Genomic DNA, 72,089 nt, shown 5'->3' with positions numbered 1-72,089 from the left:
TCCCCAATAACACTGGAGCAAGAGTTGACTGTGCAGATGGCACTTCTGAGCAGCAACTAGCGGTGTTGGAGCCCAGGGTAAATACTAAAAACAGAGGAGCCAGAGGTGTAATTGGAGCAAGTTTTAAATTAGTAGTACAGTGGATGTGGACAGAGCAGGAGAATTTGCCGGACACACAGCTGGGGAACAGCTGACGTTACTGGACCTCAATAACACGGCAGCAAGTGTTGACTGTGCAGACGGCACTTCTGAGCACCAAATGGTGGTGTTGGAGCTCAGGGATAATACTGAAAACAGAGGAGCCAGAGGAGTAATTGGAGCAACTTTAAAATCTGTAGTAGTGTGAATGTGGACTGAGTAGGAGAAAATGCAGTACACACAGCAGGGGAACAGCTGTTGTTACTGAACCCTAATAACATGGCAGCAAGTGTTGACTGTGCAGATGGCACTTCTGAGCGCAAACTGTTGGTGTTGGAGCTCCGGGATAATACTGAAAACAGAGGAGCCAGAGGTGTAATTGGAGCAAGTTTTAAATTAGTAGTACAGTGGATGTGGACAGAGCAGGAGAATTTGACGGACACACAGCAGAGGATCAGCTGACGTTACTGAACCCCAATAACACTCGATCAAGCATTGAATGTGCAGACGGCACTTCTGAGCGCCAACTGGTGGTGTTGGAGTTCAGGTATAATACTGAAAACAGAGGAGCCAGAGGTGTAATTGGAGCAACTTTAAAATCTGTAGTAGTGTGAATGTGGACAGAGCAGGAGAAATTGCAGTACACACAGCCGGGAACAGCTGATGTTGCTGAACCCCAATAACATGGCAGCAAGTGGTGACTGTGCAGACGGCACTTCTGAGCGCCAACTGGCGGTGTTGGAGCTCAGGGATAATACTGAAAACAGAGGAGCCAGAGGTGTAATTGGAGCAACTTTAAAATCTATAGTAGTGTGAATGTGGACAGAGCAGAAGAAATTGCCGTACACACAGAAGGGGAACAGCTGACATTACTGAATCCCAATAGCATTGCAGCAAGTGTTGACTGTGCAGACGGCACTTTTGAGCGCCAACTGGCGGTGTTGGAGCTCAGGGATAATACTGAAAACAGAGGAGCCAGAGGTATAACTGGAGCAAGTTTTAAATTAGTAGTTCAGTGGATGTGGACAGAGCAGGAGAATTTGACGGACACACAGCTGAGGATCAGCTGACGTAACTGAACCCCAATAACACTCGATCAAGCATTGACTGTGTAGATGGCACTTCTGAGCGCCAACTGGTGGTGTTGGAGTTCAGGGATAATACTGAAAACAGAGGAGCCAGAGGTGTAATTGGAGCAACTTTAAAATCTGTAGTAGTGTGAATGTGGACAGAGCAGGAGAATTTGCCGTACACACAGCAGGGGAACAGCTGACATTACTGAACCCCAATAACATGGCAGCAAGTGTTGACAGAGCAGATGGCACTTCTGAGTGCCAACTGGCGGTGTTGGAGCTCAGGGATAATACTGAAAACAGAGGAGCCAGAGGTGTAATTGGAGCAACTTTAAAATCTGTAGTAGTGTGAAGGTGGACAGAGCAGGAGAAATTGCCGTACACACAGCAGGGGAACAGCTGATGGTACTGAACCCCAATAACACGGCAGTAAGTGTTGACTGTGCAGACAGCACTTCTGAGTGCCAACTGGAGGTGTTGGAGCTCAGGGATAATACTGAAAACAGAGGAGCCAGAGGTGTAATTGGAGCAACTTTAAAATCTGTAGTAGTGTGAATGTGGACAGAGCAGGAGAAATTTCTGTACACACAGCAGGGGATCAGCTGACGTTACTGAACCCCAAAAACACGGCAGCAAGTGTTGACTGTGCAGACGGCACTTCTGAGCGTCAACTGGCCGTGTTGGAGCTCAGGGATAATACTGAAAACAGAGGAGCCAGAGGTGTAATTGGTGCAAGTTTTATATTAGTAGTACAGTGTATGCGGACAGAGCAGGAGAATTTGCCGGACACACAGCTGGGGATCAGCTGAGGTAACTGATCCCCAATAACACTCGAGCAAGCATTGACTGTGCAGAAGGGCACTTCTGAGCAGCAACTAGCGGTGTTGGAGCCCAGGGTAAATATTAAAAACAGAGGAGCCAGAGGTGTAATTAGAGCAAGTTTTAAATTAGTAGTACAGTGGATGTGGACAGAGCAGGCGAATTTGCCGGACACACAGCTGGGGATCAGCTGACGTTACTGGACCCCAATAACACTGGAGCAAGAGTTGACTGTGCAGACGGCACTTCTGAGCAGCAACTAGCGGTGTTGGAGCCCAGGGTAAATACTAAAACAGAGGAGCCAGAGCTGAAATTGGAGCAAGTTTTAAATTAGAAGTACAGTGGATGTGGACAGAACAGGAGAACTTGCTGGACTCAGAGCTGGGGATCAGCTGACGTTACTGAACCCCAATAACACTGGAGCAAGCGTTGACTGTGCAGACGGCACTTCTTAGCAGCAACTAGCGGTGTTGGAGCCCAGGTTAAATAAAAAAAACAGAGGAGCCAGAGGTGTAATTGGAGCGAGTTTTAAATTAGTAGTACAGTGGATGTGGACAGAGCAGGAGAATTTGCCGGACATACAGCAGGGGAACAGCTGACGTTACTGGACCCCAATAACATGGCAGCAAGTGTTGACTCTGCAGACGGCACTTCTGAGCGCCAACTGGCGGTGTTGGAGCTCAGGGACAATACTGAAAACAGAGGAGCCAGAGGTGTAATTGGAACAAGTTTTAAATTAGTAGTACAGTGGATGTGGACAGAGCAGGAGAATTTGCAGGACACACAGCTGGGGATCAACTGACGTTACTGAACCCCAATAACACTGGAGCAAGCGTTGACTATGCAGATGGCACTTCTGAGCGCCAACTGGCGGTGTTGGAGTTCAGGGATAATACTGAAAAGAGAGGAGCCAGAGGTGCAATTGGAGCAACTTTAAAATCGGTAGTAGTGTGAATGTGGACAGAGCAGGAGAAATTGCCGAACACACACCAGGGGATCAGCTGACATTACTGAACCCCAATAACACGGCAGTAAGTGTTGACTGTGCAGACGGCACTTCTGAGCGCCAACTGGCGGTGTTGGAGCTCAGGGATAATACTGAAAACAGAGGAGCCAGAGGTTTATTTGGAGCAACTTTAAAATCTGTAGTAGTGTGAAGGTGGACAGAGCATGAGAAATTGCCGTACACACAGCAGGGGAACAGCTGATGTTACTGAACCCCAATAACACGGCAGCAAGTGTTGACTGTGCAGACGGCACTTCTGAGCGTCAACTGGCCGTGTTGGAGCTCAGGGATAATGCTGAAAACAGAGGAGCCAGAGGTGTAATTGGAGCAAGTTTTAAATTAGTAGTACAGTGTATGTGGACAGAGCAGGAGAATTTGCCGGACACACAGCTGGGGATTAGCTGAGGTTACTGATCCCCAATAACACTGGAGCAAGAGTTGACTGTGCAGATGGCACTTCTGAGCAGCAAGTAGCGGTGTTGGAGCCCAGGGTAAATACTAAAAACAGAGGAGCCAGAGGTGTAATTGGAGCAAGTTTTAAATTAGTAGTACAGTGGATGTGGACAGAGCAGGAGAATTTGCCGGACACACAGCTGGGGAACAGCTGACGTTACTGGACCTCAATAACACGGCAGCAAGTGTTGACTGTGCAGACGGCACTTCTGAGCACCAAATGGTGGTGTTGGAGCTCAGGGATAATACTGAAAACAGAGGAGCCAGAGGAGTAATTGGAGCAACTTTAAAATCTGTAGTAGTGTGAATGTGGACTGAGTAGGAGAAAATGCAGTACACACAGCAGGGGAACAGCTGTTGTTACTGAACCCTAATAACATGGCAGCAAGTGTTGACTGTGCAGATGGCACTTCTGAGCGCAAACTGTTGGTGTTGGAGCTCTGGGATAATACTGAAAACAGAGGAGCCAGAGGTGTAATTGGAGCAACTTTAAAATCTGTAGTAGTGTGAATTGGACAGAGCAGGAGAAATTGAAGTACACACAGCCGGGAACAGCTGATGTTGCTGAACCCCAATAACATGGCAGCAAGTGGTGACTGTGCAGACGGCACTTCTGAGCGCCAACTGGCGGTGTTGGAGCTCAGGGATAATACTGAAAACAGAGGAGCCAGAGGTGTAATTGGAGCAACTTTAAAATCTATAGTAGTGTGAATGTGGACAGAGCAGAAGAAATTGCCGTACACACAGAAGGGGAACAGCTGACATTACTGAATCCCAATAGCATTGCAGCAAGTGTTGACTGTGCAGACGGCACTTTTGAGCGCCAACTGGCGGTGTTGAAGCTCAGGGATAATACTGAAAACAGAGGAGCCAGAGGTATAACTGGAGCAAGTTTTAAATTAGTAGTTCAGTGGATGTGGACAGAGCAGGAGAATTTGACGGACACACAGCTGAGGATCAGCTGACGTAACTGAACCCCAATAACACTCGATCAAGCATTGACTGTGTAGATGGCACTTCTGAGCGCCAACTGGTGGTGTTGGAGTTCAGGGATAATACTGAAAACAGAGGAGCCAGAGGTGTAATTGGAGCAACTTTAAAATCTGTAGTAGTGTGAATGTGGACAGAGCAGGAGAATTTGCCGTACACACAGCAGGGGAACAGCTGACATTACTGAACCCCAATAACATGGCAGCAAGTGTTGACAGAGCAGATGGCACTTCTGAGTGCCAACTGGCGGTGTTGGAGCTCAGGGATAATACTGAAAACAGAGGAGCCAGAGGTGTAATTGGAGCAACTTTAAAATCTGTAGTAGTGTGAAGGTGGACAGAGCAGGAGAAATTGCCGTACACACAGCAGGGGAACAGCTGATGGTACTGAACCCCAATAACACGGCAGTAAGTGTTGACTGTGCAGACAGCACTTCTGAGTGCCAACTGGAGGTGTTGGAGCTCAGGGATAATACTGAAAACAGAGGAGCCAGAGGTGTAATTGGAGCAACTTTAAAATCTGTAGTAGTGTGAATGTGGACAGAGCAGGAGAAATTTCTGTACACACAGCAGGGGATCAGCTGACGTTACTGAACCCCAAAAACACGGCAGCAAGTGTTGACTGTGCAGACGGCACTTCTGAGCGTCAACTGGCCGTGTTGGAGCTCAGGGATAATACTGAAAACAGAGGAGCCAGAGGTGTAATTGGTGCAAGTTTTATATTAGTAGTACAGTGTATGCGGACAGAGCAGGAGAATTTGCCGGACACACAGCTGGGGATCAGCTGAGGTAACTGATCCCCAATAACACTCGAGCAAGCATTGACTGTGCAGAAGGGCACTTCTGAGCAGCAACTAGCGGTGTTGGAGCCCAGGGTAAATATTAAAAACAGAGGAGCCAGAGGTGTAATTAGAGCAAGTTTTAAATTAGTAGTACAGTGGATGTGGACAGAGCAGGCGAATTTGCCGGACACACAGCTGGGGATCAGCTGACGTTACTGGACCCCAATAACACTGGAGCAAGAGTTGACTGTGCAGACGGCACTTCTGAGCAGCAACTAGCGGTGTTGGAGCCCAGGGTAAATACTAAAACAGAGGAGCCAGAGCTGAAATTGGAGCAAGTTTTAAATTAGAAGTACAGTGGATGTGGACAGAACAGGAGAACTTGCTGGACTCAGAGCTGGGGATCAGCTGACGTTACTGAACCCCAATAACACTGGAGCAAGCGTTGACTGTGCAGACGGCACTTCTTAGCAGCAACTAGCGGTGTTGGAGCCCAGGTTAAATAAAAAAAACAGAGGAGCCAGAGGTGTAATTGGAGCGAGTTTTAAATTAGTAGTACAGTGGATGTGGACAGAGCAGGAGAATTTGCCGGACATACAGCAGGGGAACAGCTGACGTTACTGGACCCCAATAACATGGCAGCAAGTGTTGACTCTGCAGACGGCACTTCTGAGCGCCAACTGGCGGTGTTGGAGCTCAGGGACAATACTGAAAACAGAGGAGCCAGAGGTGTAATTGGAACAAGTTTTAAATTAGTAGTACAGTGGATGTGGACAGAGCAGGAGAATTTGCAGGACACACAGCTGGGGATCAACTGACGTTACTGAACCCCAATAACACTGGAGCAAGCGTTGACTATGCAGATGGCACTTCTGAGCGCCAACTGGCGGTGTTGGAGTTCAGGGATAATACTGAAAAGAGAGGAGCCAGAGGTGCAATTGGAGCAACTTTAAAATCGGTAGTAGTGTGAATGTGGACAGAGCAGGAGAAATTGCCGAACACACACCAGGGGATCAGCTGACATTACTGAACCCCAATAACACGGCAGTAAGTGTTGACTGTGCAGACGGCACTTCTGAGCGCCAACTGGCGGTGTTGGAGCTCAGGGATAATACTGAAAACAGAGGAGCCAGAGGTTTATTTGGAGCAACTTTAAAATCTGTAGTAGTGTGAAGGTGGACAGAGCATGAGAAATTGCCGTACACACAGCAGGGGAACAGCTGATGTTACTGAACCCCAATAACACGGCAGCAAGTGTTGACTGTGCAGACGGCACTTCTGAGCGTCAACTGGCCGTGTTGGAGCTCAGGGATAATGCTGAAAACAGAGGAGCCAGAGGTGTAATTGGAGCAAGTTTTAAATTAGTAGTACAGTGTATGTGGACAGAGCAGGAGAATTTGCCGGACACACAGCTGGGGATTAGCTGAGGTTACTGATCCCCAATAACACTGGAGCAAGAGTTGACTGTGCAGATGGCACTTCTGAGCAGCAAGTAGCGGTGTTGGAGCCCAGGGTAAATACTAAAAACAGAGGAGCCAGAGGTGTAATTGGAGCAAGTTTTAAATTAGTAGTACAGTGGATGTGGACAGAGCAGGAGAATTTGCCGGACACACAGCTGGGGAACAGCTGACGTTACTGGACCTCAATAACACGGCAGCAAGTGTTGACTGTGCAGACGGCACTTCTGAGCACCAAATGGTGGTGTTGGAGCTCAGGGATAATACTGAAAACAGAGGAGCCAGAGGAGTAATTGGAGCAACTTTAAAATCTGTAGTAGTGTGAATGTGGACTGAGTAGGAGAAAATGCAGTACACACAGCAGGGGAACAGCTGTTGTTACTGAACCCTAATAACATGGCAGCAAGTGTTGACTGTGCAGATGGCACTTCTGAGCGCAAACTGTTGGTGTTGGAGCTCTGGGATAATACTGAAAACAGAGGAGCCAGAGGTGTAATTGGAGCAAGTTTTAAATTAGTAGTACAGTGGATGTGGACAGAGCAGGAGAATTTGACGGACACACAGCAGAGGATCAGCTGACGTTACTGAACCCCAATAACACTCGATCAAGCGTTGAATGTGCAGACGGCACTTCTGAGCGCCAACTGGTGGTGTTGGAGTTCAGGTATAATACTGAAAACAGAGGAGCCAGAGGTGTAATTGGAGCAACTTTAAAATCTGTAGTAGTGTGAATTGGACAGAGCAGGAGAAATTGAAGTACACACAGCCGGGAACAGCTGATGTTGCTGAACCCCAATAACATGGCAGCAAGTGGTGACTGTGCAGACGGCACTTCTGAGCGCCAACTGGCGGTGTTGGAGCTCAGGGATAATACTGAAAACAGAGGAGCCAGAGGTGTAATTGGAGCAACTTTAAAATCTATAGTAGTGTGAATGTGGACAGAGCAGAAGAAATTGCCGTACACACAGAAGGGGAACAGCTGACATTACTGAATCCCAATAGCATTGCAGCAAGTGTTGACTGTGCAGACGGCACTTTTGAGCGCCAACTGGCGGTGTTGAAGCTCAGGGATAATACTTAAAACAGAGGAGCCAGAGGTGTAATTTTAGCAAGTTTTAAATTAGTAGTTCAGTGGATGTGGACAGAGCAGGAGAATTTGACGGACACACAGCTGAGGATCAGCTGACGTTACTGAACCCCAATAACACTCGATCAAGCATTGACTGTGTAGACGGCACTTCTGAGCGCCAACTGGCGGTGTTGTTTTTCAGGGATAATACTGAAAACAGAGGAGCCAGAGGTGTAATTGGAGCAACTTTAAAATCTGTAGTAGTGTGAATGTGGACAGAGCAGGAGAAATTGCCAAACACACAGCAGGGGAACAGCTGACATTACAGAACCCCAATAACACGGCAGCAAGTGTTGACTGTGCAGACGGCACGTCTGAGCGCCAACTGGTGGTGTTGGAGCTCAGGGATAATATTGAAAACAGAGGAGCCAGAGGAGTAATTGGAGCAACTTTAAAATCTGTAGTAGTGTGAATGTGGACTGAGTAGGAGAAAATGCAGTACACACAGCAGGGGAACAGCTGTTGTTACTGAACCCTAATAACATGGCAGCAAGTGTTGACTGTGCAGATGGCACTTCTGAGCGCAAACTGTTGGTGTTGGAGCTCTGGGATAATACTGAAAACAGAGGAGCCAGAGGTGTAATTGGAGCAAGTTTTAAATTAGTAGTACAGTGGATGTGGACAGAGCAGGAGAATTTGACGGACACACAGCAGAGGATCAGCTGACGTTACTGAACCCCAATAACACTCGATCAAGCGTTGAATGTGCAGACGGCACTTCTGAGCGCCAACTGGTGGTGTTGGAGTTCAGGTATAATACTGAAAACAGAGGAGCCAGAGGTGTAATTGGAGCAACTTTAAAATCTGTAGTAGTGTGAATTGGACAGAGCAGGAGAAATTGAAGTACACACAGCCGGGAACAGCTGATGTTGCTGAACCCCAATAACATGGCAGCAAGTGGTGACTGTGCAGACGGCACTTCTGAGCGCCAACTGGCGGTGTTGGAGCTCAGGGATAATACTGAAAACAGAGGAGCCAGAGGTGTAATTGGAGCAACTTTAAAATCTATAGTAGTGTGAATGTGGACAGAGCAGAAGAAATTGCCGTACACACAGAAGGGGAACAGCTGACATTACTGAATCCCAATAGCATTGCAGCAAGTGTTGACTGTGCAGACGGCACTTTTGAGCGCCAACTGGCGGTGTTGAAGCTCAGGGATAATACTTAAAACAGAGGAGCCAGAGGTGTAATTTTAGCAAGTTTTAAATTAGTAGTTCAGTGGATGTGGACAGAGCAGGAGAATTTGACGGACACACAGCTGAGGATCAGCTGACGTTACTGAACCCCAATAACACTCGATCAAGCATTGACTGTGTAGACGGCACTTCTGAGCGCCAACTGGCGGTGTTGTTTTTCAGGGATAATACTGAAAACAGAGGAGCCAGAGGTGTAATTGGAGCAACTTTAAAATCTGTAGTAGTGTGAATGTGGACAGAGCAGGAGAAATTGCCAAACACACAGCAGGGGAACAGCTGACATTACAGAACCCCAATAACACGGCAGCAAGTGTTGACTGTGCAGACGGCACGTCTGAGCGCCAACTGGTGGTGTTGGAGCTCAGGGATAATATTGAAAACAGAGGAGGCAGAGGTGTAATTGGAGCAACTTTAAAATCTGTAGTAGTGTGAATGTGGACAGAGCAGTAGAAATTGCCGTACACACAACAGGGGATCAGCTGACGTTACTGAACACCAATAACATGGCAGCAAGTGTTGACTGTGCAGACGGCACTTCTGAGCGCCAATTGGGGGTGTTGGAGCTCAGGGATAATACTGAAAACAGAGGAGCCAGAGGGGTAATTGGAGCAACTTTAAAATCTGTAGTAGTGTGAATGTGGACAGAGCAGGAGAAATTGCCGTACACACAGCAGGGGATCAGCTGAGGTAACTGATCCCCAATAACACTCGAGCAAGCATTGACTGTGCAGACGGCACTTCTGAGCAGCAACTAGCGGTGTTGGAGCCCAGGGTAAATACTAAAAATAGAGGAGCCAGAGGTGAAATTGGAGCAAGATTTAAATTAGTAGTACAGTGGATGTGGACAGAACAGGAGAACTTGCTGGACACAGAGCTGGAGATCAGCTGACGTTACTGAACCCCAATAACACTGGAGCAAGCGTTGACTGTGCAGACGGTACTTCTGAGCATCAACTAGCGGTGTTGGAGCCCAGGTTAAATACAAAAAACAGAGGAGCCAGAGGTGTAATTGGAGCGAGTTTTAAATTAGTAGTACAGTGGATGTGGACAGAGCTGGAGAATTTGCCGGACACATAGCAGGGGATCAGCTGACGTTACTGGACCCCAATAACACGGCAACAAGTGTTGACTGTGCAGACTGCACTTCTAAGCGCCAACTGGCGGTGTTGGAGCTCAGGGATAATACTGAAAACAGAGGAGCCAGAGGTGTAATTGGAGCAACTTTAAAATCTGTAGTAGTGTGAAGGTGGACAGAGCATGAGAAATTGCCGTACACACAGCAGGGGATCAACTGACGTTACTGAATCCCAATAACACGGCAGTAAGTGTTGACTGTGCAGACGGCACTTCTGAGCGTCAACTGGCCGTGTTGGAGCTCAGGGATAATGCTGAAAACAGAGGAGCCAGAGGTGTAATTGGAGCAAGTTTTAAATTAGTAGTACAGTGGATATGGACAGAGCAGGAGAATTTGCCAGACACACAGCTGGGGATCAGTTGACGTTACTGAACCCCAATAACACTGGCGCAAGCGTTGACTATGCAGACGGCACTTCTGAGCGCCAACTGGTGGTGTTGGAGTTCAGGGATAATACTGAAAACAGAGGAGCCAGAGGTGTAAATGAAGCAACTTTAAAATCTGTAGTAGTGTGAATGTGGACAGAGGAGGAGAAATTGCCGTACACACAGCAGGGGAACAGCTGACATTACTGAACCCCAATAACATGGCAGCAAGTGTTGACAGAGCAGATGGCACTTCTGAGCACCAACTGGAGGTGTTGGAGCTCAGGGATAATACTGAAAGCAGAGGAGCCAGAGGTGTAATTGAAGGAAGTTTTAAATTAGTAGTACAGTGGATGTGGAGAGAGCAGGAGAATTCTGCCGGACACACAGGAGGGGAACAGCTGACGTTACTGGACCCCAATAACATGGCAGCAAGTGTTGACTGTGCAGACGGCACTTCTGAGCGCCAACTGGCGGTGTTGGAGCTCAGGGATAATACTGTAAACAGAGTTGCAAGAGGTGTAATTGGAGCAAGTTTTAAATTAGTAGTACAGTGGATGTGGACAGTGCAGGAGAATTTGACGGACACACAGCTGAGGATCAGCTGACGTTACTGAACCCCAATAACACTCGAGCAAGCGTTGACTGTGCAGACGGCACTTCTGAGCGCCAACTGGCGGTGTTGGAGTTCAGGGATAAGACTGAAAACAGAGGAGCCAGAGGTGTAATTGAAGCAACTTTAAAATCTGTAGTAGTGTGAATGTGAACAGAGCAGGAGAAATTGCCATACACACAGCAGGGGAACAGCTGACTCTACAGAACCCCAATAACACGGCAGCAAGTGTTGACTGTGCAGACGGCACTTCTGAGCGCCAATTGGGGGTATTGGAGCTCAGGGATAATACTGAAAACAGAGGAGCCAGAGGGGTAATTGGAGCAACTTTAAAATCTGTAGTAGTGTGAATGTGGACAGAGCAGGAGAAATTGCCGTACACACAGCAGGGGAACAGCTGATGTTTCTGAACCCCAATAACACAGCAGCAAGTGTTGACTGTGCAGACGGCACTTCTCAGTGCCAACTGGCGGTGTTGGAGCTCAGGGATAATACTGAAAGCAGAGTTGCAAGAGGTGTAATTGGAGCAAGTTTTAAATTAGTAGTACAGTGTATGTGGACAGAGCAGGAGAATTTGCGGGACACACAGCTGGGGACCAGCTGAGGTAACTGATCCCCAATAACACTCGAGCAAGCATTGTCTGTGCAGATGGCACTTCTGAGCAGCAACTAGCGATGTTGGAGCCCAGGGTAAATATTAAAAACAGAGGAGCCAGAGGTGTAATTGGAGCAAGTATTAAATTAGTAGTATAGTGGATGTGGACAGAGCAGGAGAATTTGCCGGACACACAGCTGGGGATCAACTGATGCTACTGGACCCCAATAACACTGGAGCAAGCGTTGACTGTGCAGACGGCACTTCTGAGCAGTAACTAGCGGTGTTGGAGCCCAGGTTAAATACAAAAAACAGAGGAGCCAGAGGTGTAATTGGAGCGAGTTATAAATTAGTAGTACAGTGGATGTGGACAGAGCTGGAGAATTTGCCGGACACACAGCAGGGGAACAGCTGACGTTACTGAACCCCAATAAAACGGCAACAAGTGTTGACTGTGCAGACGGCACTTCTGAGCGCCAACTGGCGGTGTTGGAGCTCATGGATAATACTGTAAACAGAGGAGCCAGAGGTGTAATTGGAACAAGTTTTAAATTAGTAGTACAGTGGATGTGGACAGAGCAGGAGAATTTGCCGGACACACAGCTGGGGATCAGCTGACATTACTGAACCCCAATAACACTGGAGCAAGTGTTGACTATGCAGACGGCACTTCTGAGCGCCAACTGGCGGTGTTGGAGTTCAGGAATAATACTGAAAACAGAGGAGCCAGTGGTGTAATTGGAGCAACTTTAAAATCTGTAGTAGTGTGAATGTGGACAGAGCAGGAGAAATTGCCGTACACACAGCAGGGGATCAGCTGACGTTACTGAACCCCAATAACACGGCAGTAACTGTTGACTGTGCAGACGGCACTTCTGAGCGCCAACTGGCGGTGTCGGAGCTCAGGGATAATACTGAAAACAGGGGAGCCAGAGGTGTAATTGGAGCAACTTTAAAATCTGTAGTAGTGTGAAGGTGGACAGAGCATGAGAAATTGCCGTACACACAGCAGGGGAACAGCTGATGTTACTGAACCCCAATAACACGGCAGTAAGTGTTGATTGTGTAGACAGCACTTCTGAGTGCCAACTGGCGGTGTTGGAGCTCAGTGATAATACTGAAAACAGAGGAGCCACAGGTGTGATTGGAGCAACTTTAAAATCTGTAGTAGTGTGAATGTGGACAGAGCAGGAGAAATTTCCGTACACACAGCAGGGGATCAGCTGACCTTACTGAACCCCAATAACACGGCAGCAAGTGTTGACTGTGCAGACGGCACTTCTGAGCGTCAACTGGCCGTGTTGGAGCTCAGGGATAATGCTGAAAACAGAGGAGCCAGAGGTGTAATTGGAGCAAGTTTTAAATTAGTAGTACAGTGTATGTGGACAGATCAGGAGAATTTGCCGGACACACATCTGGGGATCAGCTGAGGTTGCTGATCCCCAATAACACTGGATCAAGAGTTGACTGTGCAGATGGCACTTCTGAGCAGCAACTAGCGGTGCTGGAGCCCAGGGTAAATACTAAAAACAGAGGAGCCAGAGGTGTAATTGGAGTAAGTTTTAAATTAGTAGTACAATGGATGTGGACAGAGCAGGAGAATTTGCCGGACACACAGCTGGGGATCAGCTGACTTTACTGAACCCCAATATCACTGGAGCAAGCTTTGACTGTGCAGACGGCACTTCTGAGCAGCATCTAGCGGTGTTGGAGCTCAGGGTAAATACTAAAATCAGAGGAGCCAGAGGTGTAATTGGAGCAAGTTTTAAATTAGTAGTACAGTGGATGTGGACAGAGCAGGAGAATTTGCCGGACTAACAGCTGGGGAACAGCTGACGTTACTGGACCTCAATAACACGGCAGCAAGTGTTGACTGTGCAGACGGCACTTCTGAGCGCCAAATGATGGTGTTGGAGCTCAGGGATAATACTGAAAACGGAGGAGCCAAAGGTGTAATTGGAGCAACTTTAAAATCTGTAGTAGTGTGAATGTGGACTGAGAAGGAGAAAATGCAGTACACACAGCAGGGGAACAGCTGTTGTTACTGAACCCCAATAACATGGCAGCAAGTGTTGACTGTGCAAACAGCACTTCTGAGCGCAAACTGTTGGTGTTGGAGCTCCGGGATAATACTGAAAACAGAGGAGCCAGAGGTGTAATTGGAGCAAGTTTTAAATTAGTAGTACAGTGGATGTGGACAGAGCAGGAGAATTTGCCGGACACACAGCTGGGGATCAGCTGACATTACTGAACCCCAATAACACTGGAGCAAGCGTTGACAATGCAGATGGCACTTCTGAGCGTCAACTGGCGGTGTTGGAGTTCAGGGACAATACTGAAAACAGAGGAGCCAGAGGTGTAATTGGAGCAACTTTAAAATCTGTAGTAGTGTGAATGTGGACAGAGCAGGAGAAATTGCCGTACACACAGCAGGGGATCAGCTGACCTTACTGAACCCCAATAACACGGCAGTAAGTGTTGACTGTGCAGACGGCACTTCTGAGCGCCAACTGGCGGTGTCGGAGCTCAGGGATAATACTGAAAACAGAGGAGCCAGAGGTGTAATTGGAGCAACTTTAAAATCTGTATTAGTGTGAAGGTGGACAGAGCATGAGAAATTGCCGTACACACAGCAGGGGAACAGCTGATGTTACTGAACCCCAATAACACGGCAGTAAGTGTTGACTGTGCAGACAGCACTTTTTAGTGCCAACTGGCGGTGTTGGAGCTCAGGGATAATACTGAAAACAGAGGAGCCAGAGGTGTAATTGGAGCAACTTTAAAATCTGTATTAGTGTGAAGGTGGACAGAGCATGAGAAATTGCCGTTCACACAGCAGGGAACAGCTGATGTTACTGAACCCCAATAACACGGCAGTAAGTGTTGACTGTGCAGACAGCACTTTTTAGTGCCAACTGGCGGTGTTGGAGCTCAGGGATAATACTGAAAACAGAGGAGCTAGAGGTGTAATTGGAGCAACTTTAAAATCTATAGTAGTGTGAATGTGGACAGAGCAGAAGAAATTGCCGTACACACAGAAGGGGAACAGCTGATATTACTGAACCCCAATAGCATGGCAGCAAGTGTTGACTTTGCAGATGGCACTTCTGAGCGCCAACTGGCGGTGTTGGAGCTCAGGGATAATACTGAAAACAGAGGAGCCAGAGGTGTAATTGGAGCAAGTTTTAAATTAGTAGTTCAGTGGATGTGGACAGAGCAGGAGAATTTGACGGACACACAGCTGAGGATCAGCTGATGTTACTGAACCCCAATAACACTCGATCAAGCGTTGACTGTGTAGACGGCACTTCTGAGCACCAACTGGTGGTGTTGGAGTTCAGGTATCATACTGAAAACAGAGGAGACAGAGGTGTAATTGGAGCAACTTTAAAATCTGTAGTAGTGTGAATGTGGACAGAGCAGGAGAAATTGCAGTACACACAGCCGGGGAACAGCTGATGTTGCTGAATCCCAATAACACGGCAGCAAGTGTTGACTGTGCAGATGGCACTTCTGAGCGGAAACTGGCGGTGTTGGAGCTCAGGGATAATACTTAAAACAGAGGAGCCAGAGGTGTAATTGGAGCAAGTTTTAAATTAGTATTTCAGTGGATGTGGACAGAGCAGGAGAATTTGACGGACACACAGCTGAGGATCAGCTGACGTTACTGAACCCCAATAACACTCGATCAAGCATTGACTGTGTAGACGGCACTTCTGAGCGCCAACTGGCGGTGTTGTTTTTCAGGGATAATACTGAAAACAGAGGAGCCAGAGGTGTAATTGGAGCAACTTTATAATCTGTAGTAGTGTGAATGTGGACAGAGCAGGAGAAATTGCCAAACACACAGCAGGGGAACAGCTGACATTACAGAACCCCAATAACACGGCAGCAAGTGTTGACTGTGCAGACGGCACGTCTGAGCGCCAACTGGTGGTGTTGGAGCTCAGGGATAATATTGAAAACAGAGGAGGCAGAGGTGTAATTGGAGCAACTTTAAAATCTGTAGTAGTGTGAATGTGGACAGAGCAGGAGAAATTGCCGTACACACAACAGGGGATCAGCTGACGTTACTGAACCCCAATAACATGGCAGCAAGTGTTGACTGTGCAGACGGCACTTCTGAGCGCCAATTGGGGTGTTGGAGCTCAGGGATAATACTGAAAACAGAGGAGCCAGAGGGGTAATTGGAGCAACTTTAAAATCTGTAGTAGTGTGAATGTGGACAGAGCAGGAGAAATTGCCGTACACACAGCAGGGGATCAGCTGAGGTAACTGATCCCCAATAACACTCGAGCAAGCATTGACTGTGCAGACGGCACTTCTGAGCAGCAACTAGCGGTGTTGGAGCCCAGGGTAAATACTAAAAATAGAGGAGCCAGAGGTGTAATTGGAGCAAGATTTAAATTAGTAGTACAGTGGATGTGGACAGAACAGGAGAACTTGCTGGACACAGAGCTGGGGATCAGCTGACGTTACTGAACCCCAATAACACTGGAGCAAGCGTTGACTGTGCAGACGGCACTTCTGAGCAGCAACTAGCGGTGTTGGAGCCCAGGTTAAATACAAAAAGCAGAGGAGCCAGAGGTGTAATTGGAGCGAGTTTTAAATTAGTAGTACAGTGGATGTGGACAGAGCTGGAGAATTTGCCGGACACACAGCAGGGGATCAGCTGACGTTACTGGACCCCAATAACACGGCAACAAGTGTTGACTGTGCAGACGGCACTTCTAAGCGCCAACTGGCGGTGTTGGAGCTCAGGGATAATACTGAAAACAGAGGAGCCAGAGGTGTAATTGGAGCAACTTTAAAATCTGTAGTAGTGTGAAGGTGGACAGAGCATGAGAAATTGCCGTACACACAGCAGGGGATCAATTGACATTACTGAATCCCAATAACAAGGCAGTAAGTGTTGACTGTGCAGACGGCACTTCTGAGCGTCAACTGGCCGTGTTGGAGCTCAGGGATAATGCTGAAAACAGAGGAGCCAGAGGTGTAATTGGAGCAAGTTTTAAATTAGTAGTACAGTGGATGTGGACAGTGCAGGAGAATTTGACGGACACACAGCTGAGGATCAGCTGATGTTACTGAACCCCAATAACACGGCAGCAAGTGTTGACTGTGCAGACGGCACGTCTGAGCGCCAACAGGTGGTGTTGGAGCTCAGGGATAATATTGAAAACAGAGGAGCCAGGGGTGTAATTGGAGCAACTTTAAAATCTGTAGTAGTGTGAATGTGGACAGAGCAGGAGAAATTGCCGTACACACAACAGGGGATCATCTGACGTTACTGAACCCCAATAACATGGCAGCAAGTGTTGACTGTGCAGACGGCACTTCTGAGCGCCAATTGGGGGTGTTGGAGCTCAGGGATAATACTGAAAACAGAGGAGTCAGAGGGGTAATTGGAGCAACTTTAAAATCTGTAGTAGTGTGAATGTGGACAGAGCAGGAGAAATTGCCGTACACACAGCAGGGGAACAGCTGATGTTTCTGAACCCCAATAACACAGCAGCAAGTGTTGACTGTGCAGACGGCACTTCTGAGTGCCAACTGGCGGTGTTGGAGCTCAGGGATAATACTGAAAACAGAGTTGCAAGAGGTGTAATTGGAGCAAGTTTTAAATTAGTAGTACAGTGTATGTGGACAGAGCAGGAGAATTTGCGGGACACACAGCTGGGGACCAGCTGAGGTAACTGATCCCCAATAACATTCGAGCAAGCATTGTCTGTGCAGATGGCACTTCTGAGCAGCAACTAGCGGTGTTGGAGCCCAGGGTAAATATTAAAAACAGAGGAGCCAGAGGTGTAATTGGAGCAAGTATTAAATTAGTAGTATAGTGGATGTGGACAGAGCAGGAGAATTTGCCGGACACACAGCTGGGGATCAACTGATGTTACTGGACCCCAATAACACTGGAGCAAGCGTTGACTGTGCAGACGGCACTTCTGATCAGCTACTAGCGGTGTTGGAGCCCAGGTAAATACTAAAAACAGAGGAGCCAGAGGTGTAATTGGAGCAAGTTTTAAATTAGAAGTATAGTGGATGTGGACAGAACAGGAGAACTTGCTGGACACAGAGCTGGGGATCAGCTGTTGTTACTGAACCCATATAACACTGGAGCAAGCGTTGACTGTGCAGACGGCACTTCTGAGCAGTAACTAGCGGTGTTGGAGCCCAGGTTAAATACAAAAAACAGAGGAGCCAGAGGTGTAATTGGAGTGAGTTTTAATTTAGTAGTACAGTGGATGTGGACAGAGCTGGAGAATTTGCCGGACACACAGCAGGGGAACAGCTGACGTTACTGAACCCCAATAAAACGGCAACAAGTGTTGACTGTGCAGACGGCACTTCTGATCGCCAACTGGCGGTGTTGGAGCTCATGGATAATACTGTAAACAGAGGAGCCAGAGGTGTAATTGGAACAAGTTTTAAATTAGTAGTACAGTGGATGTGGACAGAGCAGGAGAAATTGCCGTACACACAGCAGGGGATCAGCTGACGTTACTGAACCCCAATAACACGGCAGTAAGTGTTGACTGTGCAGACGGCACTTCTGAGCGCCAACTGGCGGTGTCGGAGCTCAGGGATAATACTGAAAACAGAGGAGCCAGAGGTGTAATTGGAGCAACTTTAAAATCTGTAGTAGTGTGAAAGTGGACAGAGCATGAGAAATTGCCGTACACACAGCAGGGGAACAGCTGATGTTACTGAACCCCAATAACACGGCAGTAAGTGTTGATTGTGTAGACAGCACTTCTGAGTGCCAACTGGCGGTGTTGGAGCTTAGGGATAATACTGAAAACAGAGGAGCCACAGGTGTGATTGGAGCAACTTTAAAATCTGTAGTAGTGTGAATGTGGACAGAGCAGGAGAAATTTCCGTACACACAGCAGGGGATCAGCTGACGTTACTGAACCCCAATAACACGGCATCAAGTGTTGACTGTGCAGACGGCACTTCTGAGCGTCAACTGGCCGTGTTGGAGCTCAGGGATAATGCTGAAAACAGAGGAGCCAGAGGTGTAATTGGAGCAAGTTTTAAATTAGTAGTACAGTGTATGTGGACAGAGCAGGAGAATTTGCCGGACACACAGCTGGGGATCAGCTGAGGTTGCTGATCCCCAATAACACTGGAGCAAGAGTTGACTGTGCAGACGGCACTTCTGAGCAGCAACTAGCGGTGCTGGAGCCCAGGGTAAATACTAAAAACAGAGGAGCCAGAGGTGTAATTGGAGTAAGTTTTAAATTAGTAGTACAATGGATGTGGACAGAGCAGGAGAATTTGCCGGACACACAGCTGGGGATCAGCTGACGTTACTGAACCCCAATATCACTGGAGCAAGCTTTGACTGTGCAGACGGCACTTCTGAGCAGCATCTAGCGGTGTTGGAGCTCAGAGTAAATACTAAAATCAGAGGAGCCAGAGGTGTAATTGGAGCAAGCTTTAAATTAGTAGTACAGTGGATGTGGACAGAGCAGGAGAATTTGCCGGACAAACAGCTGGGGAACAGCTGACGTTACTGGACCTCAATAACACGGCAGCAAGTGTTGACTGTGCAGACGGCACTTCTGAGCGCCAAATGATGGTGTTGGAGCTCAGGGACAATACTGAAAACAGAGGAGCCAGAGGTGTAATTGGAGCAACTTTAAAATCTGTAGTAGTGTGAATGTGGACTGAGAAGGAGAAAATGCAGTACACACAGCAGGGGAACAGCTGTTGTTACTGAACCCCAATAACATGGCAGCAAGTGTTGACTGTGCAGACAGCACTTCTGAGCGCAAACTGTTGGTGTTGGAGCTGCGGGATAATACTGAAAACAGAGGAGCCAGAGGTGTAATTGGAGCAAGTTTTAAATTAGTAGTACAGTGGATGTGGACAGAGCAGGAGAATTTGCCGGACACACAGCTGGGGATCAGCTGACATTACTGAACCCCAATAACACTGGAGCAAGCGTTGACGATGCAGACGGCACTTCTGAGCGTCAACTGGCGGTGTTGGAGTTCAGGGATAATACTGAAAACAGAGGAGCCAGAGGTGTAATTGGAGCAACTTTTTAAATCTGTAGTAGTGTGAATGTGGACAGAGCAGGAGAAATTGCCGTACACACAGCAGGGGATCAGCTGACGTTATTGAACCCCAATAACACGGCAGTAAGTGTTGAATGTGCAGACGGCACTTCTGAGCGCCAACTGGCGGTGTCGGAGCTCAGGGATAATATTGAAAACAGAGGAGCCAGAGGTGTAATTGGAGCAACTTTAAAATCTGTATTAGTGTGAAGGTGGACAGAGCATGAGAAATTGCCGTACACACAGCAGGGGAACAGCTGATGTTACTGAACCCCAATAACACGGCAGTAAGTGTTGACTGTGCAGACAGCACTTTTTAGTGCCAACTGGCGGTGTTGGAGCTCAGGGATAATACTGAAAACAGAGGAGCCACAGGTATAATTGGAGCAACTTTAAAATCTGTAGTAGTGTGAATGTGGACAGAGCAAGAGAAATTTCCGTACACACAGCAGGGGATCAGCTGACGTTACTGAACCCCAATAACACGGCAGCAAGTGTTGACTGTGCAGACGGCACTTCTGAGCGTCAACTGGCCGTGTTGGAGCTCAGGGATAATGCTGAAAACAGAGGAGCCAGAGGTGTAATTGGAGCAACTTTTAAATTAGTAGTACAGTGTATGTGGACAGAGCAGGAGAATTTGCCGGACACACAGCTGGGGATCAGCTGAGTTTACTGATCCCCAATAACACTGGAGCAAGAGTTGACTGTGCAGACGGCACTTCTGAGCAGCAACTAGCGGTGCTGGAGCCCAGGGTAAATACTAAAAACAGAGGAGCCAGAGGTGTAATTGGAGCAAGTTTTAAATTAGTAGTACAATGGATGTGGACAGAGCAGGAGAATTTGCCGGACACACAGCTGGGGATCAGCTGACGTTACTGAAGCCCAATATCACTGGAGCAAGCTTTGACTGTGCAGACGGCACTTCTGAGCAGCATCTAGCGGTGTTGGAGCTCAGGGTAAATACTAAAATCAGAGGAGCCAGAGGTGTAATTGGAGCAAGTTTTAAATTAGTAGTACAGTGGATGTGGACAGAGCAGGAGAATTTGCCGGACAAACAGCTGGGGAACAGCTGACGTTACTGGACCTCAATAACACGGCAGCAATTGTTGACTGTGCAGACGGCAATTCTGAGTGCCAAATGGTGGTGTTGGAGCTCAGGGATAATACTGAAAACAGAGGAGCCAGAGGTGTAATTGGAGCAACTTTAAAATCTGTATTAGTGTGAATGTGGACTAAGTAGGAGAAAATGCAGTACACACAGCAGGGGAACAGCTGCTGTTACTGAACCCCAATAACATGTCAGCAAGTGTTGACTGTGCAGACAGCACTTCTGAGCGCAAACTGTTGGTGTTGGAGCTCCGGGATAATACTGAAAACAGAGGAGCCAGAGGTGTAATTGGAGCAAGTTTTAAATTAGTAGTACAGTGGATGTGGACAGAGCAGGAGAATTTGACGGACACACAGCTGAGGATCAGCTGACGTTACTGAACCCTAATAACACTCGATCATGCGTTGACTGTGCAGACGGCACTTCTGAGCGCCAACTGACTGTGTTGGAGCTCAGGGATAATACTGAAAACCGAGGAGCCAGAGGTGTAATTGGAGCAACTTTAAAATCTGTAGTAGTGTGAATGTGGACAGAGCAGGAGAAATTTCCGGACACACAGCAGGGGATCAGCTGACGTTACTGAACCCAAATAACACTGCAGCAAGTGTTGACTGTGCAGACGGCACTTCTGAAAGCCAACTGGCGGTGTTGGAGCTCAGGGATAATACTGAAAACAGAGGAGCCAGAGGTGTAATTGGAGCAACTTTAATTTCTATAGTAGTGTGAATGTGGACAGAGCAGAAGATATTGCCGTACACACAGCAGGGGAACAGCTGACATTACGGAACCCCAATAACACGGCAGCAAGTGTTGACTGTGCAGACGGCACTTCCGAGCGCCAACTGGCGGTGTTGGAGCTCAGGGATAATACTGAAAACAGTGGAGCCAGAGGTGTATTTGGAGTAACTTTAAAATCTGTAGCAGTGTGAATGTGGACAGAGCAGGAGAAATTGCCGTACACACATCAGGGGATCAGCTGACATTACTGAACCCCAATAACATGGCAGCAAGTGTTGACTGTGCAGACGGCTCTTCTGAGTGCCAACTGGCAGTGTTGGAGCTCAGGGATAATACTGAAAACAGAGGAGCCAGAGGTGTGATTGGAGCAACTTTAAAATCTGTAGTCGTGTTAATGTGGACAGAGCAGGAGAAATTGCCATACACACAGCAGGGGAACAGCTGACGTTACTGAACCACAATAACACGGCAGCAAGTGTTGACTGTGCAGACGGCACTTCTGAGCGCCAACTGGCTGTGTTGGAGCTCAGGGATAATACTGAAAACAGAGGAGCCAGAGGTGTAATTGGAGCAACTTTAAAATCTGTAGCAGTGTGAATGTGGACAGAAAAGGAGAAATTGCCGTACACACATCAGGGGATCAGCTGACATTACTGAACCACAATAACACGGCAGCAAGTGTTGACTGTGCAGACAGCACTTCTGAGCGCCAACTGGCTGTGTTGGAGATCAGGGATAATACTGAAAACAGAGGAGCCAGAGGTGTAATTGGAGCAAGTTTTAAATTAGTAGTACAGCGGATGTGGATAGAGCAGGAGAATTTGACGCACACACAGCTGAGGATCAGCTGACGTTACTGAACCCCAATAACAAGCCAGCAAGTGTTGACTGTGCAAATGGCACTTCTGAGCGCCAACTGGCGGCATTGGAGCTCAGGTATAATACTGAAAACACAGGAGCCAGAGTTGTAATTGGAGCAACTTTAAAATCTCTTGTAGTGTGAATGTGGACAGAGCAGGAGAAATTGCCGGACACACAGCAGGGGATCAGCTGACGTTACTGAACCCCAATAACACGGCAGCAAGTGTTGAATGTGCAGACGGCACTTCTGAGCGCCAACTGGCGGTGTTGGAGCTCAGGGATAATACTGAAAACAGAGGAGCCAGAGGTGTAATTGGAGCAAGTTTTAAATTAGTAGTACAGTGTATGTGGACAGAGCAGGAGAATTTGCCGGACACACAGCTGGTGATCAGCTGAGTTTACTGATCCCCAAAAACACTGGAGCAAGCGTTGACTGTGCAGACTGACCTTCTGAGCAGTAACTAGCGGTGTTGGAGCCCAGAGTAAATACTAAAAACAGAGGAGCCAGAGGTATAATTGGAGCAAGTTTTAAATTATTAGTACAGTGGATGTGGACAGAGCAGGAGAATTTGCCGGACAAACAGCTGGGGATCAGCTGACGTTACTGAACCCCAATAACACTGGAGCAAGCGTTGACTGTGCAGACGGCACTTCTGAGCAGCAACTAGCAGTGTTGGAGCCCAGGGTAAATACTAAAAACAGAGGAGCCAGAGGTGTAATTGGAGCAAGTTTTAAATTAGTGGTACAGTGGATGTGGACAGAGCAGTAGAATTTGCCTGACACACAACTGGGGATCAGCTGACGTTACTGAACCCCAATAACACTGGAGCATGCGTTGACTGTGCAGACGGCACTTCTGAGCAGCAACTAGCAGTGTTGGAGCCCAGGGTAAATACTAAAAACAGAGCAGCCAGAGGTGTAATTGGAGCAAGTTTTAAATTAGTAGTACAGTGGATGTGGACAGAGCAGGATAATTTGCCGGACACACAGCTGGGGATCAACTGACGTTACTGAACCCCAATAACACTGGAGCAAGCATTAACTGTGCAGATGGCACTTCTGAGCAGCAACTAGCGGTGTTGGAGCCCAGGGTAAATACTAAAAACAGAGGAGCCAGAGGTATAATTGGAGTAAGTTTTAAATTAGTAGTACAGTGGATGTGGACAGAGCAGGAGAATTTGCCGGACACACAGCTGGGGATCAGCTGACGTTACTGAATCCCAATAACACTGGAGCAAGCATTGACTATGCAGACGGCACTTCTGAGCAGCAACTGGCGGTGCTCAAGGATTACAGTTCAGGTGGTAGAAACATGAGCACAACAGGAGACCTGGATACTGTTGCCAACCAATTATTTATTCTGGAAGAGGACTTGCAAATTCATGCAAGATCCAGGCCTTGTTAATTTTCAGAAAAGTAAGCCAGTCAACGTTATCGGAGGATAGGCGCATACGACGGTCTGTTAGTACACCACCTGCGGCACTAAAGACGCATTCCGATAATACACTAGCAGCAGGGCAAGCCAGCACCTCCAATGCATACTGGCTAATCTCGGGCCATGTATCCAGCTTATAGACCCAAAACTTGAAGGAGGAAGAACCGTCTGGGAGTACACTGAGAGGGCAAGACATGTAGTCTGTCACTATCTGATGGAAACGTTGCCTCCTGCTGACTGGAGCCATCTGTAATGGTGTAGACATTTGTGGCGGCGGGGACACAAAACTTTGCCACACTTGGGCCATACTGGTCTTGCCTTGTGCTTAGGCGCTGCTTCTGCTCCCTCTTTGTGCAGAGCTTCCTCCACTGCCTCGATGCACTGAGCTGCTTTGTAAAGCACTAGCAGCACTGCTCTCGGTTGGAATGGAGAACATTATGGAATGCACCAGTGCATCTTGGTACTCCCGCATTTTACGCTCCCGGTTCAACGGTGTTATGAGGCTTTGTAAGTTGTCCCGGTAGCGAGGATCTAGGAGGGTGGACACCCAATAATCAGCCGTGTTGAGAATGTGGGCGATGCGGCGGTCTTTTCTCAGGCACTGCAGCATGAAATCAACCATGTGCTGCAGACTGCCAACTAGCCAAGAAACGCTGTCCCCTGCTTGAGGCGTGATCTCTGCCTGCTCTGCATCACCCCACCCTCGCTCTAGATACTGACTACTAGAGCATTGTGTACCTCCCTCCTCTGGACAGATGTCTTCCTCCTCTATTGACTCCTCCTCATCCTCCTCAGAAAGTGTCCCCTGTCTAGGCATTTGTGAGGAAACACATTGCGCAGACTGTGCAGAAGCAGATGACATTTGTGACTCCTCATCCTCCACCTCTTCCAAAACCTCCTCCCTTAGTGCTTGCAGTGTTTTTTCAAGCAGGCAGATAAGGGGGATAGTCATGCTGACTAGTGCATCATCTGCACTCGCCATCCGCGTGGAATAATTGAAGGCACACAAAACGTGGCAAATGTCCTTCATAGAGGCCCTCTCAGTGGTGGTGAAGTGTGAACGGCGCGCACTGCGACTTGTTTGCGCCTGCTGCAGCTGGTACTCCATTACTGCTGCCTGCTGCTCACACAACCTCTCCAACATATGTAACGTTGAATTCCACCTGGTGGGTAGGTCACATATGATGCAATGTTCCGGAAGATGTAATAAGCGCTGCAGAGCTGCAATGAGCGATCTTGTGCTGCTGGAACGCCGCAAGTGAGCGCACTCTATGTGGACCTTGTGAAGCAGTGCATCAAGATCCGGATAGTCCCTCAAAAAACTCTGCACGACCAAGTTGAGCACATGTGCCAGACATGGGATGTGAGTGAGGTTGCCTAGGCCCAGAGATGCCACCAGATTTTGGCCAGTGTCACACACTACCATGCCTGGCTGGAGATTCGCTGGCACAAAACACACGAAGCTCTGCTGCTTGATGGCATTCCAGAGCTCCTGCGCTGTGTGGCTTTGATTCCCCAAAGAAATTAATTTTAATACGGCCTGTTGACGTTTGGCCACGGCTGTGCTCATATCGGTCATCATAACAGGTAACCATTCACGGGTCGATGTGGAGGTAGACCGTGACGGCTCCTGCAGGGCTGATTCAGAGGAACTGCAGTATGAGGAGGAGTCAATGTGTACAGACTGGATTCCTGCAATCCTTGGAGTTGTCAGAACATGTACAGCGCCACTCTCAAGATCTGTACCTGGATCCACAACATTTACCCAATGGGCAGTGAGGGAAAGGTATCGTCCCTGTCCATGCTTACTGGTCCACGCATCGGTGGTCAGGTGGACCTTGCTACTGACGGCGTTTTGTAGTGCATGTTTAATTTTTCCCTCCACATGCTGTTGCAGGGCAGAGACGGCTTGCCTGCTGAAATAAAAGCAGCTGGGTATTTTGTATTGTGTGACTGCCAATGCCATAAAGTTACAGAAGGTGTCAGTCTCCACCAGCCTGAATGATAGCATTTCAAGGGCCGGTAGTTTAGCAATGCCAGCATTCAGAGCCTGTGCTCGGGGGTGGTTTGCCGAATATGAGCACCTTTTCTCCCATGCCTGTGCTAACGATGGCTGTAGTCTGGCCTGGGAGTGTGAGGATGACAGGGAAAGTGGTGCTGTGGGTGGAATTACACTGTGTCTCTATACAACAGTGCCAGAGGTTCTTCCATGGCGATCCTGTGAGGAAGCCGAACCATCTGTGTGTGAGCTGGAGGAAGAGGCTACAACACGAGCTGAAGAGGTGGTAGGTGGCGCTATAGGTTGGCCTAAGTCTTCAGTGTGTTTTTGTAACTCCACCACGTGCTTGGTCCGCACATGTTTCCACATATTTGTGGTATTGAGGTTGCTGACACTTTTCCCTCTTTTCACCATCTGATTACACAGCTTGCATTTGACAAAGCAAATGTCATCTGCAACTGTGTCCAAAAAGGACCAGGCACTGCAAGTCTTGGGAGCGCCCGCTTTGGATTTTGGAAGAGCCATGCTCCTAATGGGTGCCGAAGTTGAGGCTACAGGCAACCAAGTCTGCCCCCTCCCTCTCCCTCCTTTTTGGGCCGTTTGGGGAATCTCTTCCTCAGAGCTGCTCCCACCACCTTCCTGTCCCTCACACCATGATGGGTCAAGGACCTCATCATCTACACCACCCTCTTCAAACAACTGCTTCTCCTGGGTAGTCTCGACAGCATAGTACGCACAAGAAAGTGGCACCTGAGTCTCATCATCAGATGCGTACTGAGGTGTGCTGCTGACCATAGGCACTGGCCCACCCGCCTCTTCAGATTCAGAGAGACAAAACGGTTGCGCATCACTGCATACTAACTCTTCTTCAAATTCTTGAATTCTGCTTGGCTGGCCCCCTCTTTCCAAGCCAAGAGATTCAGAGAACAGAAGTAGAGATGCCTCCTGTCCAGGGCTCTCTGACTGCCTGGGCAATTTGGCAGGTGGTGAAGAGACAGATGGGTGCTCTTCAGTGCTCAGGACCTGAGAGGATCTGGAACTAATTGAAGTCAATGGGTTAGTTGCCATCCATCCGACAACGGCTTTAATTTGGTCCTCCCACAGCAGTGGGGTACAGCTAGCTCCTACAAAGCTGCGCATAATGGACTGTTCCCTGGTAAAACTGGGTGATGCTGAGTCACTGGTGCCCACAGCAGGCACAGATTCCCCACATCCTCTCCCTGCAGGCGCAGAATCCTCACATCCTCTCCCTGCAGAAACTCCACGCCCATGCCCACGACCACGACCACATGCCTTACTCCCTGCCTTCTTCATCTTGGTAGACTGTTAAAGATAGGCAGAAAAGTACTAAGGGCTTAGTGTGCTTATTCCTGAACAGCTGCTAACAGGTATAAGAAACACTAATTTTATAAAGTGTGGACTAGACTTTAATATGAGCTAATTTGGCCTACACAACTGTAAAGTAGAGTGTTTAGTGAACTTTATTTAGGTTTTTTTAGTCACAAAAAGATACTGGATGTGCCTAAAGATGTAATACCGATAGTATCACAAACTTTTTGTAGCTATTACAATGCAGGAAGGTAACCTACAATGCAATAGATGAGGCTACAAAAAATAGGCTAATACTAATCTGGCTGGGGCTGCAGGGCACAATGCTGCAGAAAGGCTCCTCTATCTACTCCTATATAGTGTGTTTGGAACCAATGTAGCTGAATACGGATGGAACCACCACACTAATAGGAGAAATCAGGAAAAATTATCAATTAGCAAAAAAGGACAATGTATGAGGCAGTGACGCACGCTGAGCGCACTACAACCAGACGTGGCTGAAGCACACACTACAGCATGAGCTGCACTCACACACAGAGACCTTGCAGACAGGCGTGAACAGTGCAGATGCAGAGCACTGTGCACTAGCACTGCAAGACAAAAAAAAAATTCTCTATCTACTCTAATATAGTGTGTTTGGAACCAATTTAGCTGAATACAGATTGAACCTCCACACTAATAGGAGAAATCAGGAAAAATTATCAATTAGCAAAAAAGGACAATGTATGAGGCAGTGATCCACGCTGAGCGCACTACAACCAGACGTGGCTGAAGCACACACTACAGCGTGAGCTGCACTCACACACAGAGACCTTGCAGACAGGCGTGAACAGTGCAGATGCAGAGCACTGTGCACTAGCGCTGCAAGACAAAAAAAAATTCTCTATCTACTCCTATATGGTGTGTTTGGAACCAATTTAGCTGAATACGGATGGAACCACCAAACTAATAGGAGAAATCAGGAAAAATTATCAATTAGCAAAAAAGGACAATGTATGAGGCTGTGACGCACGCTGAGCGCACTACAACTAGACGTGGCTGAAGCACACACTACAGTGTGAGCTGCACTCACACACAGAGACCTTGCAGACAGGCGTGAACAGTGCAGATGCAGAGCACTGTGCACTAGCGCTGCAAGACAAAAAAAAATTCTCTATCTACTCCTATATAGTGTGTTTGGAACCAATTTAGCTGAATACGGATGGAACCACCAAACTAATAGGAGAAATCAGGAAAAATTATCAATTAGCAAAAAAGGACAATGTATGAGGCTGTGACGCACGCTGAGCGCACTACAACTAGACGTGGCTGAAGCACACACTACAGTGTGAGCTGCACTCACAGACAGAGACCTTGCAGACAGGCGTGAACAGTGCAGATGCAGAGCACTGTGCACTAGCGCTGCAAGACAAAAAAAAATTCTCTATCTACTCCTATATAGTGTGTTTGGAACCAATTTAGCTGAATACAGATGGAACCACCACACTAATAGGAGAAATCAGGAAAAAGTATCAATTAGCAAAAAAGGGCAATGTATGAGGCAGTGACGCACGCTGAGCGCACTACAACTAGACGTGGCTGAAGCACACACTACAGCGTGAGCTGCAATCATACACAGAGACCTTGCAGACAACAGTGAACAGCACAGAGAACTGTGCACTAGTGCTGCAAGGCACATCGATTTATAAAGTAGCTTGGGTAAAGCAGACTAGAGCAAATAGGTAGCTAAAACTGTCCCTCAGAACAACAGCGTCCTATCCCTAACTGAATTCACAGCAGAGTGAGCTCAAAATGGCGGTGGCGGCTTTTATAGTGCAACATGACATCATTTCAGCAGCCAATCACAGCCATGCCATTAGTTAACATACCTACATGCCTAACAGGATGTGCCCACACTTCTTAGGATCCTCATTGGCTGAATAAAATGAAACTGGCTCATTGCATTATAGGAACTTCCGATTCCGGTATACGATATTCTAAAAGTATTGGAATTAAGTATCGGAATTCCGATACCGCGAATATCGGCCGATACCCGATATTTCAGTATCGGAATGCTCAACACTAGTTATGTGTAATAATAATATCTTTGGGAGAGTGCAGAAAAAGTGAGAGAAAGAGAGATAGGACTCTGCTCACCACAAGCGCTTACAGGAGAGAAAGACTTAACCAGTCACTCTGAAGATGGAAAATAACTCTTGAGTACTGGGAACTGCTAATGGCCTGGATACTGTCTATCACTGTACAAAGTACGATAAACCATAAGATGTCATAGTTGCAGAGCATTATGAGTAAGCCCTCACAGCTACACATTAAAACATTAGCAAGCAAAGTAGTTGCCACCTAATGAGTTAAATTGTTTTTTTACGCCAGAATGTACATTATCATATACTGTACTTTTCACTGGAGCGTGTACTTCTTCTCCCTGTAAGATATTGACCAATCATAAGCAGGCAGCAACATGCTAGAAAAAGAACACACAAGCAAGATGGCTTACAGCTTCCCCCTCCCTCCTTAGTTTGTGGGTGAGGGGGATTGGGGCCTGCACTGCACTCCTGGGTTAGATACCACCTGAATACAGTGTCAATGTGATAGAAAAAATAGATTTTTTTGCCTCACCGTGTTAATATTATAGGAAACTGTTCACAATGTTACTTTAGTGCCACTCCAGGACATCTGTTCACCAATGGAAAATCAAGTAGAAAAATTCCAGGTGCCATAAAAGTATTTCCGAAACTTTATTCCATTACAAAACTTTAAAATTAATGATGTCAGATAAGAAACCGCTTAAATCGGTTTCTAACTGGTCATCAGGAATTTTAACGTTTTTGTAATGAAATAAAGTTTCGGAATTACTTTTATGCATGCTTTTACCACCTGAACACAGACTGCATTGAGTAAATATGGCAGTGGTAATACTATCACTTCATTATACGTGCAGACTACATGGGTAGACGTGCAGAAGGACCTCAGATGATGCCATCAGGGTCACATGATGACAGTACGCTGGTTCTTCTGCTAGCCTTAGTGTGCAGTCTAAATAAGCTCTTAACCTACATTACAAAGCATAGAATTCTGTAGCCATTAAATGTAGCTGAAAATCATGAACAGGGGATTATATGAGCAAACATTCATTCAGTGACCTCTTTTTGTAGTAGACTCTTAGTTATTGGATATGAGATTCGCCAGCAACTGAATTATTTTGTGATGTTCTGCATCAGTTGACATGTTTATTATAAGGTTCTGCAGCGACTGAGGTGTGTATTTTGAAGGTATACATCAGCTGTGGTATGTATTTTGAGGCTCTGCAGCATCATTGGTGTGTATCAGCTGAGGTGTGCATTATAATGTTTTGCAGCAGCTGAGGTGTATTCTGAGGTTTTGCAGCAGCTGAGGTATGTATTATATTATTCTGCAGCTATTAAGTCTGTCAAGTTTGTTCAGGAGACTTGAAGACAGTCCGTAGATTACAGTCTGTAAATGGGGCATTAAGTTAAAAGAATTTTAAAGACGGAAGGGTCTTATCTCATTGGCAACTTGAATAATCCTTCAGCCTTAGAAAAGCACCTGTCAGTGAAAATCTAGACCATGATTTCCTTCATGACCGCTTGGCTTCCAAATGATACCTTTCAGTAGAGATGAGCAAATATATTCGAGTGTCATTGAATTTTCTTAAAATTTTACAAAAAAAAAATCATATTCTTCAGAATAAGGATTTCTTAGAATTTGCTCCTCGTGAATTCAGAAAAAGCCAGATGTGACCATCATTTTGCTTAAACATAAAGGATCAGGCGAATCATTAAAAAAAGAAAGCCTTACTCTTCTCACTGCTCACCTGTTCCTCCATTCCTGCAGCCCGCCATCCAGTTCTCCACTCCTTTTCTTTTCCCATTTTCCAGTTGTATACATTCGCTATATACATTAAATACATTTAGAGAAGAACAAATGTTATCCTGATCTTCAAAAAAGGAAAGAAGGTGGAGCCAGAAAGTTACAGGCCACTGAGCTTTACTTGTATACCAGGAAATATTTTTGAAAAAATTATTAAGCAGCAAATATGTAATTACTTGGATAAGAATACAAAAATTAGCCAGAGCCAGCATGGGTTTGTAGAAACCAAGTCATGCTAGACTATTCTTATTTCCTTCTATGATGGAATCACTGACTGTGTGGATGAGGGAAATGCAGTGCATATAGTATATCTCGACTTCAGCAAAGCATTTGATAAAGTGTCTCATACTATCCTTATTGAAAAAATGATCAAGTATGGGATTGACAAGGCGAAGGTTAGGTGGATTCAGAACTGGCTTAGTGATCGTACTCAAAAAGTGGTAATAAGTGGTTGCACATTCAATTGGAAGAGTGTTTCAATTGGGGTACCACAAATCTCTGTCCTGGCCCCAGTGTTGTTCAACATTTTTATAAATGATCTAGATCATGCAACTGAAGGTAGACTAATTTGCAGATGATGCAAAGCTAGGAGGGATAGCTATTAGCGATGTACGAGCATGCTCGTTGCTCGAGGTTTATGAGCATGCTTGGGTGAGCACCTATTATCTTCACCATGCTCGAGTGTTAAGTTTTCGTCGCTCCAGCTTTAATACATGTGAGGAATGCTGGAAAAAACAGGCATTCCTCACATGTATTAAAGCTGTCAAACAAATCATGTTCACGGAGCAACGAAAACTTAACGCCCGAGCACGCTGAAGATAATCGGTGCTCGCCCGAGCATGCTCGTAAAGCTCGAGCAATGAGCATGCTCGATCATCAATAATAGCTAACACTAGAGAAGACAGAGAAAGGATTCAGATGGATCTAGATAAGCTTGAACAATGGGTGGAACAGGCTTCCATGAGAGGTGGTGAGTTCTCCTTCAATGGAAGTCTTCAAACAGAGGCTGGACAGATATCTGTCTAAGATGGATTAGTGAATCCTGCATTAAGCAGAAAGTTGGACACAATGACTCTCGAGGTCCATTCCAACTCTAACATTCTGTGATTCTATGATTCTTCAGTCTCTTCACTCCAGATCAGAGCTTTCTGCACAGTTAGGCCTCCGATGTCCTTGTGTGCCATGTCATATCAGCTTTGCTTAATTGATAGCACAGTGTGCAGTAACAGCATGGTATGCAATGTCATTAGAAAGCTTAGACATGAAGGAAGCCAGGGTGAAACGGCTGAAGAGAATGCACACGACATAGTAGGGGGAAAAGAAGAGGAACGGAGGATCAGCATGTGTTGTGGGATGGCATGACAGGTGAGTATGGAGGTGAGAATATTTTTTTTCCAACCTACAGTACATTTATTATTCTCTTGGGGTCTACAGAAACCACAGAGCATTAAAAATAACATTCAATTTCCATCAAATAACTTTGCAGCAAATCGAATTTCACTGTAAAATCCACGTGAGTTGACAGATCCACTCATCTCTACCTTTGCAGATAATACACCACATGAATAGCAGCCAATTGAAGGGTTTATATCAGGGACTATACAAAATGATGGAGGGAAAGCAATAGATAGTAGCACACAGCTCATTATTATTACCGATAGGGAGAGAAAGAACTAAATCTTTGGTGTACTCCTTCAATGCTCACGAATATGGCAAATGGGATTGGTAGTCTCAGGCTGTGAATAATAATACTCATAAAGTGCTGGACCTGCAGCGACTGTGTGAATTAATTGATTTGTGATATGCGTGAATTGATTGATCTGTGATATACTGCGGCACAGCACCATAATAACATCATTTTTTTTATTCTTAATGCAGTTTAATATCCCACTGTCCTAGTTTTGCTGTAGAAAAATACTGAAACAAAGGAATGTATGTCATTTTGAGAACAGCAAACCTGCTGCCAATAACAAAAAAGGGATATTATTTCACTCTTAGTTAAAAAGACATTCCTTCTTAACTTATAAAACAGACATTTACCTCCACCCTTCCCCCATTGTTAAATAGGCTGTTGTTTACCTCCGGTTTTCATCTGTATTTCCCTAGGGTCACTTGGACATTACTTGGAGATTACTAAAGCCCCCGTCTCACAAAGCGAGATCGCTAGCGAGATCGCTGCTGTGTCACGGTTTTGGTGACGCAACAGCGACCTCACGAGTAGAGATGAGCGTTGTTCTACTCGAACTGTTCGCCAATCTCAAATTCGATCTGTTTTGGGCGGTTTTCGAGCCGTTCGGCGAACACGAACTATTTGAGAAAAATTCGGCTGTTCGAGGTTATGTTCGATAACTGTTCGTGCACCAAAATCATAACTGGATTTTTTCTCAGTAATGATGAAAATTAATGTTAATACGCAGTTTGAGTGTACAGCGGGGTGGGGGGAGGGGCAGGGGATGGATCTCTGCAGGAACAATGAAGATCTCCATTTTTTTTTTCTCTTTCCCGCATTTACAGTGGGGAGGTGCAATCTGTCAGCCTATCAGCAGCGCACACACGGAGCGAAGTGTTTTTTTTCACACAAGCAAGGGCATGTGTCATTGGCAGTGTATGTCACATGTCCTTGCCCTATAAGACCAAGCCATTTTCCCCATCGCCATCATTTTCTCACTGCTGCAGCTGCGTGTTAGACGGCACCGCTGTTGCTGTGTGCGCTATACCTTGTTAATTTCAAGCCAATTTTCGCACAAATCTACAGATAACTTGGGAGTAGGGAATAGTTGTGATTGCAGTCCTTTTAAGGACTAGGTTACAGCATTTCCTACGACTTTTATCAGGCAGGTCTGTGCTCTTAAATAGATAGATTGTGGGAGTAAAGACTAATTGTAATTGGAGTCCTTTTCAGGACTAGGTTACATCAGTTCCTATCAGTTTTTGCCAGGCAGGTCTGTGCCAGTGCTGTGCAAGTTTTTTTCACAGCATTTGGCTGAATCTAGCAAAGCTAATCCTTTTTGGCCTAATGCAGAGTGTGTTAGTCAGTGGAGTAGCCTATCTGTGTTGCAAGATATACCACCTGTGTATAGAATACCAATTTTTTTACTGCACCTAGTGAAGTAAAATCTTTTGGGCATAGCATCATTCTATTAGTCCATCTATACTGACCTCCATCAGGTTGCAAATTGAATATAATTTTTTTCTGCATCTAGCTCTGAAAAAATATTGGGCTTCTAGCTGTGTGTGGGACTTGTTCTATTAGTCCAACTATACTGACCTCCATCAGGTTGCAAACTGAATATATGTTTTTCTGCATCTACCTCTGAAAAAATATTGGGCTTCTAGCTGTGTGTGGGACTTGTTCTATTAATCCATCTATACAGACCTCCATCAGGTTGCAAACTGAATATATTTTTTTCTGCATCTACCTCTGAAAAAATATGTGGCCTTCTAGCAGTGTGTGGGACTTTCTCTATTAGTCCATCTATACTGACCTCCATCAGGTTGCAAACTGAATATAATTTTTTTCTGCATCTAGCTCTGAAAAAATATTTGGCCTTTTAGCAGTGTGTGGGACTTTCTCTATTAGTCCATCTATACTGACCTCCATCAGGTTGCAAATTAAAAATAATTTTTATCTGCATCTACAGAACCTCTGAAAAAATATTTGGGCTTCTAGCTGTGTGTGGGACTTGTTCTATTAGTCCATCTATACTGACCTCCATCAGGTTGCAAATTGAATATAATTTTTATCTGCATCTAGCTCTGAAAAAATATTTGGCCTTCTAGCAGTGTGTGGGACTTTCTCTATTAGTCCATCTATACTGACCTCCATCAGGTTGCAAATTGAATATAATTTTTATCTGCTTCTAGCTCTGAAAAAATATTTGGCCTTCTAGCAGTGTGTGGGACTTTCTCCATTAGTCCATCTATACTGACCTCCATCAGGTTGCAAATTAAATATAATTTTTATCTGCATCTACAGTACCTCTGAAAAAATATTTGGGCTTCTAGCTGTGTGTGGGACTTGTTCTATTAGTCCATCTATACTGACCTCCATCAGGTTGCAAATTAAAAATTATTTTTATCTGCATCTAGCTCTGAAAAAATATTTGGCCTTCTAGCAGTGTGTGGGACTTTCTCTATTAGTCCATCTATACTGACCTCCATCAGGTAGCAAATTAAAAATAACTTTTATCTGCATCTACCTCTGAAAAAATATTTGGGCTTCTAGCTGTGTGTGGGACTTGTTCTATTAATCCATCTATACAGACCTCCATCAGGTTGCAAACTGAATATAATTTTTTTCTGCATCTAGCTCTGAAAAAATATTTGGCCTTCTAGCAGTGTGTGGGACTTGTTCTATTAGTCCACCTATACTGACCTCCATCAGGTTGCAAATTCAAAATAATTTTTTGTCTGCATCTAGCTCTGAAAAAATATTTGGCCTTCTAGCAGTGTGTGGGACTTTCTCTATTAGTCCATCTATACTGACCTCCATCAGGTTGCAAACTGAATATATTTTTTTTCTGCATCTACCTCTGAAAAAATATTGGGCTTGTAGCTGTGTGTGGGACTTGTTCTATTAATCCATCTATACAGACCTCCATCAGGTTGCAAACTGAATAAAAAAAATTTCTGCATCTACCTCTGAAAAAATATTTGGGCTTCTAGCTGTGTGTGGGACTTGTTCTATTACTCCATCTATACTGACCTCCATCAGGTTGCAAATTGAATATAATTTTTTTCTGCATCTAACCCAGCCAATAGTTTTGGCCTAATACCACAGTTTGGCCACTCAGCTCTGCTCGGTTCCCATCCATTGTTTTTTTGTGCAAACAACTCCAGAGTTGTGAATTAGTTAACCACCAAAATGAGTGGAAAAAGGCCTGCTGCTGGTGGAAAGGGGAATAGGCGTGTTGGGAAGGGGAAAAAAGGTTGTGTCCGTGGGGTAGGTGTTAAAGCAACAGTAACATCTGCAGCAGAAAGACCATCTTCCAGCCAAACTAAAATGTCTACTTCTTTTAGCGGACAATGTGATAAGATCCCTTTCTTACGGCCACGCCATTCGCTACAAATTCCAGATGAGGCACAAAAACAGCAGGTGCTTCAACGGATATCAAGTGCTATTTTAAGTGGGCTCTCCTCCACATCAACTTCAACATCACAAATACTCCAGTCCTCAAAGGTGTCACCCCAATCGAACTTGCTTCCTCACAGCTCCCAAATCTCCAGCTGCCCGTCTGAGTATGAGGTAGAACAGATGGTTGAGTCTGCAGAGCTGTTTACTCATACTATAGCCTGGGAATCAGAGGTCGACTCCAGTGCTTCTGTGAATCCAGACGAGGAAATGATCTGCACTGATGCCCAGAATCTTTATGAGTCGGATCCAGGACCAGATGCAGAAGGTTCTGACCATAATGTAGACCCTCATTCCCAAACTGTAACTCCTGTTGGTGGAGACAATGAGGAAGACGATGATAAGACTCAAATACCTGATTGGAGCGACAACTTTAGTTTTTTGTCAGGGCAGGAACAGGTTGGCTCTGAGGACGACGGGTGTGATAACGCACAGGGTGATGATGATGAGGTTGGAGATCCCACTTACTGTCAACCCACAGTCAGCCAAGAGATGAGGTCAGCAGAGGAGGTGGAGGAAGATGCTAGTGACGACGAGGTCAGGTTGCGCCTTCCTGGACAGAGACGTAGTACTGGAAGCACGTCAACAACTGCATCCTCAAACACAACTCTGCCTCTCACCACAAGTCGTGGTGGCTCTTCAGGTCGCATGGGTGCTAAGCCTTGCATAGCCTCGGCATTTTTTCAGATCAATAAAGATGATCCAACTCGTGTTATCTGTAACATTTGTCAGCAAAAGCTAAGTAGAGGCCAAAAAATACATACTTTGAGTACTTCATGCATGAACCGGCACATGGACATGAAGCATAAGTTGCAGTGGGAAGCTCAGTGTGCTACAATGCGGCCTAGCCGGCCGGGCCAACCACCGTCTGCCATATCTTGTGCATCCGCGGCCTCTTCATCCTCTGTGACTGGGGGGACAGCAGTCACACCTGTTTTGGGGCGCAGACCTGCCACCTCTTTACCCGCAACAGCCAGCGTGATTGGCAGGTCATCATTTTCTTTGGAGGTGGTAACACCAGCTGGTGTTGAGCGCTGTCCGACATCGATAGCACCACCTTTGGATCAAGACAACCTAACCTGTCCGCCTGCATCTTCCTCACAGACCGGCAGTTTGCCGGGGACACCCTTATCAACCTCGTCTAAGCACAATAGCCAGCCCTCGGTCCCTCAGATGTGGACAAGTAAATGACCATTTCCTCCTAGCCATGAGAAAGCTAAGAGGTTGAATTTCACCATCTGCAAGCTCTTGGCTACAGAAATGCTGCCTTTCCGCCTGGTGGACACAGAGGATTTTCGAGACCTTATGTCCGTCGCAGTGCCCCAGTACCAGATGCCCAGTCGGCACTACTTCTCAAAGAAAGGTGTGCCTGCGCTCCACCAGCATGTCGCACACAACATCACCGCTTCTTTGAGAAACTCTGTGTGTGACAGGGTGCATTTCACCACAGACACTTGGACGAGTAGGCATGGACAGGGGCGTTACATGTCGCTGACTGGGCACTGGGTAACTATGGTGACAGCAGGACAAGGGGCTGCTGTCCAAGTCTTGCCATCCCCACGAGTTGTGCGTCAATCCTCTTTATGTCAAAGTTCCTCCACTGCTTCTGCCTCCTCAACCTCCTCTCGGTCTTCCACCTGCACCCAAAGCCTGTCTGGTCATGCCACAAGCTTTCTAACTGCGCAGAAGGGATCCTGCACACCTCCTTACTATGCTGGCAGTAGGGCTCAACGTCATCAGGCGGTTTTTACATTGAAATGTCTGGGAAATGTGAGTCACACAGCTGAGGAGTTGTGGTCCGCTCTGGAGAACCAATTTCATGAATGGTTGTCTCCACTGGACCTGAAACCAGGGAAGGCCGTGTGCGACAATGCTGCAAACCTGGGTGCGGCCCTTCGCCGGGGCAATGTCACACACGTGCCTTGTATGGCTCACATGTTGAACCTGGTTGTCCAGCAATTTTTAGCCCACTATCCCAGACTAGATGGCCTTCTGCAGAGGGCACGGTCGCTGTGTGCTCACTTCCGCCGTTCGCATCCCGTTGGGCCTGCCACTTCACCGGCTAAAATGCAATGTGCCTACCCGGTGGAATTCAACTCTGAACATGTTGCAGCGACTGTGGCAGCACCGACAAGCCCTGGTGCAATACGTTCTGACATATAGCCTGGGCCAACGAGATCCAGAGGTGGGGCAAATCACGCTGGAGGAGTGGTCTCAGATCAGGGACCTATGCACCCTTCTGCACAGTTTTGAAATGGCGACGAAGATGTTTAGTGCTGACGATGCCATTATCAGCATGACTATTCCGGTGATTTACATGCTGGAGCACATGTTAAACAGAATTCGCAGTCAGGTGGTGGCACAAGAGGAGGTGGAGGAAGTAGAGGAGGAGTAGTTGTATGCGGAAGGGCTAACATCTGCAAGGTCCAGACGGTCGGCAGCACCAAGGCGGCAGGCATGTGAGGGTGGGGGAGATGGTTTACCAGGGTGCATGGTAGCAGCCAAACTAGTGAGGAAGGTGCAGGAGCCCAGGAAGAAGTGGAGGACGAACTGATGGAAGACTCATCAGATGAGGGAGACCTTGATCACAATTCTGTTGTGCGAGGTTGGGGGGAGAGGACAGAGGAAGGAAGCATGATTGTTACCTCGCCACCAACACAACAGGGACTTGGTGCTCCTGGATGCGCAACACACATGAGTGCCTTCTTGCTGCACTACCTGCAACATGACCCTCGAATTTTGAGAATTTGAAATAATCCTGACTACTGGGTTGCCACACTGTTAGATCCCCGGTACAAAAGTAAATTTGCAGAAATTATTCCTGCCATAGAAAGGGATGCACGCATGCAGGAGTATCAGCAGAGACTGTTGCAGAATCTTACATGTGCTTTTCCACAAAATACCAGTGGTGCACGTAGTGAATCTCACAGTTCCAACTTGCCAACCGTGGGACCGTCAAGTGTTCAGCACTCAAACCGTAACAGAACCACAGTATCTGCTGGTAACATCAATTTTGCGGAATCATTTCACCTCTTTTTTAGCCCATCCTTTGCAAGGCCACAGGAGACAAGAAGTCTGACACATAGTCAACGCCTAGAGACGATGGTACAGGAGTATCTCCAAGTAAACATTGAAGCCATGACTGTGTCACTGGACCCTTGCTCTTTTTGGGCTTCCAATCTGGATAAATGGCCGGAGCTAGCCACTTACGCCTTGGAGATCTTGTCATGCCCCGCAGCCAGCGTTCTGTCTGAACGTGTGTTCAGCGCTGCTGGTGGTGTGCTGACAGATAAGCGCACGCGGCTCTCCACTGATAATGTAGACAGACTCACGTTCATAAAGATGAACAAATCATGGATCCGAAACGACTTTTCTACCCCTGTGTCATCCTGGGGAGAGTAAAAGCTTGATGATTTGTTAAAATCACCCTACCAACCGTTTTAAGCTTTCAAATTACTAATCATGTTTATCTGTATCTTGGCTGGAAAATAATTTGGGCTTTGTAGCAGTGTGCAGCACTGATTCTATTAGGCCATCTATAATAAGCTCCACCAGATTTAAAATTACTAATCATGTTTATCTGTATCTTGACTGGAAAATAATTTGGGCTTTGTAGCAGTGTGCAGCACTGATCCTATTAGGCCATCTATACTAAAGCTTCACCAGATTTAAAATTAATAATAATTTTTAGCTGCATCTAGCCCGGAAAATAATTTTGGGGCTCCGAAATGCGCAAGACACATAAGTGCCTTCTTGCTGCACTACCTGCAGCATGACCCTCATATTGTCAGAATTCGAAGTAATCATGACTACTGGGTTGCCACACTCTTAGATCCCCCAAACTTTTCGATCAACCTTTTCATTTTAATAAAGACCAAAAAAATGGTCATTTTTGAAATTATAAGCATTAGCAGGTTGTTAGAAACTGAAATCAAACAGTTTTCAACTCAAAACTTTATTCTAGGTGATGTTACATTTTCACATAGGACCCCTTGTTCGAAAGGAGCCTCTGAACTCTCTCGTCCATTGAATTTGTCAGGTTTTGGATTGTTTCTGCTTCAATTGTTTTGCATGAGGACAGAATACCCTCCCAGAGCTGTTGCTTAGATGTGAACTGCCTCCCGCCATCATAGACACTGCTTTTAATGATGCTCCAAAGGTTCTGAATGGGGTAGAGGTCAGGGGAGCATGGGGGTCACACCATAAGTTTGTCCCCTTTTATGCCCATATCAGCCAGAGATGCAGATGTTTTATGTGCAGCATAAGATGGTGCATTATCATGCAAAAAAATGATCTTGCTGTGAAATACACGGTTCTTCTTCTTGAACCATGGCAGGAAGTGCTGTTTGAGAAAATCCACATACATTATGGAGTTCATCTTTAGCGCCTTCAGGGATCCTAAAGGGGCCGACAATCTCTCTCCCCATGATTCCAGCCCAAAACATTACTCCACCTCCTCCTTGTTGGCGCTGTAGCCGTGTTTGCGTGGGGTGTCCATCAACCAGCCATCCTCCACTCCATCCATCTGGACCATCGAGCGCTGCACGGCACTCATCCGTGAACAAAACAGTTTTGAAATCAGTCTTCATGTAATGTTTGGCCCACTGGAGCCGTTTCTGCTTGTGTGAAGTGGATAGAGGAGGTCGACAGGATGGCGTATGCACAGCTGCAAACCTCTGAAGGACCCTGCATCTTGTTGTTCGGGGGACGTTGGAGGCACCAGCAGCTTCAAAAACTTGTCTGCTGCTATGACAAGGCTTTTTTGCCACTACTCTTTCAACCTGACGTAATTGCCTGTAGGAAAGAGTCCTCAATTTGCCCTTATCAGCACGCACACGTGTGTACTGTGAATCAGCTACATACTTCTTGATTGCCAAGACACTTCATCCTGATCATCGCACAATGTTGATTGTAGTCATGCCTTGACCTAAACACTCCACAATTTGTTGCTTCTCAGCAGCCGACACATCCTTTTTCTTTCCCATTTTGGCAGAAAATGTAGGCTGCTTAATAATGTGAGACAGCCTTCTTAAGTAGTCTTGCCTTTCATTGGACACACCTGCCAAACTAATTAGCACAGGTGTCTGCAATTGCTTACAGTGATATAAAGAGCCCTGACACACATCACCATCAATGAGTTTAACTGACAAACAAACAAATTCTTCCCTTATCACTCCTAAACACTTTTTGCATAATAATTTGGAACACAGTGTACATGTGCTTTTCCACAAAACACCAGTGGTTCACGTAGTGAATCTTACAGTTCTAACTTGCCAACCGTGGTCTGTATGGAGTTGTTCAATAAAGGGCCCAAAATTAAGATAACATAGATGGGAGAGGTCTCTATGAATAGGAATTCCTAAGTATTTGATACCCTGTGAGGGCCAGGCAAAGGGAAAGTTGGACTGGATGGAATCCTATATGGATTTGGGGAGGGAGACATCGAGGGCCTCAGACTTCGCTGCATTGATTTTAAAATTTGACCATGTAACAAAGTGATCTATTTCAGCCATAACAGCATGGATGGATATATGTGATTGAGTGATATATACTAGGACATCATCAGCAAATACAGAGCACTTGTACTCGGTGCCTCCCACCTCAATCCACCTAATATTGGGGTTATGGCGAATTGATGAGAGCAGGTGCTCCGTCACTAGGATGTATAAGAGAGGGGACAGAGAACATCCCTGCCTTGTCCCATTGGTGATTGCGAAAGGTGATGAAAATGTTCTGACGCGCCCCCTGGGCCTTGGGACACCCGGAGCCGGACCCTTTTTGGTGGATGCTGGTGGTTGTAGTCTCCGTGGCGGCGACCCGGTTCCGTGGCTCAGGGCGGTCAAACCAGTGGCGGAACTATTTATGTGGTTTTGATGTTTAAATGTCCGACTACGCCACCCGTGGATTGCGGTCAGAGTGAACCGCCGCTCCAGGGCAGACCGCTGAGGCTGGTGTTGTGGGTGCAGCAGAGCGTAGCATAACTCCCCACGGGAGGAGTATAGCCTTAGGGCAGTGTATGCGGAGGATGGGGGTGATGGTGCAGGGCAGCAGCAGTAACGACACGGAGTCAGTGATGCAGTCCAGGGCCTTTACTCACAGTTCTTATTATCCAGACCACGTCTGCAGGTAACGGCTGCCCACGTCGTACTGTGCTCACCAGGTGAGGGGCTCAGACAACTCCCAGATAACTTTGGAGCGCTTCACAGGACCCCATTTGTGTGTCCTTTGTCTGGCCTTTCTTACCAACCCTTCTGTCCGGCTGCCTCGGGCCTCCTCTTGGTAAACTTGGCGCCAGTTTCCCTGACCCTATGTGGTGCCTTCCTAGCGGGTGTAGCGAGGGGCTGCGCCACATAAAATGTCACAGCCTCCTGTTTCTAGCTGAGGGTCGTTTCCTGCCTCCACTAGTTTCGGGGACCGGTCTCCCCCTTTGGCCTGACCCCTCCATGCAGGTGGATTCGGGCGTGCGGTGGCGACTCGCCCGTCCGCACCCCTGGGATCCCTTCGGTCCTCGTTCCTGGAGCCTTCTCCGCTCCTCTTCCTTCGTTCTCCCTCTTCCAGGCCTGGGCCTCTGTTACTAGGCCCGCCTCTGGAGCAGAACTCATGCAGAGCCCCTGCTCCCTGCCACTTCTGCTCAGACTTCTCTGCACTGAACTAAGATGGTGCCCACCTTTTATACTCCCTTCTCAATGCACCCAGGAACTGCTTCCTCCCTGCTCCTGCACTACAGGGTTCCCCTTCCTCAGTGTTCCCTCCCCCCACTCCAGCCAGGGACAGGGACTGTCGTGCCCATCTCAGGGGCATAATGGTCACCCTGCCCCACGGCAATGTGGTGTAATGCATGCAGGTGTCGGGTCCTGATCAACACTACATCCTTACCTGAGAGTGAGATATCACACCTCTGGGTGAGGTGCAATACCTCTGTAGCAACCGAGCCCTCAGGGTGCTACAGTTCCATTTATCTTCAGCCTAGGTGACGTATTGTGATACAGGGCCGTGATTTTGGCTATAAAAGGGTCCCCTAGACCCTTACCCCAAGCTTTTTAAGAGAATCATATATGGCGTGCCAGGAGACTCTATGGAATGCTTTCTCAGCATCCAACGAGAGTATCTAATTACAAATTTTTAACTGCATCTAGCCCAGGAAATACTTTGTGCCTAGTAGCAGTGTCTGCTAGTCAGCGGATTATCCCGGCTGTTAAGCAAGCTACACCACCTGTAGTTTGGACACTTAATTTTTTCAAAGGAAATGCTTCGGGACCATGGGATACTCAGTGAAGAGCATCAGGAGGCACCCCAAGGCATAGGGGCTGGGACTGGCAGTAGGATGCCTTGCGGTGGACAGCCGAGCTCGATCCTTATAAAAGCTTTTTAACTGCAGCAGCTTTAGTGGACGCTACTGGAGCTGGAATTACGCGGCTGCTGGCATGAGACTTGCCCTCCAATAGATCCTTGTAAATGGATTTAAAGTGTATTCATTCAAATTAGAGAGACAATTTAAATTAAAAAGCTTAGAGCTGCCTCCACCACAGGGGGGCTCGCTCGACCCACCAGCGGACAGGCACCAGTATTGGGAGAGGGGGGCTGGCCATCAGGGTTCACCACGGCTCTGGCACAAACCCGGCGACGCGGAGGTGGTACGGGCAGGAGCGGACTGAACGTGTCGGCTTCTCACTTTTTGGATTTTAGAAGGGCATGACATGCCTATATCTGTGTCTCCCCCTCCTTTTACTCCTCCACCTCTTTTCTTTTCGCATGACTATATGTACTTGTCACTTTTCCATGTGTTAGTTGTGTCTTCTGAGCAGTTTGTCAGCTTTTGGACACCTTTGAAGGTGTTTTCTATGTGTTTCTATGTGTTTTTGTTTGCCTGCCATTGGTTTTAACGGTGTTCGAAGGTGTTCGACGAACAGTTCGACGAACAGTTCGGCGAACACACGGATGTTCGACGACCCGAACCGAACTCGAATACTACGGGGGTGGCTCAACACTACTCACCAGCGATGTCACTATGTGTGACACTTTGCAGCGATCAGGCCCCTGCTGTGAGGTCGCTGATCGCTGCAGAATGTCCAGGACCTGTTTTTAGTCGTTGCCCTCCCGCTGGTCAGCACACATCGCTGTGTGTGACCAGCGGGAGCAGTGATCAGGCTGGGAACCATGATAAACATCGGGTTACTAGGGGCACACGCGCACTTAGTAACCCACTGTTTATCATGGTTACGAGCCTGCTAAGGTGAGCGGTAACCTCCCGCTCACCGTAGCAGAGTGGTAACCATGATAAACAACGGGTTACTAGGTGCGCGTGTGCCCCTAGTAACCCGATGTTTATCATGGTTACCAGCCTGCTCCTGCTTCAGCAGGCTGGTAACCAGGAGCAGGACATCATGGAAAGATTCTTTCCATGATGTCGCTGCTCCCCTGATCGTTGGTGAGCCTGCCTGTTTGACAGCTCACCAGCGACCACATAGCGAAGCAGCAACGATCCCTGACAGGTCGTATCGTTGTCGGGATCATTGCAGCATCGCTAAGTGTGACGGGGCCTTAAGACTCTGTGTAAAGAGCTCAAAAAGGGTTCAATATATTCCTAGGAGAACTCAAAGTGTTATATACTTTTCTAGTGGGCAAATAATTGTTTTATCGTATTGAGATTTGCAGCGAAGAATAACATTTTTGGGAATAATTTGTTGAAGCTTTAATAAATGAATTCCAAAGGGTTCCTTCATCTCTACAAAACTACTTTTCTGTTGTTGGCAGGGTTGACTTTTTGGTTGGAGAAAGAGATGTGTTAGTACTTGTTGCTTACTCATGGCTGTATCTTCTTCTGAAGAGGCAGGCTATCTACCTATCTAACTATCATTCTGCAGGTTCTATGTGACAAAATGCACTCTCTCAGATGAAAAGATCAGCTAATGTAAAGCAGAGGTACTGTTCCTTGAAAAAGTATTCATACCTTGTGAACTTTTCCACATTATTCAAGTTATACCTGCAAACTTTAATGTTTTTTATTTGAATTTTATGAGATATACCAACAGAAAGTAGCAAGTATTTGTAATGTATAATGAAATTATACATGGTTTTCTAATTATTAAAAAAATATATATTTGAAAATTGTGACATGCATTTGTATTCTCCCCCCTGAGTCAATAATTTGTAGGACCACCTTTTGCTGCAATTATTGCGGCAAGTCTTTTGTGGTATGTCTCTACCAGCTTTGCACATCTAGAGGCCTAAATTTTTGCCCATTTTTTTTTTGCAAACTAGCTCTAGCTCAGTGAAATTGGATGGAGAGCACCTGTGAACAGTAATTTTCAAGTCTTGCCACAGATTCTCAATGGGATTTAGGTCAGGACTTTGATTCAAACACATGAACTTGCTTTGATCTAAACCATTCATTGAAGCTCTGGCAGTATGTTTAGGGAGGTTGTCCTGCTGGAAGGAGAACCTACACCCCAGTCTCAAATTTTCTGCAGCCTCTAACAGGTTTTCCTCCAGGATTGCCCTGCATTTATCTCCAATACGTCTGACCAGATTCTCTGTCCCTGAAGAAAAGCATCCATGCAGTATAATGCTGTCACCACCATGTTTGACAGTGATGATGTTGTCATTTCTTGGTAGATTTGCAGTTGTGCCATACTCCTTCCATTTTTGGATGAAGGATTGAACAATGCTAGGTGGGATGTACAGAGCTTGGGCTATTATTTCACATTCTAATCCTGTTTTATTCTTTTCCACAAGAATAAAACAGGATTAGAATGTGAAATAATAGCCCAAGCTCTGTACATCCCACCTAGCATTGTTCAATCCAAGGCAGCAAAGATTGAGGCAGAGAGAATCATTGCCAGAGAAAGTAAAAATAACCCCAAAATATTCTTTAACTACATATATAGTAAAAATCTAAAAATTGATAGTGTTGGCCCCCTTAAAAATAGTCTGGGTGAAATGATGGATGAGGATGAGGAAAAAGCCAATATGATAATGCAAGAAAAACGCATGACAGAAAACATGATTAGTGATAGCAAAAATTCTCCATTAAATGTCACTTGCTTAACCCAGCAGGAAGTACGGCGGCGTCTAAAAATCACAAAGTTGACAAATCCCCGGGCCCGGATGGGATACACCCGTGAGTACTGCAGGAATTAAGTAACGTCATAGATAGACCATTATTTTTAATCTTTGAAGATTCCATAATAACAGGGTCTGTACCAAACGAATGGCGTATAGCAAATGTAGTGCCAATATTCAAAAAGGGGACAAAAACTGAACTTGGAAATTATAGTCCAGTAAGCTTAACCTCTACTGTAGGTAAAATCCTGAAGGGTTTCCTAAGAGATGCTATAATAGATTATCTGAAGAAGAATAACCTCATGACCCAATATCAACATGGGTTTACGAGGGACCGTTCCAGTCAAACTAATCTGATCAGTTTTCATGAGGAGGCAAGTTTTGGACTGGATCAAGGAAATGCAGTGGATGTTGTGTATATGGACTTTTCAAAAGCTTTTGATACGGTTCCACACAAAAGGTTAATACAGAAAATGAGAACAATGGGGATAGGGGAAAATATATGTATGTGGGTTAAGAATTGGCTCAGTGATAGGAAACAAAGGGTGGTTATTAATGGAACACATTCGGACTGGGTCTCAGTTAACAGTGGGGTACCACAGGGGTCAGTATTGGGCCCCCTTCTTTTTAACATATTTATTAATGACCTTGTAGGGGGCATACAGAGTAATATTTCAATATTTGCAGATGACACTAAACTCTGCAGGGTAATCAATACAGAGGACGACAATTTTATATTACAGGAGGATCTATGTAAACTAGAAGTTTGGGCTGATAAATGGCAAATGAGCTTTAATGGGGATAAATGTAAGGTAATGCACTTGGGCAGAGGAAATAAAATGTATAATTATATGCTTAATTGTAAAACACTGGGCAAAACTGTAACTGAAAAAGTTGGGTGTATTGGTGGACGACAAGCTCACGTTTAGTGGCCAGTGTCAGGCAGCTGCTGCAAAGGCAAATAAAATAATGGGATGCATTAAAAGAGGCATAGATGCTCATGAGGAGAACATAATTTTACCTCTATGCAAGTCATTAGTGCGACCACACTTAGAATACTGTGTACAGTTTTGGTATCCAGTGTATAAGAAAGACATAGCTGAACTAGAGAGGGTGCAGAGAAGAGCGACCAAGGTTATTAGAGGACTGGGGGGTCTGCAATACCAAGACAGTTTATTACACTTGGGGTTATTTAGTGTGGAAAAAAGAAGGCTTAGGGGTGATCTTATTACTATGTACAAGTATATGAGGGGACAGTACAAAGACCTTTCAACTGATCTTTTTACTCTGAGGCCAGAGACGGCGACAAGGGGGCATCTTCTATGTCTGGAGGAAAGAAGGTTTAATCATAATCACAGATGGGGATTCTTTACTGTAAGAGCAGTGGGACTATGAAACTCTCTGAAGCATGATGTTGTAATGAGTTATTCACTATTTAAATTTAAGAAGGGCATGGATGCCTTTCTTGAAAAGTATAATATTACAGGTTATATATACTAGATTCCTTGATAGGGCATTGATCCAGGGAACTAGTCTGATTGTTGTATGGAGTCGGGAAGGAATTTTTTTCGCCAATGTGGAGCTTAGTGTTTGCCACGTGGTTTTTTTTGCCTTCCTCTGGATCAACATGTTAGGCTATGGGTTGAACTAGATGGACTTAGTCTTCCTTCAACCTTAAAAACTATGTTACTATGTTACTAAATATGGACAGATTCTCCCACCTGAGCTGTGGATCTCTTCAGTTCCTCCAAAGTGACCATGGGTCTCTTGGCTGATTCTCTAATTAGTGCTCTCCTTACTTAGGATGTCAGTTTAGTTGTACGGCCATGCCTTGGTAAGTTTGCAGATGTATCATACTCCTTACATTTTTTAGATTGAACAGTGTTCCGTGAAATGTTCAGAGCTTGGACTATTTTTTTATAACCTAACCCTGCTTTACTTTTTCCAGAATTTTATTCTTTAGCTGTCTGATGTATTCCTTGGTTTTCATGATGCTTTTGTGATCCCTAATGTTCTCAAACAAACCTAGGTGGCCTTCAAAGAACAGCTGTAGTCTAACTGAAAATAAATTACACAGAGTTGGACTCAATTTATGTGACTTCTGTAGGCAACTAGTCTTAAAGGAGTCTTAAACATAGTATGAAACTAGTCTAACTTTACAGTAGAACATGCTTATAAAAATTAATCACAATAAAATACAGCTTAGTAATATAGATTCAGCTTTTATTGTAAAATCATAATAAAACAATATGTATAGCTGAAATTTATTTTTACCAAAATACCAACCTGCTATTGAATAAAGATGAAAACTTTTTGACATCATTATAACAGAAAAAAATCTTTTTAAAAATACTTTCTGTGTTGTGACATCATCAGACTCTTACACAACTTAGAGACAGGGATAAAGCTATTGTTACTTAATAACAATAGATCATAGACGAGTTATAGAGAAACATACTGTTGTGAAAAAAAATCAATAGAAGACAGCCTTGAAATAAAGGCAAACGGTTATTTGAACACCAGAGTGAGTAGATATAAAAAAAATTAACATAAGAACATAGCTTATAAATGAAGACATTGTCATTATGAAATCATTAAAATAAAATAAGAAGAGAAACATAATGGTGTCATCAACACAATAAATGCAGGCTAGGGATGAAGACAGAATTGTTTTGATACCATCAAAATGAAATACAGCTTGTAAAAGAAGGAAAAGAAGAAAGGGATATTGTGACATCACTGGAATAGAAAACAGGTTTAAAAAGACATATTATTAGTTGACAATTGTGCATTCTTTTATCATAAGCATTGTTTAAATAAAATATACCAATGCTGGTATTAAGCAACATTTTTACTTTGGAAGAAATTAGTACATGGTCCCTATGTTGCTGTGCTATAACTGTTTCAATATAAGATACATTATTAAGACAAGGTTTTTCATGTGGTATATTGACCATGAAGTTTTGATATAGAGTACATACTACAAAATTGTAGCAAAGCACAGTTCAATGCACATAGAATGTTTTGAAAAGCCTCAGTCACTGTGAAAAAAAATCACTGCCAATTTAAAAGCATTTGACTGAGCTTAAAGACAACCTGTCATTAGTATTTATTCTCCAAATTAATGACATGTATATAAAGGTGCATCGTGATTTTGTATAATAAATTATAACTATGGCCATAATGGCCCTCTTATATAGATTCAATAGATACATTAAGTGAACAAATTAGTTTCCTGGTTGTTCTTTAATCCACATTTGAAGTTTGGTTGTAAAAACCTTTCGGTGCATAGCAGTGGGAATGTGAGTAGCGTCTTTAACTCTGCCTCAGCCCCACAGCCTGTCTCTGTTGTCTGTATCTGCCTCTTTCTTTAAAGTTCACCGTTGGTTTAGGGAATAAAATCCTGCAGACAGATTCTCTTTAAAACATTTACTCCCCATTATTCACCTGTACTTAGAGTCAAGGTTGCTTATTCAGACACCATAAAATAAGTGTCGTACTCCAACAAAGAGTAGTATAACCAATGAATAAAAGGTATACATTTTATTCTAAAATCATGAAACAAACAAGTGAATGTCCAACCATTGGACTGAATGCACAATCTATCCAGCCAGTCTATAAGGGTTAAGGACACACTTACACCACACTGCCTCCCGAGGAAGCTCAACACACGAAACGTGCATCGAGGCGATGATCACAGATGGACACCTATCATTCTGCAGCCATGGGTAAGATTTACTCCATACAAACAATCAGAGAGAGGGACTAAGTGTTTACCATACCCTTTCAGCGGACCTACAGTCTATTTAGTAAAGTGCAGACTTAATACTATATGAATACTTCTTTACTTGACTGTGAGTGGATTAATATGATTGTTTTTTATGTGTTGTCATTGGACAATTGTGTGACAAACCATGAAAGCTGCTTCTGCTTGTGATTTTCTTGTATCCTCACTTCATACCCATTGATACATATTCACTTGTTTGTTTCTTTTTTATGAATTTATAATAAAATGTATACCTTTATTCATTGGTTATATTAGTCTTTGTTGGGGTTCAAGACTCCACGTATTTATAGATTACAGTATTAGGGAATAAAACCCTGCTTTTTCCATATGGGATCTTGAGATTGATTAAGACCCATAGCATTGGTATTGTTTATATACAGTACCATAAAATAAGTGATGTCTTGCTCATTTACAAACACAGGGCTAGATGTACAAATGTATCAATCGCTACCTGCCAATAATTTAGGTACATGACAATATTGTTGTGGCTTGCTGTGGCTTTTAGTTTCAACATTGTTACTTGTCATTTCTTCACATATTAGTGTCAGACATATATTGACTTATTAAGACTAATTCAGGCCATTTGGCCATTTAGAGTCACACATTTGGTCAATTATTTTTATATACAGTATTTAAATAATCACATGTAAAAATGTACTCAGTGTCATTACATTTTTTAGGCTCCTTTGTGAAATGTCACCTGCTGTCAATCTGTAACTACCTGTAGCAGCTAAACATTGCATCTTTGTGTCCATTATTGTCTGTGCAAAGATATTGTCATCACCCAAATCATCACTAAAGAGTGTACATGAAAAAAGAAGACATCATGTGCAGTGGAAAAGAAGAGGTTTCAGTGAACTGTGCAGAGAACCAGACAAGAAGCTGTTGTGTTGGCATTGGTGAGCAGTAAGGTGAGATTTTTTTTTATACTTATCCACCCCTTTCCAAGCCCTCTACAAATGAGAAAAAAAAAATTGTTTAATTCACTTTGCCCCTTACTAGTGATGAGAAAGCATGCTCGTTGCTCAAGATTTACGAGCGTGCTCGGGCGAGCACCTATTATCTTCAGCGTGCTGGGACTTTAAGTTTTCGTCGCTCCGTGAACATGATTTGCGACTGTTTGACACCTTTCATACATGTGAGGGGAATGCCTGTTTTTCCAGTATTCCTCACATGTATTAAAGCTGTGAAACAGTCGCAAATCATGTTCACGGAGCGACGAAAACTTAAAGCCCGAGCACGCTAAAGATAATAGGTGCTCACCCGAGCATGCTCGTAAATCTCGAGCAACGAGCATGCTCGATCATCACTACCCCTTACTGATTTATTATCTCTAATTTTATTATGACTTCATCACAAAATAACAGAGGATAACTTAAATAATAAATGATGCACTGGCGCTCTACACTTAATAAAAGTAAAGTTTGGTATAAAAACTAATTTTTATTTGAATTGGGTTAAAAAATGTCGTAGTGACTAGTTAAAAAGAAAAATTGTGGAGATTAACAGTAGCTGCAAGTGCACAACAGGGTCTGCATCCACACCTGTCAAGGCAAAATATAAAGCATAAATACAATGGCACTGCGCCGTGCCATTGTATTTATGCTTTATAAGAGGATAAATTTAAAAAAAAGACACTTTGATATAATTACCACAGAATGGAGCGTCTATAAAAATATCAGGACTATTGTGACATCAGCAACATAGAATAATATTTCTGCAATATGATGCATTCTTAAAATACACAGACAGAAGAATCATGCATTCAAAGTAAGGACTATACCCGCAGAATACAATTACTACAAGTCTATATATATATATATATATATATATATAGACAGTATGTACAGTCATGGATGACATTTTTTTGCCCTTCTGTTAGAAAGAAAGTAAGAAAAACCCATAACAATCACTGAAATAACATGAAACTGACAAAAGCAATTTTCAATTAAAATTTACTGAATATCAACAAATAAAAATTAGACACTGCTTTTGAATTTTTGATCAACAGAAAAAAATAAAAAAACAAAGCAATGAAAATGGCCTGAACAAAAATGATAGTACCTTTAATTTAAAGGGGTTGTCCACTACTCGGACAAATCCTTCTGAATCCGTATGTTTCCCCACAGTAAAATAATAACAGTTTGACTCACCTCCAGTGCTGGTGTGGTCTGAGCGTTATTGACTTTGGCTTTCCTGGGGAACGTGTGACATTGTTATGTCACGGAATCCCTACAGAAAATCAGTGCTTGCTTCAATCTCATCTCCTATAGTTGACATTCAGAGGACATGAGAGCTGTGGCTGCTCTCTCACTTGTCCTGTATGTCTTGATTTGTTCTAACAAGGGGAGACTGAAGCCAGCATTGATTGGCTGCAGAGCTCGCATAATATCAAGCAAGCTCTAGGATAGCCAGTGGAGTCACCATTGGAATGGCAATGGTATCTGGTGTGAGTGTAAGTGTTATTATTTTACTGGGTGGAAACATAGGGATTCAAAAGGGACAGTCTGAGTAGTAGACAACTGCTTTAATATTTTGTTGCACAACCTTTTGAGACAATCACTGCAAACAAATGATATCTGAAACTCTCAATGAGACTTCTGCACCTGTCCACAGGTTTTTTGGCCCACTACTTGCAAACAAACTGCTGCCGCTGTCTCAGGTGTGAAGTGCCTTTTCCAAACTGCATTATACAGCTCCTTACACAAATATTCAAATGGATTTAGATCAGGGTACATAGAAGACCATTTCAGAAGAGTCCAATACTTTGCCCTTAGCCATTCTTGGATGATTTTAGCTGTGTGTTTTGGACCATTATCCTGTTGGAGGACCAAAGACCTGTGACTCAGATGAAGCTTTCTGATGCTGGGCAGCATATTTCACTCCAGAATGCCTTAACATTATTGAGAATTCATTGTACCCGGCACATATTCAAGTCACCCTGTGTCAGATGCAGCAAGACAGCACCAAAACATAGCAGAGCCTCCTCCATGTTTCACAGTAAGTACAATGTTCTTTTCTTTGCATGCATCATTGATTAAAGAAAATCCCATGGGCATAATTAGTTAATCTAAGTGAAACCCTTATAGATCATTAGTGCATATAATATATAACTACATATTCCAACAGAGAAATAGCATTTTTCAGCCTTTTGCACTCCAGACTGGGCCAGATTTGTTTCCTAATAATGGGTAAGGTTACTTATTAATGAAGATCTTAGGATTACTTGGGGAAAAATTTCTATACTATAAAAACTCTTCATATAAATTTCTATTTATGTTACCTCTGCTCCTTATCCTAGATTTACTGTTAATGTGACAGTCAAACTTTTGGTCACTTTGGCTTGTACCCGGAATGTTTATTACCATTTCTGTCTATCATGTCTATTTTTATATGATTTCAATGTGATTTCTATGTGATTTTTAATCTATTTTCTCTAATAAAAACATGTATATTTTTATAAAAAAAGAGATACTCCTTTGTTTCTCCTGTTTGACATTTATATGCATCATTTTTTCATTTTTGAAAATAAAGTTGATGTGACTTGCCAAAAAGCTCCAGCTTTATTTTGTCTGTCCATAGGACATTTTCTCAGACGTTTTGTAGCTTGTCAATATACATTTTGGCAAATCCCAGTCTTGATTTTCTATGATTTGCTTTCAACAGTGGTTTCCTCCTTGGTCATCTTCCATGAAGCCCACTTTGGCCAAAGCAAAGACGTATGGTGCAATCTGACACTGATGGATTTAGAACTTTTGGTCCCTCTCCAATCTCTTTGGAAGTTGTTCTAGGCTCTTTGGTGACCATTCGCATTAACTTCCGCTTCAATTTGTCATTAATTTTTCTCTTGTGACCATATCAAGGGAGGTTGGCTACATTCCCATAGACCATAAACTTCTGAATAAAATGTGCAACTTTAGTAACAGGAAAATCAAGCTATTTGGAGATAGTCTTAAAGCCTTTGCCTTTAACATACTTGTCTGTAATTTTATTTCTAATAATCACCTGAGAGAACTCTGTCCCTAGCTTTCTTTGGCTCATGTTCAGTGTGGCAAACACTATGATACCAAACAGCACAGTGACTACTTTTCACCCTTTAAATAGGCATACTTATTACAAGTTTAAAAACACCTCAGATGCTAATTACAGGATGCACCTTAGTTTAACATGTCCCTATGATAAAAATTAGTTTCAATCTTTACTAGTAGCACCATAATTTTGGTCCAGGACATTTTTATTAGTTTTTTTTATTATTTATCCTTTAAAACACAATTCAAAAGCAATGTCTCTTTTCATTAGTCGATATTTTAGTAAATTTAAATTGAAAATTACTTTTGTCAATTTTAAGTTATTTCAATGACTATTGTGTTTTTTTCTTATTTTTAAAAGAAAGGTGCTAATAATTTTGTCCATATCTGTGCGTATATATACGCACTTCCTTCGACCTCGCTCCATGGTCCTCCGCAGCCACTCACAAAGATGGCCACACACTGGACCTCATCTTCACCCGTCTCTGTTCCCTATCTAACCTCTCTAACTCACCTCTCCATCTTTCTGATCACAACCTACTCTCATTCTCTTTACTCTCCAGGTGAACAATCCCCACTCCACAAACTTGCACACTCTCGCAGAAATCTCAAACACCTTGACCTACACTCACTCTCTGAATCCCTTCTTCCTCTTACAGACATAAGCTCCTTACATGATGCAGATGTTGCTGCTGTTTTATATACCACCACAACAGCTGCTACTCTCGATTCAGTGGCCCTTTCACACATACCAAAGCTTGCACAATCAATAGGCAACCCTGGCACCCCAACCTAACTAAAGAACTGAGATGGGCTTTAAGGGTTGCTGAGAGGAGATGGAAAAGGTCATAATCCAACGAGCACTTCATCGTATTTAAACAGTCCCTCACTATTTTCAAGTCCACTCTTACTGCAGAAAAACAAACCTACTTCTCATCTCTCATATCCTCTCTGTCTCACAACTCTTAACAGCAATTCAACACCTTAAATTTTCTCCTCCGTCCCCCAGCGCCTCCTCCCTCTCCTCTCATCTCATCTAAGCTGAAGACTTTGCTTCATTCTTCAAGCAGAAGATTGACACCATCACACAAAACTTTTGCCTAAAGTCCCCACAGCCTCTCCTCATATCTATTCAACCTTCCGCCTCCAAAACCAGTTTCTCCACCATTACAGAAGATGAAGTTTCCTCTTTACTCTCCAACTCACACCTCACCACCTGTGAACTTGACCCAATCCCGTTCCTTCTCATCCCTTACTTTAACACAGTCTTCATTCCCACCCTTACCCACCTCTTCAACCTGTCAATAGCAACTGGTGTCTTCCCCTCATGTTTCAAAAATGCCTCAATCACACCCATCCTCAAAAAACCCTCCCTTGACCCATCCTCTGTGTCCAGTTATCATCCCATATCACTTCTCCCCTATGCCTAAAAACTAGGGGAACAACATGTCTACTTTGAACTGTCCGCCTACCTCTCCTCCTGCTTCCTCTTTGATCGCTTACATTATGGCTTCTGACCGCATCACTCCACTGAAACTGCCCTGACTAATGTCACCAACAACCTACTAACTGTCATATCCAATTGATACTATTCTGTCTTCCTCCTGGACCTGTCATCTGCCTTCGACACAGTGGACAATTCCCTCTTACTACAGACTCTCTCATCTTTTGGCATCACAGACCTGGTCCTATCTTGGATCCCCTCATACCTAACAAACTGGACATTCATTGTCTCCCACTCTCACACAACCTCCTCATCTCGCCCCCTATCTGTCGGTGTCTTCCAAGGTTCAGTTCTCAGACCCTTGCTCTTCTCCATCTACACCTTTGGCCTGGAACAGATCATAGAGTATAACGGCTTTCAGTATCACCTCTATGCTGATGACACACAGATATACCTCTCTGGACCTGATATCACCTCCTTACTAACCAGAATCCCACAATGTCTGTATGCTATTTCATCCTTTTTTTACTGGTAGATTTCTAAAACTTAACATGGACAAAACAGAATTCATCTCACTCAACCCCCCATCTGACATATCAATCAAAGTTAATGGCTACCCATTGTCTTCAGTCGCACAAACTCGCTGCCTCGGGATAAACCTGGACTTTGATCTCTCCTTCAAACCACATATCCAAGCCCTTTCTACTTCCTGCCAACTCCAACTCAAAAATATCTCCAAGATCCTCACATTCCTCAACCAAGAATCTGCAAAAACTCTAGTGCATGCCCTCATTATCCCCCACTTTGACTACTGCAACCTCCTCCTCTCTGGCCTGCCCTCTTACACTCTCTCACCCTTCCAATCTATCCTAAACTCTGCTGCCCTACTAATCCGCCTGTCCTCCCGCTATTCTCCGGCCTTTCCTCCCTGTCAATTCCTTCACTTGCTCCCCCTTGCCCAGAGACTCCAGTTCAAAACCTTAACCTTGGCATGCAAAGTCATCCACAACCTGTCTCCTCCATACATCTGTGACCTAGTCTCCCAGTACTTACCTGCACGCAACCTCCGATCCTCACAAGATCTCCATCTCTACTCCCCTCTTATCTCCTCTTCCCACAATCGCATGCAAGATTTCTCCCCTCTTCTCTGGAACTTTCTACCCCACCATTTATGACTCTCACCTACTGTTGAAACCTTCAAAAAGCACCTGAAGACCCACCTCTTGCGACATGCGTACAACCTGCAGTAACCCTCGCTCCACCATACTGCCGCATGACTAGCTCTACCCTCACATTCCTTATCCTCACACATCCCTTGTAGATTGTGAGCCCTCTCAGGCAGGGTCCTCTCCCCCTCTGTACCAGTCGCTGACTTGTATTGTTCAAGATTATTGTAATTGTTTTTGCTATGTATACCTCTCTTGGTGCTATAATAATAAATAATAGTAATATAAACTTATTTATACAACCCCTGGCAAAAATTATTGAATCACCGGGCTCGGAGGATGTTCATTCAGTTGTTTAATGTTGTTGAAATAAAGCAGATCACAGACATGGCACAAAACTAAAGTCATTGGCAACTTTAGAGCTTTAAGAAGCACTAAAAGAAATCAAGATTAAAAATGTGGTACTCAGTAAGGGTAATTTTTTTCAGACCAAGCAGAGGGAAAGTGTTATGGAATAACTCAAATCTGAGGAAAAAATTATGGAATCACCCTGTAAATTTTCATTTCCAAAACTAACATCTGCATCAAATTAGATCTGCTCGTTAGTCTGCATATAAAAAGGAGTGATCACACCTTGGAGAGCTGTTGCACCAAGTGGACTGACATGAATCATGGCTCCAACACAAGAGATGTCAATTGAAACAAAGGAGAGGATTATCAAACTCATAAAAGAAGGTAAATCATCACACAATGTTGCAAAAGATGTTGGCTGTTCACAGTCAGCTGTGTCTAAAATCTAGACCAAATACAAACAACATGGGAAGGTTGTTAAAGGCAAACATACTGGTAGACCAAAGAAGACATCTGCTTTTTTTCAACAACATTAAACAACTGACTGAACATCCTCCAAGCCCGGTGATTCCATAATTTTTGCCAGGCTTTGAATATGTATATATACTAGCTAATGAACCCGTTTTATTGGTACATTTCCGGTGCAATTTTTTTCTAAAACACTGTGTCTGCGAATTCACACATGCAGTGTCTTCAATAAAATGGCTCCAAATAGCACGGTATGCGCAGGCGCTGACTCCAGCACCATTTTATTGAAGTAATGTACTACAACATCAACATAGCAGTGTGCATGCACCTGCTGTTGGGATAATGGTGATGGGCAGCACATGCACACTGCTATGCTGATGTTGTAGTACATTACTTCAATAAAATGGAGCCGTAGTCAGCGCATGCTTATACTGTGCTATCCGGCAACATTTTATTGAAGACACTGAATATGCAAATTTGCGGACACAGGGTCTTTAAAAAAATGGCGCGGATAGGGTGATATGCGCACACACTGAGTCCGGTGACATTTTATTGAAGTATTGTGCTACAAAATTAAATTACAGCTGTCACCAGAAATAACGCTGTTAACCTGCAGATATGTGGTTAATCTGCAGGTTAATATCATTATTCTGCTGTTCAGCGCCTGTACGCAGCCGAATGAGAGAGGGGAGAAAATTAACTTTATTCATCTTGCCACCATCCGGTTTCAGTCATGGGGTAGGGGGCACCACAAGTTCAGTCATTGGTCTGAGAATACTAGCCCTCTAGCCCTGACTGACACTCCCTCTGCATTAGGGCTGGATGGATGGGTTCTCCAGCCTGGGATATGCTCCCCCATCCTGCCTGCGCTGCTGCTTCATCCATCCATGATGCTCATCCATCCATCCATGCTGCTTATTCATCCAACCTGCTCATCTATCCATGCTGCCCATCTATCCATCCATGCTGCTCATCCATCCTTCCAGGCAATTCATCCATCCAGGCATCCATCCTGCTCATCCATCCGTCCATGCGGCTCATTCATCCATCCATCCATCCATCCATCCGTGGTGCTCATCCATCCATCTATGCTGCTCATCCTTCCATCCATCCATGCTGATCATCCATCCATTCACCCATGCTGCTCATCCATCAATCCATGCTGCTCATCTATACTGCTCATCCATCCATCCATCCATGCTGCTCATCCATCCATCCATGCTTATCATCCATGCATCCATCCATCCATGCTGCTCATCTGTCCATCCATCCATCCATGCTGCTCATCCATCTATCCATGCATCCATGCTGCTCACCCATCCATCCATTCATCCATCCATGCTGCTCATCCATAAACACTCCTACTCACCTTTCCCTTGCTCCTCTGCAGTGCATCGTCTGAGTAAGGGGTGGGCAATTAATTTTTCCAAGGGGCCACATGAGTGTTGTGGAGGGCCTAATCAAATAGGCTGAAATTAATTCTTCTAAATATTAATATCAATATAGTAATTATAATTATTATATTGTTAATAATTATATTAATATTAATACTGTCACTTAATATTGAGAGGCAAAAAACACTGAATCTCGAAGCACAGGACACAGACCATACTATCACCCGTAGGCTGGCCCGGTCTAACTTATACCACGTGCTTTAGTATATGGACCAATAGGAATGGCAGACCATTCGGTAACACACATGAAGAAAAAGAGAACCACCGAATGATAGGTCCAATGAGGCAAAGGATCAAATAAATCACTTTTATTATGGTAAAGGTAACAAGTGGCACTACATGCAAACGGAAAGCCGCATTATAGAGTCCAAACACAAACAAGAATCACTGTGTAGAATTTACATGATGAGCTGCATTATACAATACATGATAGAAATGCAACAGGTACAAATATCAAACCGTATTGCTGAGAATCTAATTCACGTATGGTAACAATCTCCTGAGAATCCAGGATAGAAAAGCAAGTATATAGCCAATCAGTATATATAAGGGTACTAGGTGCACCATAATTATGGCCATATCTATGTCCAATACATCTGGACTGCCAATACTAAAAATAAGCATAGCAACATACAGTCAATCAGATAGTGAATCGCATACCTGTGTCTACAGCAGCTAATGTGAGTGGCACCACGCGGCAAACCCCGACGCGCGTTTCGGACAACACGTCCTTCGTCAGGGGGTACCATCCATATGAACCACCGTGTATATAAAGGGTAATGTGACCAATGAAAGCCATGGCATAACTAATTAGTGTGACCCTTAATTGGAATCACATAGGAACATGTGCGTCCAGCTGTATGCTGGTAAATGTGGGCAAGAGGCGTTTGGAGCGCGCGCATGCACCGTCCGGAGGAACCGGAAGCCGTGGGCGCCGCATCATGCATCAGCTGACATCGGGTCAAAGGACCCGAGTCACCTGACACATAGAGACGCACGCATCGCAGCTCCCCGGAACACAGACAGGGCATGCGCGCTGCGCCAACCAGGTCCCCGTGGTAACCAACACGCTTCAAGAGGGAGCTGCCGTGTTGTGTACACAGCACCTAGAGACAGAAAAGAGCAAAATGGGGAACATGAAACCATCCAGATCACAGCGATACAGAGAAAACAGCAGGAAAAAAAGGGGGAAAAAATGAAAATTGGCAAGTACCTTGTGCATCAGACAACTTTGCAAGAAAAATGGTAATATAAAGAAAGATATAGGTAAAATATATATAGAAAAAAAAAAAATATATATATATACGAAAAAATAAGAAAAATAAATAAGGAAAAATAATAATAAAAGTGTAAGATGCATATGACCCAATGCAGATTAGATGCTCACAAGTGAACATAACGGATAGTGAGAAATCTCAGTGAAGTAGTATACATATGTACGTGTAGAAATAAACTAAGAAGATAGAAAAAATGATAAATGGATGTCAATAAGTCAATAAGAGTATCATTGACCAAGTATTATCAAATGGAATGTATCAAAGTGTTTAAAAAGTTTAATAAAGAGAAGTGGATAAATGGTGAAAAAATAAAACCATGCAATATTGGTGAGAAAATGAGTTACGGTACGTGTGTGTGTCAATGATAACTCATGATGGTGTGGAAGAAAAAGAATAAGAGGAAGAAAGGGGGGTGGGAAGGGAAACTAGAAGGAAGGAAAGAACCAGATAAATCAACAAATCACAATTATGCCTAATACACGTAATCCTGCAGCGTCGTAACCTGCTATTGCAGGAGAAAAGTATATGAATAAACAAATAATTGTCTGCAATAGTATACAATGGTGTAAATAGTCAACATCATACACGTCTATATTAAGTGTATCAATATGAATAAAACAAAAGACTACACAACACAGTGGAATAATACGTGACAATGCAACGTGAAGATAAAAAATATAAGAATAAATATATAAATATAATATATAAATATAATAGTAAATAAATGCATATCATATGCTAAGATCATAAAAGATTAAGGCATGTTACACATCTTTACACTATGACAATATGTCATGTTTTGCGAAAAAAATTGCATAAAAAATGACAGAAATATATCATTGTAATGCATGTTGAAACCAAAAAACAAGAAAAAGAAAAGGAGGGAAAAGAAGGAGGGGGTGGGGAGGAGGGGGGGGGAGTTATTTAGAGAGGACTGAATACGATAGTAAAATGGGCCATGATTTATCCAAAAGATGGCGCATCAGGTTAATCTGTCCATGATGCTGGGTGATAAATCTGACAGTTGTATCTGACACCTTCATCTTCTTAGAATACAAGGCCGAATGCCTAGAGGTGTGTCTTGCCCTATTAAATGCCTTTTTAATAGAGCGACGACTGTACCCTCTTTCTAGGAATCTCATTTTCAATGTATCAGCCTGTTGTAGAAAATCAGCATCATTCGAACAAATTCTCCTTAGTCTAAGGAATTGGCCCACCGGTATCGACCGGATCATTGGAGGGGGACGTGATGAGGATGCCAGCAGTAAAGAATTCACTGCTGTGTCCTTGCGAAACAGGGAAGATTGCAGGCAGTTCTGGGAGTCCTTATAGATTCTGACGTCCAGAAATTCAATAGAACTCCTATCACTCTGGTATGTTAGATGGATATTCAAATGATTTTGATTCAGACACTTTATAAATCGAATTTAATTCTTCCTTAGTACCCTGCCAGATCAAAAAAATATCATCAATGTACCGCGTCCAAAAAAGGACGCGGTCCATCAAGGGATGCTGATCTGACATGAACAGATCCCTCTCCCACAGCCCCAGGAACAAATTGGCATACGCCGGAGCAAAAGATGCACCCATGGCGGTGCCCTGGAGCTGAAGATAGAAGGATTCCTTAAATAGAAAAAAATTATGTGATAGGGTGAACTCCAGCAATTGGCTGATGAAGTTCACCATACTTGATGTCCTAGATGAGGACTGAAGAAAGAGTTGGGTAGCCTGAATACCATCGACATGGCGAATGTTGGTATACAGCGACTCCACATCGCATGTCACTAAAATGGTATCTGTGTCTATGTGGAGTCCATCAATTTTCTTTAAAAATTCGGAGGTATCCTTCGTAAACGAAGGTAGTGACTCCACCAGAGGCTGGAGTTCAGCATCTATGAAGCGATTAACATTTTCTAGATAATTCCCCCTCCCTGACACTATTGGCCTTCCTGGTGGTATATGACAGTTTTTATGTATCTTACGTAAAAGATACAGGGTGGGAATGACAGGTTCACTGACCTGAAGTGCTAAATGCAATTCCTTGGAGATAACACCAGTATCTCTAGCCGATTGTAAGATGAAACCCAATTCCTTTTGGTATTTCCCCAAGGGATTAAAGGTCAACTTTTTGTAGCATACCGGATTTTTTAGTTGACAGAACGCTTCTTCCTCATACATTGGTTTAGGCCAGATCACCACATTCCCACCCTTGTCTGCTGGTTTAAATAAAACGTCAGAATGTTTCCGTAATTTCTGGAGACATTGTCTCTCATCTCTAGTTAAATTGTCCCGTGTTGGATATCGGGGAATGTTTTCGAAGTCCTTGCTCACCATTTTGACAAATACCTCAATGGTTGAGCAGGTGGACAGGGGAGGAAATTTCTGAGAACGTGGTTGAATAGACAGAGGGATCTTACCCTCTATTTGACTGTTATGTTCCTCCGCCAGTGCTTCAAGGTCAGCTAGCGCCTCCTGTTCCGTCTCTGTAGGAAATAAACGAGATGTAGTCTCATCATGGAAATGTCGTTTAAATAACAATTTCCTTACAAAGAGATGCAGGTCCTTAATGGCTGAGAATCTATCAAATTGAGCCGTAGGACAAAACATTAAACCTTTCTTTAATATTGACATCTCCATTTCAGAAAAGGAATAAGAGCTCAGATTGATTACCTTTAAACTATCCCTTGTTTCTCGTGCGTAAGTATAATTGCGCTTGTTGGGAGGAAAACGCAATTCACGTTTCCGTTTGGGAGTAGAAACCACCGAACAAGAGACGGAAGAGGAGGCGTCAGAGGCCTCACTAGTGTGCGGGTTGGATGATAGTGAGGGGGTGCGAGCTCTATTGATGCCTGGAGGTGTAGACTTTTTCCACATATAAATTCTCCCTGAGGCAAGATCCCTCTGATCCCTCATCATTTTTTTGGCATGATTTGTCTGGATGTCTTTAACCCATAAATCCATAGACTTATTCATTTGTGTATCAATGATACTCATCTGATCCACCGAAAAATCCACCTTAGCCTTCACAAAACTAGTCTCAAGGGTTCTGTCGATCTCACTGATGGATTTAAGATTCAATTGAATCAACAATTGCATAAACCTCTTGGACGTCTCGTTGCATATCTGTTCCCAGTCCCTGATGAACTCCTCATCTTCCACCAAGAATGATGGTATGACCCGTACCCTCAGGCCCCTGGGGATCAATTGTTTCAACAAATAGTTTTCTAAGAACGCTTTGTTCCACCACAAGCGTGTTCATTTCAACAATAGACCCCTAATTGTGCTTGTGACTGAATCAACCTGTGAACCACTGGAGTCCATTGCCGTGGCACCACTGTTGCCAAACACTTCGTTAATTTGTCCTTGCCAGGAAAGTTCCCTGGCTTTAAGGTTCATATCCAGAGTAGATGTAACCTGTGCAGAACACAGTAAAATTAGGAGAGGCAAAAAACACTGAATCTCGAAGCACATGACACAGACCATACTATCACCCGTAGGCTGGCCCGGTCTAACTTATACCACGTGCTTTAGTATATGGACCAATAGGAATGGCAGACCATTCGGTAACACACATGAAGAAAAAGAGAACCACCGAATGATAGGTCCAATGAGGCAAAGGATCAAATAAATCACTTTTATTATGGTAAAGGTAACAAGTGGCACTACATGCAAAAGGAAAGCCGCATTATAGAGTCCAAACACAAACAAGAATCACTGTGTAGAATTTACATGATGAGCTGCATTATACAATACATGATAGAAATGCAACAGGTACAAATATCAAACCGTATTGCTGAGAATCTAATTCACGTATGGTAACAATCTCCTGAGAATCCAGGATAGAAAAGCAAGTATTTGGCCAATCAGTATATATAAGGGTACTATGTGCACCATAATATGGCCATATCTATGTCCAATACATCTGGACTGCCAATACTAACAATAAGGGTAGCAACATACAGTCAATCAGATAGCGAATCGCATAACTGTGTCTACAGCAGCTAATGTGAGTGGCACCACGCGGCAAACCCCGACGCGCGTTTCGGACAACACGTCCTTCGTCAGGGGGTATCATCCATATGAACCACCGTGTATGTAAAGGGTAATGTGACCAATGAAAGCCATGGCACAACTAATTAGTGTGACCCTTAATTGGAATCACATAGGAACATGTGTGTCCAGCTGTATGCTGGTAAATGTGGGCAAGAGGCGTTTGGAGCGCACGCATGCGCCGTCCGGAGGAACCGGAAGCCGCGGGCGCCGCATCATGCATCAGCTGACATCGGGTCAAAGGACCCGAGTCACCTGACACATAGAGACGCACGCATCGCAGCTCCCCGGAACGCAAACAGGGCATGCGCGCTACGCCAACCAGGTCCCCATGGCAACCAACACGCTTCAAGAGGGAGCTGCCGTGTTGTGTACACAGCATCTAGAGACAGAAAAGAGCAAAATGGGGAACATGAAACCATCCAGATCACAGCGATACAGAGAACACAGCAGGAAAAAAAGGGGGAAAAAGATGCAAATTGGCAAGTACCTTGTGCATCAGATAACTTTGCAAGAAAAATGGTAAAATAAAGAAAGATATAGGTAAAATATATATAGAAAAAATATATATATATATATACGAAAAAATAAGAAAAATAAATAAGGAAAAATAATAATAAAAGTGTAAGATGCATGTGACCCAATGCAGATTAGATGCTCACAAGTGAACATAACGGATAGTGAGAAATCTCAGTGAAGTAGTATACATATGTACGTGTAGAAATAAACGAAGAAGATAGAAAAAATGATAAATGGATGTGAATAAGTCAATAAAAGTATCATTGACCAAGTAATATCAAATGGAATGTATCAAAGTGTTTAAAAAGGTTAATAAAGAGAAGTGGATAAATGGTGAAAAAATAAAACCGTGCAATATTGGTGAGAAAATGAGTTACGGTACGTGTGTGTGTCAATGATAAGTCATGATGGTGTGGAAGAAAAAGAATAAGAGGAAGAAAGGGGGGGAGGAGGGAAACTAGAAGGAAGGAAACAACCAGATAAATCAACAAATCACAAGTATGCCTAATACACCTAATCCTGCAGCGTCGTAACCTGCTATTGCAGGAGAAAAGTATATGAATAAACAAATAATTGTCTGCAATAGTATACAATGGTGTAAATAGTCAACATCATACACGTCTATATTAAGTGTATCAATATGAATAAAACAAAAGACCACACAACACAGTGGAATAATACGTGACAGTGCAACGTGAAGATAAAAAATATAAGAATAAATATATAAATATAATATATAAATATAATGGTAAATAAATGCATATCATATGCTAAGATCATAAAAGATTAAGGCATGTTACACATCTTTACACTATGACAATATGTCATGTTTTGCGAAAAAAATTGCATAAAAAATGACAGAAATATATCATTGTAATGCATGTTGAAACCAAAAAACAAGAAAAAGAAAAGGAGGGAAAAGGAGGCGCTAGCTGACCTTGATGCACTGGCGGAGGAACATAACAGTCAAATAGATGGTAAGATCCCTCTGTCTATTCAACCACGTTCTCAGAAATTTCCTCCCCTGTCCACCTGCTCAACCATTGAGGTATTTGTCAAAATGGTGAGCAAGGACTTCGAAAACATTCCCCGATATCCAACACGGGACAATTTAACTAGAGATGAGAGACAATGTCTCCAGAAATTACGGAAACATTCTGACGTTTTATTTAAACCAGCAGACATGGGTGGGAATGTGGTGATCTGGCCTAAACCAATGTATGAGGAAGAAGCGTTCCTTCAACTAAAAAATCCGGAATGCTACAAAAAGTTGACCTTTAATCCCTCGGGGAAATACCAAAAGGAATTGGGTTTCATCTTACAATCGGCTAGAGATACTGGTGTTATCTCCAAGGAATTGCATTTAGCACTTCAGGTCAGTGATCCTGTCATTCCCACCCTGTATCTTTTACCTAAGATACATAAAAACTGTCATATACCACCAGGAAGGCCAATAGTGTCAGGGAGGGAGAATTATCTAGAAAATGTTAATCGCTTCATAGATGCTGAACTCCAGCCTCTGGTGGAGTCACTACCTTCGTTTACGAAGGATACCTCCGAATTTTTAAAGAAAATTGATGGACTCCACATAGACACAGATACCATTTTGGTGACATGCGATGTGGAGTCGCTGTATACCAACTTTCGCCATGTCGATGGTATTCAGGCTACCCAATTCTTTCTTCAGTCCTCATCTAGGACATTGAGTATGGTGAACTTCATCAGCCAATTGCTGGAGTTCACCCTATCACATAATTTTTTTCTATTTAAGGAATCCTTCTACCTTCAGCTCCAGGGCACCACCATGGGTGCATCTTTTGCTCCGGCGTATGCCAATTTGTTCCTGGGGCTGTGGAACAAATGTCAGATCATGTCAGATCAGCATCCCTCGATGGACCGCGTCCTTTTTTGGACGCGGTACATCGATGATAATTTTTATCTGGCAGGGTACTAAGGAAGAATTACATTGATTTATAAATTGTCTGAATCAAAATCATTTGAATATCCATCTAACATACCAGAGTGATAGGAGTTCTATTGAATTTCTGGACGTCAGAATCTATAAGGACTCCCAGAACTGCCTGCAATCTTCCCTCTTTCGCAAGGACATAGCAGTGTATTCTTTACAGCTGGCATCCTCATCACATCCCCCTCCAATGATCCGGTCGATACCGGTGGGCCAATTCCTTAGACTAAGGAGAATTTGTTCGAATGATGCTGATTTTCTGCAACAGGCTGATACATTGAAAATGAGATTCCTAGAAAGAGGGTACAGTCGTCACTCTATTAAAAGGGCATTTAATAGGGCAAGACACACCTCTAGGCATTCGGCCTTGTATTCTAAGAAGATGAAGGTGTCAGATACAACCGTCAGATTTATCACCCAGCATCATGGACAGATTAACCTGATGCGCCATCTTTTGGATAAATCATGGCCCATTTTACTATCGGATTCAGTCCTCTCTAAATACCTAAGCCCAAAACCTAACATCACTTTCCGCAGATCACGTAACCTACGTGATGACTTAGTGAAAAGTCATTACATAAATGCATCTACATCATTCTTATCTAGAGCAAAAGTACACAATGGCTATCGTCCCTGTGGGAAGTGCGTAGCCTGTCCTAACGTAGGGAGATCTGATAGATTTCACAGCTCAGATGGACTTACAGAGTATAATATTCTACATCATATTACATGTACCTCCACGGCTGTAATATATTATGCCACATGCCCATGTTCACTTATCTATGTGGGGTTAACAACCCGCCAATTAAAGGTAAGGGTACGTGAACATGTTCTTGGCATTGTGGCAGCAAGGGAAATTAATGATCTGTCCCTCTTGAAGACACTACCAAGACATTTCAAGCAGTTCCATGGATGTGATGCTTCTCTGCTCAAAGTCATTGGTATTGATATGATCGCATCAAATATTAGAGGGGGAAAAATTAGTAAGTCGCTGGCCCAGCTTGAAACACGCTGGATCTGGACACTAAAAACAGTGTGTCCGCATGGGTTAAACGAAAATATCAGTTATGTCCCATTCCTGTAATCCACATAGTCCTTGAACCAATGTCGTGTTCATGTTTTCATTACATTGTTTTTATTTGGTTTTAATTCTCTTCTTATATTTCCTTATAGCGTACCAGTGATGTGATCTTTGTTGTCATCGCCAGACTGGGGTTTCGCGTCTTGTGGTGGATCTGGGATTGAAGACTGAATACTGCCACAGCATTCTATTTGCTTTTTCCTTTTCTGTTTCCTCTCCCCTTCATCGTTTTTTGTTTTCTCCGGTTACCTCGTTCCCTTCCCTCTTCCCTTTCCTCTTCCCTCCCCCCCCCCCACTCTCCCCCCTTCCCCCCCCTTCCTCCCTCCTCCCACTTTCCTTCCCTCCCCCCCCCCTTTCCCCCCCTCCCCCCTTCCCCCTTCCCTTCCGTAACTCATTTTCTCACCAATATTGCACGGTTTTATTTTTTCACCATTTATCCACTTCTCTTTATTAACCTTTTTAAACACTTTGATACATTCCATTTGATATTACTTGGTCAATGATACTCTTATTGACTTATTCACATCCATTTATCATTTTTTCTATCTTCTTCGTTTATTTCTACACGTACATATGTATACTACTTCACTGAGATTTCTCACTATCCGTTATGTTCACTTGTGAGCATCTAATCTGCATTGAGTCATATGCATCTTACACTTTTATTATTATTTTTCCTTATTTATTTTTCTTATTTTTTCGTATATATATATTTTTTTCTATATATATTTTACCTATATCTTTCTTTATTTTACCATTTTTCTTGCAAAGTTATCTGATGCACAAGGTACTTGCCAATTTTCATCTTTTTCCCCCTTTTTTTCCTGCTGTTTTCTCTGTATCGCTGTGATCTGGATGGTTTCATGTTCCCCATTTTGCTCTTTTCTGTCTCTAGGTGCTGTGTACACAACACGGCAGCTCGCTCTTGAAGCGTGTTGGTTGCCATGGGGACCTGGTTGGCGTAGCGCGCATGCCCTGTCTGTGTTCCGGGGAGCTGCGATGCGTGCGTCTCTATGTGTCAGGTGACTCGGGTCCTTTGACCCGATGTCAGCTGATGCATGATGCGGCGCCCGCGGCTTCCGGTTCCTCCGGACGGCGCATGCGCGTGCTCAAAACGCCTCTTGCCCACATTTACCATCATACAGCTGGACGCACATGTTCCTATGTGATTCCAATTAAGGGTCACACTAATTAGTTATGCCATGGCTTTCATTGGTCACATTACCCTTTATATACACGGTGGTTCATATGGATGGTACCCCCTGACGAAGGACGTGTTGTCCGAAACGCGCGTCGGGGTTTGCCGCATGGTGCCACTCACATTAGCTGCTGTAGACACAGGTATGCGATTCACTATCTGATTGACTGTATGTTGCTACCCTTATTGTTAGTATTGGCAGTCCAGATGTATTGGACATAGATATGGCCATAATTATGGTGCACATAGTACCCTTATATATTCTGATTGGCCATATACTTGCTTTTCTATCCTGGATTCTCAGGAGATTGTTACCATACGTGAATTAGATTCTCAGCAATACGGTTTGATATTTGTACCTGTTGCATTTCTATCATGTATTGTATAATGCAGTTCATCACGTAAATTCTACACAGTGATTCTTGTTTGTGTTTGGACTCTATAATGCGGCTTTCCTTTTGCATGTAGTGCCACTTGTCACCTTTACCATAATAAAAGTGATTTATTTGATCCTTTGACTCATTGGACCTATCATTCGGTGGTTCTCTTTTTCTTCACTTAATATTGAGCAGAATTAAGTATGCTGACATCCCCCTATATACCTTTTAAACCCGAATACAGCCCCTTCTATATATAATATGAGCCCCCCACAGCCCCTTAGATACTGTAAGAACCCACACAGCCTCCCTATATAAAGCATGAGCCCCACCCCACATGTGTCCAAACTTTTGGTCTGTACTGTATATGTGATCCGTTTGATGGAGAAAACACAGCTTTAAATCCCTGGCCTGTAGGTAAGTAGTTTGAACAGCAAACTGCGGTGAAATGCTTCAATGCCACACTAAAGGAAATTTTTAATGGAGGCCAAAAATGGCAGTATTTTTTGACAACGTATATGTGATCTGTGTTACGGAGAAAACAGAGTTTTAAATACCTGGACTGTATGCAACTTGTTTGAACAGCAAACTGGTGTGAATTGCTTCAATGACACATTAAAGGAAATTTTTAATGGAGGCCAGAAAAGGCAGTATTTTCTGACAACGTATATGTGATCTGTTTGATGGAGAAAACAGAGTTTTAAATACCTGGCCTGTAGGTAAGTAGTTTGAACAGCAAACCGGTGTCAAAAACTTCGCTGACACAGTTAAAAAAAAATTGGAATGGAGGCCAAAAAAGACAGTATTATCTGAAAACGTATATGTGATCCGTGTGACGGACAAAACACAGTTTTAAATAGCTGGATTTCTAGTGCTGTAATATGGAAAGGACCTGGCTGTATTCTGCAGTGCCAACAAGCAAATGGCACAGAAAAACGGTGTTCTCTGGATTGCTTTTTAAGCAAATAATGAGGATTAAGATCCAAAAAAACGTATTCCTGGCCCCTGAAACCTGGGCCTTTGTGTAGAAATATCTAACAGCACCACAAGGCAGAATAGGAATGGAGCTTCTTGTGCTATATGTACTGCAGTCTGCTATTTAAACTGCCTGCCTATATACCCTGCCTGCCTGATATCTCTGCAGATTGATTAGTTAGTCCTCAAAAGGACTGTTTGTTAAGATGGATATGTGTAATGTACGGTTTTTCTCCATTCACTACCTAATACACAAGCAAATCTCTCCCTGACACAGCAGCACCTCTCCCTACTCTGCCTGATTCCGGAGTGACTGTGACGAGCACAGCGACGCCAGGTCTGATATATCCAATCCAATCACTGTAATGCCACAAACCACCATGGCTGCAGCATTACAATGAGTGGCAGGTAATCCCTGCATGTAGATTGGTACTCTAAAGAGCGCCAAACATGCAGGGAGGGTACCCGAGCTCCCACCGAACAACCCTGGAAATACTCGGCGAGCACCGAGCCCCAGCAAGCTTGCTCGCTCATAACTAGTCATTAGCAGAACGGAGGGCACAGGTAGGGTGGCAGACTGAGACGAGAGAGGATTTTGGGCGGTGCTGAAGCATGGAGCGCTTTGTGGGTGAGGGTGATGAGTTTATATTGAAGTCTATAGCAGATGGGTAACCAGTGCAATGAATGGCACAGGGTGGAGGCATCGGTGTAGCGGTTGGCAAGAAATATGAGAGTTGCAGTATTCCAGACGAGAATGAATCAGATCGACAGTAAGAGTTTTTGCAGAGTCAAAGGTAATAAAAGGTCGTATTCTAGAAATGTTTTAGAGGTGTAGATGACATGAGCAGGTGAGTGATTGGATCTGGGGAGAAAAGGAAAGATCTGAATCAAGTATAACCCAAAGACAGCGGGTTTGTTGCTGGGGAGTAATGGTGGAGCCACACACAGAGATGGCAATATTGGGCATAGATTAGTGGAGGGAGGAAACACAAGAAGTTCAGTTTTTGACAGGTTCAGTTTTAGATGGAGGGAGTACATAATGTTAGAGATGGTGGAAAGACAATCACTGGTGTTTTGTAATTATTTAGGGGTGAGGTTAGGAGACAATGTGCATAATTGGGTGTGATCAGCATAGAGATGGTACTGAAAACCGAATCTAATAATTGTTTGCCCAATAGGGATGGTGTATAATGAGAAAGGGAGGGGGCCTAGGACTGATCCTTGAAGAACCCCGACAGTAAGGGGAAAAGGGGAGGACGAGGAGCTAGCAAAAGATACAGTGAAGGAGCGGTCAGAAAAGTAGGAGGAGAACCAGGATAGAACAGTGTCCTTGAGTCCAATGGGCAGATGTGGAGAGTGGATTACTGATGGGGATGTTGAAGTCTCCCATGATGAAGGTTGGGCTGACACAGGATAGAAATTGAGGAAGCCAGGTGGCAAAGATGTTTTAAGGATTTCCTAGAATTGCAAAACTGATGGAATTATTATCAAGGCAGCAGAAATTGACACAGGTTCTATATCCTGAAAATATGGTCTGTAGTGGCAGCCGTGAGAATTGGAGTTTTGGGAAACACTGTT

Source organism: Phyllobates terribilis, unplaced genomic scaffold (assembly GCF_046119375.1).
Source record: "Phyllobates terribilis strain yellow unplaced genomic scaffold, ASM4611937v1 Scaffold_4__5_contigs__length_816908805, whole genome shotgun sequence".
Taxonomy (NCBI): Eukaryota; Metazoa; Chordata; class Amphibia; order Anura; family Dendrobatidae; genus Phyllobates; species Phyllobates terribilis.
The sequence above is the reverse complement of the archived record's forward strand: the minus strand, read 5'-3'. Positions refer to the sequence as shown.